Source organism: Sarcophilus harrisii, chromosome 1, assembly GCF_902635505.1.
Source record: "Sarcophilus harrisii chromosome 1, mSarHar1.11, whole genome shotgun sequence".
NCBI lineage: Eukaryota > Metazoa > Chordata > Mammalia > Dasyuromorphia > Dasyuridae > Sarcophilus > Sarcophilus harrisii.
This window is the reverse complement of record NC_045426.1, coordinates 430,516,568-430,588,656: the sequence shown is the minus strand read 5'-3', so window position 1 is coordinate 430,588,656 and position 72,089 is coordinate 430,516,568. Positions and strand designations below refer to the sequence as shown.

Below are 72,089 nucleotides of genomic sequence, written 5' to 3'. Positions count from 1 at the left end.
GTAATAAAGAATTGGATACAACAGAAAAGTGACATAAAAACAAAATCCAGGGCCAAAATATTTGGATTAAATTAAAATCACATGAGTGATCAAATAGACTTGAATAGACTTTTATATATGAAAGATGAAATAGAATTCGGAATTGAGTAGGATTTATGTAAGAGAGGAGAGAAGTTCATATTTTTAACCTCATATTTTTATCTGAAAATAATGTTTTCCTGTTCTATCTTTCTCCATGTGAATGTCTATTTTCAATGATAAAGTAGTTTAGATGATGAGATACATACACACAGAGACAGAGAGACAGACACACAGAAACACAGAAAGAAGAGAGACACACAGAGACAAAGACATACATAGATACACACACAGACACACAGGAATAATGTCAAGATAAGAACACATCTAGAATTTTGTGTCCATTTCTAGCCATGTTATGGCTAGAAATATGGAAGGCCATTGTTAAACTAGAGAACACCCAAAAGAAGGCAACAAAAGTGGTGAACTCTATCTTGAATTCATGCCAAATAATAAGCATTTATATAATCCTTTAAAGGATTACAAAGCATTTTCCATATATTATATCATTTTTCCTTACAACTAATTAAGATAGACATCCCCATTTTACAGCTGAAACAACTAAGTCTCAGAGAAGCTAAATGACTCGGAAGGAAAATTTTTAAATACTAGAATACTAAAATGCAAGAAAAGAGACACCTAATTTTCATAAATTTTAGTGTGATTCTGGACTTAATTATCCTTACTGCACCATCATCTCCCAAACACATTACTATTCTGGGTTTAAAAAGTAAACAAGATAATGCTGTAAAGTTACCCATGCATATATCCTGTAAATAAAAGGCTATTAAATTAAAAATAAATAAATAAATAAAAAAATAAAAAGTAAACAAGACTCCTTCTTTAGTGTCTACTACTCCTGAGGAACCAGGAGTCTCTCTTCTCTAATATCAGCATTAGCCTCCACTTTGTATTAGATGAATACCCAAAAGTAGGAGTTAAGTCATTCTATGAGACAAAATATAAAAGAATATTGCTATGTTATAAGAAAAAAAGAATATGATAAAGAAATGTAGAAAGATATATACAATCTGCTACAGAGTAAAATAAGTACGTTTTTAAAAATTATACAATGATCACAACAATGTAAATAGAACAACAGTAAAGAGTCAAAATTGAATGCTACAAAATTATAGTGACTAAACTTGGCCCTTAACAATAGATATAAGAAAGCATTGCCTTGCCACAGCCGCTGCCACCTCCTCCTCCTCCTTCTCTGAAGCAACTGGGGCTTAAGTGACTTGCTTAGGGTCACACAGCCAGGAAGTGTTAAGTGTCTGAAGCCAGATTTGAACTCAGGTCCTCTTGACTTCAGGGCTGGTGCTGCCTTGCCTTCTTTGAGGAAAAGAGATCCCATGGTTCCAGAATATTGTATATATAACAACATGAACTCAGAGCAGATTAACATACACAAATTTTCTATTTTTTTGGACTTGGCTAATATGGAAGTTTTGTATCACTATAAAAAAGCATAGCTAATCCCTTTTTCCTCTGTTGATTATATCATTCTTATGTTCAAACATCTTTGGTGGCTTCTTATATAGTATAAAGTACCAACTACTCCACCTGACACTATCCTATCTTTCCAGCCTTGTTTCATAATGGTACCCCTTCACAAAATGTACACTCCAACCAAGATGGAGAAAGCCCTTGATCTGACCTCAAACATACTATGCATTCCAGCCTTCATACTTTTGCTCATGCTACTTTCTTAGACTTCTCTTGTTCCTACTCCTGTTGAATTCCTAACCACTCTTTAAAGTCCTATGAATATATACCTCCTCCTCCCATAAGTCTTCATTGATACTTTATAACTCAGTTAGCAGTGTTTAATAATAATTTTTTTTCAGATATGCTGTTGTAAGAGTTAATTATGAAGATCAAATGACATAATATTTGTAAAGTACTTAGTGTGGTGCTTGGCACATGGTAGGTGCTTAATAAATGCTTATTCTCTTTTCTTTTCCCCATGTGGTATAAATTTGGTTGCCAAGGAAAGTTCTTCAATATTTTTTGTCTGTTTCGTGATGGCATGCTTACCTGGGTTCTGAATAATGGAGAATGCACTTATACCTTCCCAGTCACCAATGGAGTGAAACAGCTATGTGCTTATTTCTATGCTTTTTTTGGCACGATGTTTTCAGAGATGTTGTCAGATGCCAACAACAAAGAGAAAAAACTGCATTAGGATCAGCTATTACACTGATGGTAAATTATTTAACTTGAAAAAAGCTACAAGCCAAGGTTTAAGTGGAAGGAAAGTTGGTATGATACTTTGTTCACAGGTGACTGTATACTCAATACAGTTCTGAGGCTGTGATGCAACAGAGTATCAGTTCTCTGCTGTTTATGCTAATTTTGGCTTAATCATAAATATCAAAAAATCATGTTCTCCACCAGCCAACACTGCACCATTATCAATATGTGGAATCACTGGTTACATAAAAGGAAGTTTCGAATACTGTGGATAAGTTCACTTACATTGGCAGTTTACTTTTCAGGGATATACACATTGATAATGAAGTTGATGCATGCATTGTCAAAGCTAGCTTAGAGTTTGGGAGGCTCTGAAAGAAAATATGGAGAGATGTATTAGACTGCTTACCGAACTGAAGGGAGGGAAAGAGGGAAGGAAGGAACTATTGTATTAACCTCAAAATTGTATGCTTTTGAAACCTGGACAGTATACCAGCACCATGCCAGGAAACAGAATTGCTCCTGTTTGAATTATCTTAGGAAGATCATGAAGATCACCTGGCAAGATCTACCAGACACTGAAGTCCTTTCTTTAACTGAACTGCAAATTCTACTGCAAAAAGTACAATTCTGATAGGTTGGTCATTTTGTCCAAATGCCAACCATAAGTTTGTCGATGGTATTTTATGGAGAAATCACATCAAGGTCAGAAGAAACAATACAAGGACACTCTCAAAATATTTCGAAAGATCTTTGGAATTGACTGTGTGACATGGAAGACACTAGCAAAGGACCATCCAGTATGATATATACCTCCATCAAAGGCTCTAAGCTTGGCAGCTAGGTGGTGCAGTGGATAGAACACCAATCCTGAAGTCAGGAGGACCCGAGTTCAAAACTAGCCTTAAGTCACTTAACCCCCCAAGTGCCTCAGGAAAAAAAAAAAGACTCTATGAATGAAGCAGAATTGTAGTTACAAAGGAAACATGAGATACACAAATCTAGAAATATCTATACTTCAAATTTTTATGTGGACTATTTGTGACTGACCTATGGTAGAGCCTTCTGAGTTAATATTGGACTGATCAGCGGGCTCAGTGTACCTTGACCTCAATATAGTGACTGTGTTTCTCCTTGAGCATAAAGAACAACTATTTTCTTTTCCTTTCTTGCCCTTCTTTGCAGGATTCAGTGGACAGAAAGGGTGCCTTAAGGTCACCTTATGGTCAGTATGATCTGAGTTTAATGGCTGTCTTTGATACATACTGGCTGTGTGACGCTCAGAATATTAACTTCACACTCTAGGCAGCTCTCCATGACTGGAAGTCACAGAGCAGTTAGGTGCCAATCTGCTTTGGTAGAAGGAATATCCACCCCCAAGAGTTCCCTAAAAACCAATGAAATCACAAATCTAATCCTTATTTCTATCCCTACCACCTTGTGTGGTTATTCTACCTTCTTTAAGTCCAAATTATTCAATCTCATATTAAAGTAATTCTTTCTCTGTACAAAACCATTCTCTAGGTAGACTGAAACTATGATTTTTAAAGTATTTTAATTGGGTTTTTTTCAGTCTTTTGAGAATTTCTGCTCAATTCAGCAAAGTGCTAGAAGTCTTAAATGATTTCATTTATTGTAGCAGTTTCTCAAACATTTTAAAGGTTTTTTAATTATATTTATTGTATTTTTATTATTTTATTTTATTTATTATAAATATGTATAATTATATAGAATATTTAAATTTATAATTATATATAAATATATTTATAATTAAAAATAATTAAATTATAAATATGTAACTTCTTTCTAAATTTCAGATGATATCAGTTCACTTCATTTCCTACAAGAACAATAAGGTAAGTCTTGTTAATCAAAAGCAAGACATATTTTGTGAAACTGTCTCCATTTAGCCAGAATTATTCCAAACCTTATTATACCCAGAAGAGAAAACAATGAGTATCCCAGAATTCTTCTGGTGTTGTTTTGCACTTTATGAAAAAGTTACGAAAATAATATGAAAGAGCTGTTCTCACCTTCCTTGATTGATTTGGTATTCCTAAAATATCCATGAGATAAAATCACAAAGTTAAATTACATAGCTTAGCTCATCTTGATCTAATGCTGATCTAATGCTAAGTTTAGTGTAAGTGATAAGTTTAGATAATTTTGTTCCCATTAAAATGTTTTAGCTTAAATTATTCCTCTGGTTCCATTGCTATCTATACTAGTATGATTGGCTTCTCAGAGTCAAATGTCTTTCATTTTATCTGATACCTGAAGGAATTAATCATGTTTTTAAATAGTGAATACGTAAGGGCTATAAAGAAATGATCCTGTGTATTGTGGAAGGAATAAAATTATAAGAATAATCATTTAGAAATTTAGAAGAGATGGCAGGGATCTGCAAGGTCTAGATCTAATTCACTCTCTCCTTTTTAATACGGAAGAAACTGAAGACCAGAGAAGATATCAATCAACTCATCCAAGTTCACAAAGCAATGACTTGAATTCAAGCGTCTGATTCCAAATTTAGCATTCTTTCTATACTGCTCCTTATGTTATTATCATAAACCAGAGAACTGTACATAGGAAAAAGAAGTGGTCCAGCTTTCATTTGGAAAAAGTATATAGAACATGCTAATGAAATATCTCCTTCAAAGAGTGAGTGGGGGCAGTTAATTGAAGGAGTGTACAGAGCACCAGCCCTAAAGTCAGGAGGATCCCGAGTTCAAATTTGGCCTCAGTTAACACTTACTAGTTGTGTGACCCTGGACAAGTCATTTAATCCCAATTGTCAAAAAAAAAAAAAAAAAAAAAAAGGAAGAAAGAAGAAAACAAAAAGTGAATTGAAACTTAAGTAGAATAAGGATCCCTCAGGGAAAAAGAGAGGAACCAGCTTGAATCAGCTGATTCCCCACTGAGCTTTGAGGTGTTGCAAGTAGGCACCATTGAAGTCATGGAGAAATAAAGTAAATAGAGAATTCTGAGGCCCAATTTGTAAAGTCAGCATTTTTTCCCCTAAAGTTTATTTTTTAAAATTACCTACAATTTTGAGATAACCCATATAAAAAGAAATACCAAGTCCCCAAGTATTGAATTATCTCTGAAAAAGTTTTACCAAAAATTAATCTCTGTTTCTGAGAATTCTTGCAAAGATACATGCAACATGATTGAAAAAAAATTTTTTAATGACTAGGTTATATATGAAAAGCTCCCAATTTTCTCTGCCTTCCCATTTCCTTTTATTTTTTATTTTAATTTATTTTATCTATTTATTTATTTTGCTGAGGCAATTGGGGTTAAATGACCTACCCAAAGTCATACACCTAATAAGTATCAAATAGCTCAGGCTAAATTTTAACTCAGGTCCTCTTGACTCCAGAGCCAGTTCTCTATTCACTGCCCTACCTAACTGCCCCACCTTTTATTCTTAAAATCCATTTCAAACACACTGCTCTTAGTAGATAAGTGGGTAGGAGAAAGAGAATCAATATTTATTAAGCATCTACTATGTGGCAGCCACTGTGCTAAGCACTTTATAGATATTACCTTAGTTAAGTAAGAGATAACAAGGAATGTGGAACTTTGCAGATGACTGTTCAATGCTTATTGGTTGCTTTTACTCAGTCAAAAAAAAAATTCTGTAGTGGTATTGTGGAAGGATTCCTGGAGTTATATTATATATTGTAGTCACTATCCTGCCTGGGACTTTTTGCAATCTGCATGGTTTGAATTAATTTTAAAATTATAATTTTTATTATTATTTTATTTATATTTATAAAATATGGTTTTATATTGAATTTTTAGTTGTTTTTATTTTATTTTTGCAACATTTATGTACAATATTTTATTTATGAAGTTATATTTCAATGATTAAAACAGGGATTTGTATGACTTGTATACTTTTTGCATTTTAAATAATAAAAATCTTGAATTTGACAGACTAAAGTAAATTTAGACTTCTCACAATGAAGGGTTCAATGGGTAGTATTTATCAGAAAATGATTGTTAATGTAAACATAAAAGAAATCAAAACCTTTGAAAAATTTGATTTATTTTAAGTCATCTTTAAGTTCAGTGTTGACACAGTGGGAAACATCCAATCAAAGATATTAACAAAATACATTTGCCTTTATGACAGGTGAGCAGAAAACCTTGATCTCTGTGCAAACAACATTTAGACTTTACACCTAGGAGAGACCTTAGACAACATCAAGTCCAAACTCCCATTTTATACATGAAGGAACTGAGGCCCCTAGAGGTTACGCAATGTTTTTAACATCACTAAGTCATTAAAATTCAGAGCTGGAATTTTGACTCAGGTGCTCTGACTCTAAATGCCATACTCTTTCCATTGACAGCATTATAGGTAGATAATTTGAGGTAGAAATATTTATTAGGCCGCCTTATTCTTGTAACACAGTCCTCTTGAGAATAGGGATTGTACCCATTAGTTATTCCTGGAACCTACAACATAATTATGACTTCTTATGACTTAGTTCAGTGTGATTTATTTGATATTCAATCACTTATGCCTGATTTCCCTCAGTTTCCTCATTTGTAAAATGAGCTGACAAAGAAAATAGCAAACCACTTCAGTATCTTTGCCAAAAAAAACAAAAAACAAAAAAAAAAACTCTAAATGAGCTCACAAAGAATTGAACACAACTGAAATGATTAAAAGACAACATAATTAGCTGATTTTGTGACATCTCAGAATGCTAGTAATTGATTGGAACCTCCCACAAGTAGGATTCTACGATCATAACCATAGAACTAAAAAAATTTAATTTCCTCTTTTTACAGATGAGGAAATTGAGTCCCAGAGAAGGGAATTAATTAGTCCAAGACTCCAAAACTATCTGTTTGGTCATAAAAAATTAATAATTTCATCCAAACACTAACAAATTACTGCATGATATTCTGTACAAGTACTGATACTTCCAAAGAAGGGGAACTAGAAGGTAGCTCAAAGGAATTTTGTTAGTGCTCAACAGAACAATGTTTCGACCACTTTAAACCCTGACTCCATCTATAACTTCTTTTTAGGAGATCCCTCTAGAAAGAAGACTCCCCAGAGCTGATCTTATTCTTTCATATGTGAATTAAAACATTTATTTTTATTTTTATACATTACTGATGTGAGATCTTGTTAATAAAATAAAATTCACTCATACAAATCAGAGAGCTGTGTGATGTAACTGGGGTGTTTCTGTAAATAGAAAAGGCTTGATACACATGCCTACTTGTATAAACTAAGGAATAATCATAATAGCTAGGCAATGTACATGCTTTGGTTTCATTCTCTTAGTTACAGACCTGTTATAACTACACCCTTACTTTAGTACCCCAAGAGGTTGTGGTGTTTCTTTTGTACTGTTAGTCCACTTCCAGCACCTATCAACTGTGTTCTCACTTTAAGAGATCAATGATCAAAAGGTTTTGTATATACAAAAAACATTTAAGTGCCATCATTTAAATAAAAGTTATAATCCCCCAGCTGTTAATGTACTTTGACAATCATGCTATTTTCATTTTGTATTTATTGTATTATGGAAGGAATCATTAGCTAAAAGAGTATGCAAGTAGAGTTGGGACCCCTAAGTTGCCTTTGAGGAAGTTTGGGTATTAACACCTCAACTTTATTTTTCTTTTTTGTTAGTTTTTGTTTTTTGGCTTACTTGCAGAATTCAAAGAAACAGATTTAGAGACTATACTTGGAAAGATCAGGTAAGTAGGAAACGCAGTGGTGTTTTTGATTTGCTTGTGTTATTGCACTTGAGCAAGGTTTACCTATGGAGGAACCCCGTTGGCTTGAATACATCCATACCAAGGTCTTAGAATAAGGAATTCCCCTCCAAAAGCAGGGAGAGCAAAAGAAGAGGGATGGCCAACTTCATGAAAACCATAAAGAACTTGGTGGTACCCCAAAGCTTCCTCTAGTGTTAGGTGAATACATGATTTCTAGGAGTGACATCAGACACTCTTGGAATGTAACACTGAATAGCATCAGGCATTGACCAGCAATGCCCTCTAGTGGTTAAATAGATCTGTGTATTTAGCTTTAGCAACAACATTAAGCTTCTTGTATGCACTAACTGCTTAACTTTTATAAGTATACTCCCAGTTCTTAACAGCTACCTGAAATATAGTAAATTATTAAACAATGTTTGACTGACAGCCCACTTTTTTGCAATAGAAGAGAACTGGAAACAAAGTAGATATGCTACTTTTTTTTTTTTTTTACATTATTAAGGAATGGCAAAACAAATTATAGTATACAGATATACTGTTCAATAAGGATTTATAAATATGACAAATACAAAGAAGCATAGAGACACCTGGAGAGAAAATTCTCTACTAATTCAAGTAAGCACCTACTCTGCAACTTAACATCCCAATGCTTTGGGGATAAATCTCTTAAGATAGAAGTGATTTGTAAGCATCATACTACCAAGAGTATGTCAGAGGCAAGACCCAAATTCAGCATCTCACAAGAAAATGTTACATACAATGAATACAGTAATGGAAATAATAATAAGGTAATAAAAATTGAACACTGTGGAAGCAAAATGACTAAGGTAATGCCAAGAAGAGATTTGAAAATGTACCTCTTTTCTGTACAAAATTGGGGACTACACCTGTGGCACCTGGCATACAAAGTTAAACTTTGAGCATATATTCGTTAATTTTCCTGAACTCTTTCCTCATCTCCTTTTTAAAAAAATCCTTTGTTAAAATGAGTTAGTTTTATTTTAAAGGAAAGGAATGATTTGGGTATATGTGTGTCTATGGGGACAAATAAAGGTTTTATCAAATCAAATGGAGATTTATTAATATTAAGATTGACTATGTGTAAGGCACTGAATTAATACAGTATTAAGGCTAGAAATACAAAAATAAGCAAAAAAAAAAAAAAGTCCTTGTTTTCAAAGAGCTTACATATTAATTGGGGAAGATAAATAAAAAGCTGAAAAGGGGAGGGGGAAAGAAATGAAAGTACCTGGCTTGGAGATTTTATGGAGATTATATAGGAGAGAAGAACTCCAGCCTGGAGAAGAATAAAGACATGGTTGACCTGAGCCTTATCCTTCAAGTGGAGAGTCTGAGATAAACCAGTCAATCAAAAGGTAAGTTAGAGGATACATCCAATGTGTCAAGTCCAGGAGTGCAATGAGCTTTCAAGGTGAAGAATTTTCTGGGAATTTGTAAAGAAAGTCCAAGAGTAAAGATGGCAGCCTATAAAGGAATGTAAAAACAAAAGACCAATTAAAAAAAAAAAACTTTTATTGATATATGGTTCTTGTACTAGAATCAACAAGGTGTAGTTTAATTCAGCACCAGGATTTTAAACAGCTCCAATCTGGTGGACTTTCAAACTCAGATCTTTCTATCTGATCCTAAGTTCTTAATGTCTTCCTTGATATTTCTTATCGAGTTCTCATGGACACAGAATAGATAGTTCCTAGTCTGCCCTTCAGTTTTAGAAGGAAATTCCCCTCTAAATCATAGCTTTTTAAACTGTTGGTCACAACCCAACATGGGGAAATGGATCTGAATATGGGGGTCACAAAATTTTGATTTATTATCAGTAAAGTTTTGATGTATATACTTTCTTTACATGATTATACACTCTCAAGATTGTATAAAAATTCCTCAGATGAAAAAAGGTTGTGAATAGAAAAAGTTTAAAAAGCTCGAAAGAGTTGGGACCTAAATGCCAGTTAAACATTTCCTAGAAAAGCATCTAGATGATTCTTTTCCTGACTTCTAACTTGATTTTTTTTTTCTAATGGCAGAAATTCAGCCTTGACCACTTCAGCTAATAGTTTGTTCTAGTTTTCTAAAAAGCTTCTTTGAAATGCAGTGGAAAAACAAAAATAAAACAGTGTAATATTCTTCTCAAAAATGTAATCTTCTCTGGGAGCAGATTTCTTTTCAGTTCAATGATCACCTCAAATGCAGCCAGGAGTTAAAGCCCAAATCCTTTATTATCTCCTTCAAAGTTTTGTCTTCTTCGGGGGGCTCGACTAGTTTTTCTGGAGGCCCATTTCTCTCCTTGGTTTTGAGAGGCCTTCTGTAGTCTTGGTTCCGAAAGCTTGAGCTCCTCGCCTGCCTTCTCTGGCTTCTGAATCTCCCCGACTTTCAAGATTTGTGCTTGAACCTCCAGCCACAACAAAGGTGGAAGATGGAATGCATCTGAGTCAGAACAGAGAGCTTCTAGTGCTCTTGTCCTTTCTGGCACTGACAGCTTCTCCTTATATGCCCTACACTGAGTATACACCAATTACATCACTAGGAAACTATTATTTGTTGTAGGATTTAATCAATGCTAAACTAGATTTAACCATTGTCTCCTCAATTCCACTTACTTAGCACCTTGTAGGAATCCTAACAAAACAGAAATGCAATGGCTCTATAATTCTTCTCATTTATTAACTACTGTAACTTTGATTATGCTATTTCACTTCCTTAAGGCCTTAGTTTTCTTATTTGTAAAATAAGAAAGTTGAATTGACATCTAAAGTTCTTTCCAGCTCTATTTTAGCTTCTAATTTTACTCTCCTTATCCCCATCTAGGGGCATAAGCTCAAACTACTTTGGGTGAATCAATTCAATTGTTAAATTTTCAGTCAGACCATTTGTGTTTTGAAACCAATAATTGACTTGCTTTGTTGAATATTTAGACAATAAAATGATGTACAAAATATTGATAATGTAGAACAAAAATGTATCTTAAGTATACACACACACACACACAGAACATACACACAGTATGTTTTTTTACAAACATACCTTACATACCCTTTCCTGCATCCTGCATTCTATAGTTCATATATCAGTAATTGCTGGACAGCTTACTACCTAACTTGTACAACTATTCATTCTTAGTCCAAGCAACAAAATATCAAAAGCAAAATTCATATGATGGTTGATACTATTTCAGCTAGATATTGTAAGACCTGTTTTTTTCATCTGCAAAAAACTATTGATAATACTTTTATTGTTTACTTCACAAAGTTATCATGAAAGGAGGATTTGGGAATCCATAGAACAATATACCTGACTTCCTTTCAAGTCCCAGATAAAATCCCACTTTTAATAAGAAGTATTTCCCTAATCCTTCTTAATGCAAATTCTTTTCCTCTGTGATTAACTCCAACTTATTCTGTCTATATTTTGTTTGTACAAAGCTATTTTTATATCTCCCTTAGACTGTGAGCTCCTTGAAAGCATTGGCTGGTGTGTTTTTTTTTTTTGGGGGGGGGGAGCAGATTTTTCCTTTTTTTGGTATCTCTACTTCTTAGCACAATAGCTAATAGCACAATGCTGATGCTCAATGAATATTATTAACTTTACAAATGAACTGCTATTATAAAATTTTATACAGAGAAAGATTCTAAGAATGGCAGAGTAGGTCAGAAAATTCTAAATTCTCCATATTTCCCTCACAAACAATACACATATTGAGCACATATAGAGTAGTTTAAAATGGACAAGAACTGAGGCAGAACTGTAGTCATTCTGGGACAATCTGAGAACTGAATAAAGATATATAACAAAGATTTGGCCCATGTGAAGTATAAACATGAAGTGAAACAAACAGGCTAGTTCTACTGAAACAGCAAAAGATGAGACCTAAGCCTAGCTTGATTGGGAAGTAGCCTCCACCACAGTCAAGGGAACTTTCATCTTCTAGAAAGTGTGGGGAGTTTGGTGTCTGATTCAAGGTAGAATGAGGGAATCTCTGATAAGGTACATCAGGCCCAACTGTGCTGCCAAAACAAGGCTCTGGGCAAGAAGCAGCATATGCCCAGTGAGCATAAAAGCAGTGGGGTAGGGACCCAGCTGGCTGGGCACTTACAGGAAGGTGGAGTTCTTGGGGTTCTGGACCAGAAGGGAGAATTGAAGGAGGACTTTAATCCATAGTTACCATCTCCCAGAACTTGAAGTAATTACACTACCAATCTGCTATTTAAAAAAAAAAAAAATAAGCAGGCAAAAGATAAAGAATACAATCATAGAAAATTACTATAGCATTAGAGAAGATTGAGATTCATATTTAGAGGAGGATACTGAAATAAAAAAGAAACTCACTTCCTTCCAAGACTAATGTTAGTCACCTGCCTAAAAAGAATTCATAGAATAACTAAAAAATAAAAAGATTTCAAATGTCAAATGAGATTTTGAGGAAACACTTTAAAAAAGAATAATCCAAGAAAAATAAGATCATGAAAAGAAAGTAAACCAACTATAAAAGGAGATCCAGAATCTTTTATTTTCAAAATATACATGCAAAGATAGTTTTCAACATTCACCCTTACAAAACCTTGTGTTCCAAATTTTTTCCCTTCCTTCTTCCAAACTCCCTCCCCTAGACAGCAAGTAATCCAGTGTAGGTTAAACATGTGCACTTATTCTAAACATATTTCCACATTTATTGTGCTGCCAAGAAAAATCAGATCAAAAAGGAAAAAAAAAATTGAGAAACAAAAAAGCAAGCAAACAACAACAAAAAAGGTGAAAATATTATGTTATGGCCCACATTCATAGTCCTCTTTCTGGATGCAGATGGCTCTCTCCATTACAAGTCTATTGAAATTGTCCTGAATTACTACATTGTTGAAAAGAACAAAGTTCATCACAGATGATCATCACACAATCTTCTTGTTGCTATGTACAATGCTCTTAGTTCTACCCACTTCACTTAGCATCAACCATGTAGGAAAAGGTTAAAAAGAATGATCTGGTTATATGAATGAGGTGTGAGAGAAAGAAAAAAAATGACACAGGAATTAGATGGAGGAGAACATCTGGTAATTTTGAAAGCCTACTCACATTGGGAATGAGTTAAAAAGGAAAAGGGTATTATACATATGGGGTATAATATGTATTTAAAAATCTAAAAGGGAATTATACATATATATATACATACATATATAATCTTAAAGGGTATTAAAGTCTTCTACAATTATAAAGAAATATGAGGAAGAGAATAGGATAAGGGGAGTATAGAAGGGTGTGTAGAATAACAGAAATGGAATAAGGCATGTAGCTTATGAAATAAAGAAGGGAAAGGGTAGGGGAAAACAATAAGGGAGGGGTGTGTTCGGTAGGGGAGTGTAAGTTAAACAATAACATGGCAAGTTAATGGGTAGAAGTAAAGCAGAAGCATCAGCAGGGATAGGAAATACAAGATACACAAACATAATAATGATTAGGAATAGAATTTATTAGAAAAAAAGCAGGAGTAGTAACCATTGATCTCAAAATTAAAATGAAACTAGATTTAATCAAAAAGAAAAAAATAGAGAAACTACATGTCAGCTATACTGATCAATATTGTTTTAAACTATTTAAAATAGTTTAGTTATAAAGAATGAGTTGGAGGATTCAGAAAAATATGGAATTTTGGAATTATGAAAGATATCTACCTTCAAAGAAATAAGAGGACAAACATAGTACAGCATTACATAGATGTATATGAATATGTGTGTCTGATTATAGATATCTGTGTATGTCTATGTATATGTGTTTATATAAACATAAATATATCTGTACTTAATTGTAGCCTTTGGGAGGGGGTAGTGGAAAAGGAAAATAACAGAATAAAGTAAAAAGTGAACAGCAAAGAAGATGATTAGCTCTGAAGAAAATGTTTACTATTTACTATATAAGCTTTCTTAAAATGAAAATTAATTGTTTCATATTTTGAATCTTATGAGAGCTGTTGCACACATGACAATTTTTTTTCTATTTTGTACTTAAGTTTTAAATAAATAATAAATACAGAAATTTTTGTATTTTCTATAAATTCTTAGTCAATGCTCTACACAAAGTCAGTGCTAAATATGTTTGCCCTATCTATTAAATTAAATGAAATTTTTCTACATAATGCTTTAATATTTAAATATTTTTCTAAAATACCTTAGTGAATAAAACATGGTTGCCACTGTTTTGTTTGGAGAATCACAGACACAACAGGTACATTAGTCCCTGTTTATCACTTGTTGAGCTTAACCTAATGAGAATTATAAAAGCAAAGCCGATGAATTTGATTTTACCCAAAAAATTGGTTTCCATGTACAATACTGCTAACATTAGATCAATAATGAGACCATAGTTTTTCCTTAAGTTTATATACACTGTGTTAGGCTTGCCTATAAGATATAATCATTAGCCAAACTTCAACAGATATTTTAACAAGATAATAGAAAGTAGTTATCAAGAAATCACCCCTCTCCAAGATAATGTTTATTTCAAAGAAGAATGTATTTCAATTGCTTGATTTGGCAACAATAAGTCACTATAATTACACAATGAAAATTAAATGCACAACTTATTTCATAGTATAAGACATTTTCTGAGCTATATATGGATTCAATAGGGTTAAAGACAGTGATAACAGCTATGCCACGGAGCCCAGCAATACTGGAACTCCAACTATATTTTAAAACAGCAATCAAAACTATCTGATACTAGCTAAAAATTGATAGATCAGTGGAATAGCTTAGGTATACCTAAATATACAGTAATAATTGACCATAGTAAGCTAGTGTTTGATAAACCCAAAGAGTACAGTTTCTGGGATAAGAAATCACTATTTGATTAAAAAAAAAAAAAAACTCCTGGAAAACAATATGGCAGAAACTGAATATAAACAACTTATACTATATACCAAGATAAGGTCAAAATGGATTCAAGATCCAGTCATAAAGGCTGATACCATAGGCAAATTAGGAGAGGAAGGAATATTTTATCTGTCAGAACTATGAATAAGGAAAGAATTCATTTACAAATAAGAGGTAAAGAGCATTCTAAAATATATAATAACTAATTTTGATTAAATTAAAATTTAAAAATGTTGCAAAAAGAAAGCTAAAACAACCATGACTAGAAGGAAAACAGAAAACTGAAGAACAATCTTTATGGCAAGTATCTCTAATAAAGGTCTCTTTTCTCAAATATATAGCCATTTATAAGAATACAAACCACTCCCCAATTGATAAATGGTCAAAGGACTCAAATAGGCAGTTTTCAGATGAAGAAATCAATGCTAGCTGTAGCCATTTAAAGAAATGCTGTAAATCACTTTTGATTAGGAAAATCCAAATTAAGACAACTCTAAAATCTCACCTCCCACCTATGATGAAAAAAGGAAAAAGATAAATGTTGAAGAGAATATGGAAAAATTAGGACATTAATGCATCATTGGTGGAATTGTGAACTGATCCAACCATTTTGAAGAGCAATTTGGAAGCATGTCCAAAGGGCAATAGAACTGTATACCCTTTAATTCAGCAATACCAGTACTAGGTTTATATCCCAAAGAGATCATGAAAAAAAAAAAAAAAAAAAAAGGACCTAGAGGCTCAAAAACATTCATAGTAGCTTTTTTTTTTGTGTGTGTGTGTGGTGGCCAAGAATTGGAAACTGAGGTAATGCTCATAAATTGAGGAATGGCTAAACAAGCTGTGGTATATGAATATAATGAAATACTATTGTATGGGAAATGATGATCGGGCTGATTTTTAAAAAAACTTGAAAAATTTATACAAATTCATGCAAAATGAAATAAACAGAACCAGAAGAAATGCTGTGTGATGATCAATTTTAAATGACTTACTCCTCTCAGCAATACAATGATCCTTTAGCTAAGGACTAAAAAAACCCTAGAAAAAACATTTTCCCCTCTAAATATCTCAGTCCCTAGGAGAGTAGATTTGAACTTTAAAATATTTGAGGTGTATTTCCTCTATTAAGGTCATTCCTGAATATAGTCTAGTTATCCCTTCAGAATGTTGTGATTCTGATGTGACATGAGATAGCATAAGAAATAAAATAGGAATTTTAGGGGAAGAGTTTGGGAAGGCCTCAGATGACATATGAAGGCCCACAGGTGACAGAGAAAAAGTTTAGAAACTCAAAATGCGTAAAATGTGTATAATATCAAATAACATCAACACATTTATATCTCTTAAAATCATGGTAATTCAGACTTTTTCTCCGGTATGAAAGGAAGGCCAAAATTTGTACATAGATTTTCCAGATCATAGGGCTACTGTGTTTCTAACCCCTGTCAGATAGAAGGCATAATTATATGAGCAATGAAAGTCATTTCTTTAATTAAAGGGCACAGTGCCTTGATTATATATTTGGTTCACTGCTGTCTTGGGTCAAACAGGTAGGTGCCTCAGGACTCCTAACTGGACTTGGCTGCTGATGGTACTGGCAGACTCAGGTATGGACTCTAGTTGCTAAATCTCTGGTGACTTTTCTAGTCTTTTCAAGTCCACAAGAGTGTAATCTGGTATATTTATTTTCTGATATTCACCAATAATCAAGAAAAAAAATACCCAGAGGGGAAAAAAAAAAAAAAAAAGGCATTAGAAGCATTATATATTATGGCCATATGATAGCTGGGTAGAAGGATATATGGCAATGGTGGGCTTTCATTGCCAATCTTTCCCTTATAATTACTTTCAAGGGCTAATTCTGCTTTGTGATTTCCAGCCTTTTTCAACTGCTATTCCTTGTTTTTGATTTCTGAGCCAAGTTACTAACAGACCATAGGGAATTTCTCAGTTCTTTCCTCACCATGGAAAAAGAAGTCACAGCCAAATAATCTGTTTCTCTTTTCATTGAATTTTAAAGTAGCAACTGTACTTGGAGATCTTTTTGTTCAAACCTTCATTTTAAAGGCGAAGGAACTCTTACTTTTACAAAAGAGGCCCAAACAAGTTCAATTTTTAAAAGTGAAGGAACACTTATTTTTACAGAAGATCCCCAAACAAGTTCTAATTCTTAAGATCACATATCTCATGATGCTGGAGCTCATACTAGTTCTAATTACTAGCTCTAATTCTAGTGTTTTTTCTGCTATATCTTGCTACTCTCCTCCAGTTTTTAGGTGTTTGCTCCTTAGTTGAATATAACAATAAGTAATACAGAATAATGACTCAAATTTGTGCAAAGCTTTCTGGGTTCTTACATTTTACAAAAATGATCTCCTTTGATCTTTATCCTAATCATGTAAGGCACAAAAATAAAATAAAGAAATTTGTTCAAGGACTTCTAGCTGATTAATAAGTAGTTAAGTCTGAGTAGTGGTGTTCTTCCTATTATTTGAGAGTGATTAGGTATTTGAGTTACTTGTGAAGACATGATTAAAGTTTTTTGAAACCAAGGAAACAAGAATATGCATGATTACTATGTTGTAAATAGAAGTATTATTGAAAGACAGCAAATTCAGATGGATTTTAATGAACCATCTTGGCTCTGGAAAAGGAAAAGGGAAAAAAGGGGGATTATGAGTGAAGAATGTAGCATATGTGATCAGACTTAGTTGTTTTAATCACTGTTTAGGCTGAACTTTTTAATAGAATAGATTCAATTACAGAGCTGGAAAATAACTATAATGTTATTTAAAAAAAACAAATCAAATGAGTTAATAACATTAATTGTGAGGAGAAAAACAGCATAAATTAGGTTAACTTGTGGATAGCATTCTATTCCCAGATTCAAGTATCAACTAATGTCAGTTTCTTATGTTCTCCATGAAATTCCTTCCTCTGAAAACATTTTTTTTCAAATAAAACAATGAACAAACCAACACAATCCACTCATTGATTGTTCCTATTGGGGTTTCCAATTGCTTTTCTTTACCCTACAGATCTCAGGAACAAATTAAATGTCTGATATTCCCCAGTTAATCCTTGTATTAAGTAGTAGGGAAGAATCTTAGTACTAAAAATAGCAACACTTCATCTCCTTTCATAACCATAATGAATATCATGCTTTACACTTTTTTTTTTTTTTAAAGGTGCTGTGAAGTCCCACCTGGAAAGAGTCAAGGGAAAGTTGTAAAAAAAAGGAAAAACATGAATTAAATATTCCTATTTTTAATTCCTGTCCCCTCCAATGTCAGTACCCTTTGAGATAGTTGAATACTTTCTAATGACATGAAGGAAAAGGATTCTATAAGGAGGAAAGCATCATTGACTTTTTTTTTCTGAGACAATTGGGGCTAAGTGACTTGCCCAGGGTCACACAGCTAGGAAGTGTTAAGTATCTGAGGTCAAATTTGAACTCAGGTCCTCCTGACTTCAGGGCTGGTGCTCTATTCACTGTGCCACCTAACTGCCCTGCATTATTGACTTTTAATACCTTAATGAATTTATCCTCCAAAGAACATGTGTATTATTAATGACTGAGAAGAAAGATACCAATGTTTAAGCATAGGAATTTTACTGTTGAATTAATGATAAATGGCGAATTCTAGGGACTCTGGCACCCAAGTATAAGAAGGTCTCAAATTACATTATATAAGCTACTCAACTAATACATGAAGAAAACTGTATCTTAAAAATCACAGAAAGTCTAAGCTTCTGGGAACTTTAAATTTCACTAAATTCAACTCTCTACTTATTTTATAGATGAGGCAGCAAAGGTTCAGAGAAATATGATAACAGAGAGGGGAAGGGGACTACAATTCATGGTCATCTTAATTATTGCATAATAGAACCAGACCTAGAACCCATATGGTAGATGAATACTAAGAGAGGCAAAATTGAATGACTGCTAAAATATTCTTGTGGAAAAATAGATAAAAGCTGAGGTCCTTTCTATGCCTGTGCCTGAAAAGAAGCCAGAGTATATTTATGTATTTGTTGTTGTACAGATATGGGGAAGGGAATTTATAGAAAGAGTAGAATTTTTTTTTACAGGGGTTAAAGGGACTTCCTATAGTCTCTGGAAAAGAGAGGATGACTAGTAGCTTCATCCCAAGTCCTGTGTTCTAAAATATTAAATGTTTGATATTGCATATTTAACTCTCCCTTCTCTACCAGAGTCTGCCCTTTAAGTTTCTCTTAAGTGTCCCCTCCCACTTTGATTGATGTCCAAGTTTTGATAATATTACCTAGTTTAGCTCATTAAATACTTGGCAGAACTGAAGATGCCTTCCTCCCACTCCTTTCTCTCAGTTTATTTTCTCATAACCCATGAGTCTTTAAAAAAAAAAAAAATCTCAATTCTCAAAGTCAAGTGCTACTTCTAGCTAAAACATTGCTTTCAGGACTTGGAATTAATATGCCTTTGAATCTGTGATATTCAGTGTGCAAATGCTCATTACAACTATATTTGTTATGATTTTCATTATTGTTTCTATAAATAAACCTGACGCTCAAGAGTTAAAGGAGGTTCACTGATAGATGATATTATCCATTTAGAGGACTCTAGAATATTATTAAATGAATCTTATATAAGTATTTAATATGTGAACCATTTTGCTTCTAAATTCATATAAAGTGGTACTAGAAATGTGTAGAAGTGGGTCAGCAATCTTAGAACTAGAAAACAGATAAAATCCCCTTCTCCTTTCAGTAGATAATTTGGGGATTGTGCAGAATGCTACAAATTCAGTAGAATGTAAGCTCCTTGAGAAAAGGACTGTTTTATTGTTTTGTGTTCCCCTTTATCTAGCTCAAAGCTTGGCACAAAACAGGTCCTTAAGAGATGTTTGTTGTTTGATTTCCTCACTTTGTTCGGTTTTACTTAAATGGTTGTTCTTGTTTACAAAATAGAGTTTAATGTGTGTGGGGGAAGGGGGAAAGCATAATGAAAATAACATAAAATGGGAGACCTTAATAAAACATTTCAAAAAATAAAGCATCCCTCAGACCATTTCTATGCTTATATCTCAAAGATATCATGAGGGAAAGAGGTTTTATATATATATATATCAGGAGAAAATATGCATAGCAGAACTTTCTGTGGCAGAAAAAAAAAATTAGAAATAAAATGAGTGACCAATAACTGAGGAATGATGAATAAATTGTAGCATGTGGATGTAATTGGATATTATGTAAAAAATAATAAATATGGAAGATTAAAAGAAACCAAAGAAAACCAATTCATTGATAAAATGAGGCAGACCCAAACAAAAGTTAGCCAAGAGAACATTATACTTAGTAATCACAATGCTATAAAAGAAAGCAATGTTTAAAGACATAAGATTTCTTATTAATGTAATCATTGATCTTGATTCCAATGGAGGGATGATAATTTTTTCTTAGTAAAAATGTGACAAATTCTAGATGTGGAATGCTACAAATGCCATCAAATCTGACCACTGTATTGCTGTGTGATTCATAACAACTTTCATTTGTTACAAAGGAAGAAACTCTGAAGGATGCAGTTATTGGAAAATAATTATTAAAAAAATAATTTTTTTTAAATTTAAAAGACTCAGTAAAGGCTGATATTATTAATAGCTGAATTCATGGACAGTGAATACTTCCACATTGAGAAAGAAGTGAGAGCTGATAATTATGTCAGACAGAGACTGATGATTTAATATAAATAATGGTACTTATGCTATCAGGAAAATGCCAGAAGGATAAAAATGGATTGAAAATTAACAGAATTTGGGATGTCAAGGAGATTCTATGATTCAATAAGAAAGCTGGTTATTGTAAAATGAGATAGTCTGGACCTTGGAGTTCTGCTAACAAGTATAAAATACTTGGCTTCCAGTGAATTTTAAAAAGGATCCCTTAGAGAGTTGGTCCATATGTGGACCACTTATGGACCAAATGGGCTTTTCATTTAGAAGCCACACATGGCTCCAATTTCCTCTGCTTCAACAAGCCCCACATATAATAACCCATTACCTTTTTCTATATTACTTCTGACCTTCCCCATTCCTGAATAGAGGGCACCATCATCCTTTCAGTTAAAATAGACCAAAAAAGCCAGGGACATAATCAGACATGTCATTCTTCCCTTCTGTATTTCTTGTCCCAGAGTCATCCACAAAAGAAATAAAAATGTCACACTTCTTATAGACTAAGGGCAAAGTGAAATAGGTCACTTCACTTGGGGCAAGAGACTAGAAGCAGTAAAGGCATTTATCTCTATCTTGTCCTCATATTTGTGTTTTTTTTTTTACTCAATCAAAAAATATTTAAAATATTAAATTTAAAATTCATATTTCTTGTTTCATATAACATTTTTATTTGTATTTCAATGATACTTTCAAATGGTAGTATCTCTTGTTTTCTTTTTCTTTCTTTCTTTTTTTTTTTTTTGCCATAATGAAATATACTTCTTGTCCTCTTCTCATTTCTCCTCTTGGTAACAAACTTTTTTGATGATAAAGTATGTTAGTAAGCACCAAGAATCTTTAGGTCATTAAGTTTGGTCCATATGTGATCTCCAAGGAGCCTTCTGGGAATTTTCTCTCACAGATAAGTCTCAGGCCCCATAGCAAGGCTAAATATCACTACCTGTAAGATTCTAGGAGATGGTCCTGAGGAGGTGGGGCTATTTCAATGATGTTCAAGCCTCCCACAATATCTTCTGCTTTCCAGGATTATCAGTTGAGAATCATTTATTCAGCTAGACATAATTAGTTTTTAGAAAGGGATATTAATACAGTGGTAGTATAAAAAACAGCTGAGACAAACATGCTAAAGTCATGGAGGGAAGAAGGGAGAGGATATCTCCCATAAGTGCACAGAGAAGCCATGGGAAGGTGGACTCAAAGACATGTGGCAAAGGGTCAACTCAATTTTTGAAATTGTTTTGAAATGTTAGAAATTGTTGTCGCCAATTTCTAGGGTATTCAAATAGTTCCTTTTAAACATGAAATAGTTCATGGATGGGTTTCCTTGAAAACTCATGAATCTAGGTCCAATCTGGACTAACTTCAAAATACAGCAGGTCATGGCCGTGAGCAGATGCAGAAATGTACTTTTAGGACACAAATGGGAGGACAAGAAATCCAATATTCCTCAAATACTTTGAGGCTTACAAGGTCTTCCTTTAGCTAAAGAAGCATTACTGGAATACTTGTTCTTATTTAAGCCCATCAAATGTCTTCAGTGCTATATTAGCTTAATAATTTATAAATGACTCCTGGATACATTGTTGGTGGAGTTGTGAATGAATCCAACCATTCTGGAGAGTAGTTTGGAACTATGCTCAAAAAGTTATCAAACTGTGCATACCCTTTGATCCAGCAGTGTTACTACTGGGCTTATATCCCAAAGAGATCATAAAGAAGGGAAAGGGACCTGTACGTGCACAAATGTTTGTGGCAGCCTTCTTTGTAGTGGCCAGAAACTGGAAACTGAGTGGATTCCCATCAGTTGGAAAATGGCTGAATAAATTGTGGTATATGAATTTTAGGGAATATTATTGTTCTGTAAAAAATGACCAACAGGAAGATTTCAGAAAGGCCTGGAGAGACTTACATGAACTGATGCTGAGTGAAACAAGCAGGGCCAAGAGATCATTATATACTTCAACAACAATACTATATGATGACCAGTTCTGATGGACCTGGCCATCCTCAGCAATGTGATCAACCAAATCATTTCCAATGGAGCAGTAATGAACTGAACCAGCTACGCCCAGCCAAAGAACTCTGGGAGATGACTAAGAACCATTACATTGAATTCCCAATCCACATATTTTTGCCCACCTGCATTTTTGATTTCCTTCACAGGCTAATTGTACAATATTTCAGAGTCTGATTCTTTTTGTACAGCAAAATAACGTTTTGGTCATGTATACTTATTGTGTATCTAATTTATATTTTATCTACTGGTCATCCTGCCATCTGGGGGAGGGGGTGGGGGAAGGAGGGGAAAAATTGTAATGAGATTTGGCAATTGTCAATGCTGTAAAGTTACCCATGCATATAACCTGTAAATAAAAGGCTATTAAATTTAAAAAAAAAGCAAAAAATTTTAAAAAATAAATAAATAAATGACTCCTGGAGTAAGAAAATTTCCTTTGCCTACTCATGATTCTTGCTTCAGTTCCAAAGATCTTTCACAGTCATTCTAAAGCTTAAAATTGAAATGAATTTTGTAAATTTTCACATCAGGGAGAACAGTCTTCTGAAAAATTAGGAAGCTGGGAAGAACTGAAGTCCTCCTGATAACAACTAGAGAAGATGTGAAGACACCAGACCAGATTAACCTCTCTGAATTGCAAACACCTCCCAGCTAGCTCTGCAAAAACATCAATCTGGAACTTCTTGGGCTATCTGGGTATGTGGCAGGAACCACAGAGACTTTTATCTCTCAGACTGTGGAATGGGGGGTTGAGTCCAGCAAGACTAAGCCAACCTCAAATCTTGACTGATTGGGAATGCTGGGCCCAGCTTGCTATTGAGATATGGCCCTGGGTGAGAAGCAACCAGCACCAGATGAATATGGAACCAGGGAAGGGATGCTGCTGGCTGCCGTCATTTGCAGAAGTGTGAAGCTCTTGGTTTGGGGTTCCAGGTCAGACTGGAGAGCAGAAGGGAAGCTTGAGGCACCATCCCCTTACCCCACAATTAGAAGTGTTTACACTAAACACCTCTTATTTAAAGAAAAAGAACCAGCAAAGAAGAAAGAACCCTACCATTGAAACATATTATGGGAACAGGGAAGAAAAAAAAAAAAAGAATTTTTTAAAAAAATCAAATGAGACTGAAGAAAAACCAAAGAAAAAAATTAAAACCATCCAAAACAACAAAAAACTTATGGTAAAAAAAAGTTAACAAACTAGAAAAAGGGGACAGTCTCAAAGATGAAAATAACGCTTTGAAAATTAGTATTGGGCAAGGGGAAGCCAGTGAAGCTATGCAACACCAAGAAATAACAAAGTAGATAATAAAGAATGAAAATGAGAAAATAGGACAGAATGCCAAACATAAGGAAAATGACAGATCTGGTGAACAGATGAAGAGAAAATATAAGAATAATTGGACTGTCAGAAACTTCTGACCAAAAAGAGAACCTTGGCACAATAATGCAAGAAATAATCCAAGAAAATTGTCCTGGAGTGATAGAACATGAGGGGAAAGCGTAAATAGGAAAAAATCCACTGATTACCACCTCAAAGAGATCCTTTATGGAAAACACATAAGAATATTACTGCCAAATTTCAAAAACCCCTGATCAAAGAGAAAATTTTTCAAGAAACAAGAAAAAAACAATTCAAATATGCCGGAACTACAATTAGAATTGTATAAGACTTAGCAGCTATAATAAAAGACCTCAGGTCCTAAAATCATATCTACAATCAAAAGAACTAGGCCTATAGCCAAAAAATCATATCCAGCAAAATTATCTATAATCCTGAATGAGAAAAAATGGACGTTCAATGAACTTGGAGATTTTCAGGACTTTCTATCAACCAAACCAAACTTGACAGAAAATTTAACATATAAGAGACAATATGAAAGATCAATTTTGAGAAACTTAACATGAACAAACTGAACATATATATACACACACGTATGTATATAAAATTCACATCAACAATAAGATAGCTCAAAAGAAAGATTGCCAGAGTTAAGGCAAAAATAACAATCATGTTATACAAATGAGGTGCAGATATAGGCATTAGAGAAGGGAGGAGAGCTTGTAACTCTGATACCAATTGAACACATTTCTGATATGAGTATTCTAAGTATATCTATATCTATTTATAGATATAAATATAGATACACACACATATACACACGTACACCATGAAGGGTATAAAGAAATAAGGAGGGGAGGGATAGGTGGATGGGGAAGCAACAGATGAGGGAAGAAGACAAGGGAGGGATTCTTGAGTGAGGGAAGGTTAAGTAATAGCAAGACAAGTTATGGAGAAAAATTCAATTAAAGACACAACAAGGATAAGAAAGACATGTTTGTATTTACAGGGAGAGATGTAAATGTAAGTGTGTATATGTATATATATATATATATATATATATAAGCATAGATTTTATTAAATATAGCTTGCTGGGGAGTTGGGGAGGATGAAAGAGAGGAAAAAAATAAAACAAATAAGGGGAGCAGCAGAGAACCAAAGAACAGTTTATAAGGAAGTAAAGAAAAAAATGGTCATTCATGAATATCTTCTTCTACTAATATATTTTCTTGATCTGCAATTTGTTGCTATATATTTTGAATCGTTCCTGATGTTCTTCCAGGCACATGACAGTCTTTTGTTTTGCTTTATTTTGTTTTCTATTTCTTTTCTGTTTTCCTTTTTCTTACTGTTTTTTCAAATAAGAAAAAATATTGAAATGAATGTTTATAATTTCATAACTGAAAAAGATCTCAGAAATCACCTATTTCAGTTTATAACTGAACAAAGATCTTGCCACTTTATAACAGATGAGTTATCTAATTTCCTTTAAATCTCAGCTCAAGTGCCACATTATGCAACCCCCACTGAAAAATATAAAAGAACATGTTCTGCTGGATTGAGAAAGTGATATGGTAAATGACTGTAGATTAGTCATTCAACCTCCCTAGACCTCAATTTCTTCATTTGTAAAATGAACGTGTAAGACCTGAATGGGAAAGTAAGAGGTCTTACTAGATAAAAGCTGAGGTCCTTTCTATGCCTGTGCCTGAAGTAAAAACTCCTATTTCAAATTCTGATTATATGTTAAAGTATTTCCTTTATAAATATGCTCAGAGGACAAACAAGTTAAAAAAATAGACCTACTAGAGGTGAATGCTATAATAAGAGAGGCACTCAACTCCTAACTTCTATTAAAGAGGATGGTCTACAGATGGAAAGAGTAGGATAAATATCGTTAAGAGAAAATTAAAGCTTAGAGGCCAGAATTAATGGATAGAAGTTAAAGGAAGGTTAGATTTTAACATACTAAAAGAAGCAACTGAAAATTATATAAAGGATAGTGGTGTGTGTGTGTGTATGAAATTCTAGCCTATGAGAATGGAATCATGTTGACCAAAGATTAACAAATGATTCCACAATTAAAAAGTGATTAGGTGACCAAAGCCAGTTATGCACGTCTAAATATATTCCAAAGTCTCTCCAATGTACTGTCCTCAAGTTCTTGGATTCTAGATTTCTTAGTTCTTCATTTGGAAAGATGATATCCCAAGAATTCTATGAATTTGCAGGCCCCATTCATACTATGATAAATTCAGGACATGAAAAAAGCTTTAAAGGCAAACAGAAGGAGTTTAATAAATTGCATTTGATACTAGTAGGATATAAGCAGTAATAAGAGCTGGTATAGTTGGACCTGTGTTTTAGGAAGGTCATTTTGGCAGCTCTACAGAAGATTGCTTGAAGTGGAGATTATTTAGAAGACTGTTGGAGTAGTTTAGGCAAGAAGTGATGAGGGATTGGATTAAGTTTGTGGTTGTATATGAGATAAGAAGAGGACATATGTGAAAGGTCTTGTGAAGGTAAAAATAAGTGATATGTGACAATACATTGGCTATGGGGGGTGAGGTGAGTGAAGTATCAATGATGAAATGTTGGGAACTTGGGTAACTAAAAAGATGATGGTGCCCTCTATACAAGAAAGGGGAAGTTCAGAAGATGTGAAAAGAAAATGGGTCCTTTGGGGGACATGTTGAAGCAAAGGAGATTGGAACCTTATGTAGCTTCTAAATGAAAAGTCCTTGTACTTAAGTCCATAAAAATGTATCCCTCATCTGACTGGACGCTTAGGAAGTAATACCATGTCCTTGATCAAGAACCCATGTTAAAAGGCATAAATCCCTTCTGAACAAGCCAAAAAAGCCAGGGACATAATTAGGCATTCCATTTTCCCCTTCTAAGTTTCTTGCCCCAGAATTATCCACAAAAGAAATAGAAATGTCACACTTTCTTGTAAACTAAAGGCAAGGTGAAATAAGTCACTTTTATCTGGGACAAGAGACTAGAAGCAACCAAATCTTGTCCTTTTATAAATTTATAATTTATAAATCTTGTCCTTATATATTTGTTTTTTACCTCAACAAAATGATGTTTTAAGTATTAAATTTAAGATAGAGGTTAAAATTCATATTTCTTGTTTCATATCACTATTTTTATTTGCATTTCAATAATTTTTTCAAGCTGTCTTTTTTTGTAGTGAAATACACTTCTTAATCTCCTCACTTCTTTTAGTAATGCATTTTTGATGACAAAATATTAGTAAATATTGATGTCAAAGTCAGATCTGAACCAGATCCAAAATTACCTATATAATATTTCTGACAACTCACATTGAAGACTTCGAGGGATAAAGATATATTATCTAACATGAAGTTGGAACTGATGCCCTTTTAGCAATACAAATATCTGGATCCCATAATATTCTACTGCATATAAGAGAAATCAATGAGAATTTAGGGAAGCTTTTCATTATCACCTAAAAATTTGACTGGGAAAGAAAATACAAAAATTCTTAATACAAAGATTGTATCCCACCCACTTCCATCCTACAATAGCAGAAATTTTATAAATTTATTTCTCAAATCAATTTAAATTTATGGAAATAATGAGAATGAAGACTTGAAAAAAATCTTATATCTTCTGCAAAATTAACATCCTAAATCTAGGTCTTTCAGAAGATGCTGAATTTTTTTTAGCATTACAGAGCCAAAATGTTGATATGTAGCTCCATCTAATGTTAAAGAATCATTATTGCAGTTTGGTCTCAAACACTAGTTTAGAAAATTCCAGATTAAGCACATATCACCATTTCCCATGATTCCTCAGGATGAGACTCCCAGCCAAATAACAGAACCAAAGATCCTGAACTTTCATGCAATACTTTATTAGAAACAATGAGAAATTAGTAGAAACTAAAAAAGCAAAAGATGACTTGTCTTACTGTTTAGAAGGATATTTTAAAAATCAGATGCCCTCTTAAATCTGGGGAGAAAGAGACAAGTCAGTCCCTGTTTTCAAAGGAGATCACAATCTAAGGAGGAATAGAGCATGTAAGCAACTATGTACAAATTAATTATTTACAATTTATCCTTTCTATAACTTAACAGAAAAATTGAATTGGAATTAAGAGTTAGGAAATTAGGAAATGGAATTGAGAGGCCATATTAAATCCAAAACCTCTCTAATTTTTTTTTGGGGGGGGGGGGAGAGAAGTGGGCTTTTTGCAAAGTCAGCTAAAATAAGACTAATGATTACCCTCTATTCCTTCACCCCCATAATCAGACTTTAAAAGTAAGTTACATTAAGCCTGAGGAAGGGCAGGATAAAGCAGAATTACTCACAAAAGTGGTGTGGTAAATTCATTAGTTGATTTTGCAGAGGCAGTTAAATTTGCATTTCCTAGCTTTTGTTTGTGTCTTACACTGTGTCCCAATTTCACTACTTTCTTTGAGGACTAGCTTTTCTTCTTGAAACTGATTCAAGGGACCTTTGCCTTTGATCTCTAGTTGGTTTGTAATTTATATTAACTTCTGTATCTGTACTGATTTACAAACTTCCTGAACCTTGTCTCCCCCCTCCAAATTGGGGTGCTTCCTTAGATTCAGTTCAGTTCTACTTTGTTCGTAATCAATTTTTTCACTTCTGATGCTAAACTTGCTACAACCATACTTAAATTCTGGTTCAATACTAAGGACTATTTCCTTTTTTCTTAGTCCAGATGTCACTCACTCAATAACAAGAATGCATTTTCTGGAGTTCACTTACCAGAGGACAGAATATAAATGAATTCAGAATATCTCAATGTAAAGAAACTAGGAGTAGAAAGAAAATAAATCTAATCAGACTAGTGATATTTAAGTTTTCTAAGTTCTAGATACATGCTTAGATAGGTTTCACAAGTCTAATTTGAGTAGACTTTCTGAGCTAGGTGTCCTACACCAAAATAGCATGCTCTCATATCCCCCCAAAATAGTAGTCACACATGAGTGAACCAATTTATTAGCCATTTACTGGAATACCCTAAATTAAGGGTTCTTAAATGTTTTCCACACAATCTTTTTCACCCAAGAAATTTTTGCACAACTCTGGGTAGATATTATAAAATAACTATACAATCACATTTACTGATAAGTCCTGAAGGAGTTTATTTTTAAAATTTTAGTATACATATAATTTTACCACTTATTAAAGATGAAATTTGTGCAATGAAATAGGTGTTTATTTTAACAAAGAATTAAATCTTGGCAGAACATTTGCTACTATAGGACATGGAGCATCTTCAGCGTTTTTCAGAAGTGATCCATTCATAGAATAAATTCCTCATGGATAAAGGCTGACATTTATCTTTGTCTTTTCCTTAACTTCAGTCAGTGTTTGCATTTATAACTTTAATACACTGGCCAGTAACCTGTAAGTAATAGGACCCCAGTACTAACAACTACATGCTTATCCTCAAGGGTGTATGAGCTCATATTTAGTTCCTTCTGCAATTGGAGAATTTGTCATATCTCTCCCCAAACTCTTTTGTTAATGACAAAATATCTCCTTAGTCGATGGTTTTAGTGTGATTTCATTAACATTTAGTCTGGCATGTAGTAGGTTCTTAATAAATGCTTGCTGTTCATCAGTTCAAAGATACTTGGTGAGAAAATTCCTCTCTCGGTTTAGGGAAAGAGCAAGGTTCAGTGGCTAGGCAAGGAAGAAGAGAAATATAAGGCAGATATAACTTACCTGGAATCTTCCCAGGCTCTTTTTCTCTGAGGTAGTTTATTTACTCAGCCCTGAACTGGTATATATGGGCCCTAATGTCATTTCCTTTAGATTCTCCCAAACACTGGCTTAGCTCTCATAATTCATACATCAACATCATTATCAACATGTACATCCCTGGAAAGTATACTGCCAAAGTAAGTGGACTTTACCACAGCATTTAAAACTTCTCCATTTGCTAAAACTGAGTTTCATATATGGATGGTGTGGTGCTGGCTGATGGGGCACTTGTACTTTCTTGGTGTTGATTGTTAGACCAAAATTAGCACAAGCAGCAAAGAATTGATCTATACGTTATTCCATATGTTTCAGAGGCTGCATAAGTGCACAATCACCTTGCCAACAAAATAATCATAGACCAACACTCCCTTCTACCCTAATCTTGACTTTGAAGATGAAAAATTTAGCAACAGTATGGTAACTGACTGATGCCATGTTCATCCTCACTCATGATGTTTGATATGGCTGAAAACATCACATTAAAAATGGAGCAAGTATAGTTTTGTTTCACTCCATTGGTGACAGGGAAAACAAAAGAGCATTGTCCACTATCTAGAATCCAAGCAAGAATCCAAGCCATCGTTAAATAGACACACAACATGTCCATATACCCTCAACCATGAGATGAAGTGTGAAGACCCAGAGCCAAGTTTGATATCCTTCTTGCCACCGATTCTTAGAAGTTGAAGGAGCTTAAAAAAAAATGAAACAATACATGGATTTGTCAGTTCTAAGGAGGCTAGATTGTTTAAAAGGTGTTTAGTGATAGCAAGAAAGAATAGGTACTTAAGCAAAGATTCTCAGATTTGCTGCTAGAGAAAGACTTTGAAGTCAAAATGCTGAAACATTGTTTGCCTTTTGTAACAAAGTTTAATGTTGGTTTCCATCTTTTGGAAGAATGAAATCAATGCTTATGTTCATCAAAACATTTTCTTGTTATCTATGACAATTTTTTAAAAAATAGATTCCATGATCTACATTCTTTATATATGAACTTTGGCTTCACAAGAATCTTTAATGGTTAAATTATTACAAAAAGAATAATGATTCTCAATATGTTCACTATTTTTTAAAAATTCTGACCTTTAGAACCCACATGTGCAAAATGTTTGTGGTAGCCCTCTGTAGTGGCAAGAAACTGGAAACTGAATAGATGTCCATAAACTGGAGAATGGCTGAATAAGTTAATAAATATTATGGAATATTATTGTTCTATAAGAAACAACCAGCAGGATGATTTCAGAGAGGCCTGGAGAGACTTACATGAACTAATGCTAAGTGAAATGAGCAGAACCAGGAGATCATTATACATAGCAATAAGACTATATAATGATCAATTCTGATGGATGTGGCTCTCCACGACAATGAGATGATTCAAACTAATTCCAATTCTTCAGTGATGAAGAGAGCCATCTTCACCCAAATAGGACTGTGGGATCTGAGTGTGAATCATAACATAGGATTCTCCCTCTGTTGTTCACTTGCATATTATTTTCTTTCCCATTTTTTTTCCTTCTTGATCTGATTTTTCTTGTGCAACAAGATGACTGTATAAATATATATACGTATTTTGGATTTAACATTTTAACATCTTTTACATGTATTGGACTACCTGCTATCTAGGGGAGGAGGTGGGGGAAGGAAAGGATAATTTGGAACAGAAGGCTTTGCAAGGGTCAATGTTGAAAAATTACTCACGCATGTTTTGTAAATAAAAAGCTTTAATTTAAAAAAAAAAAGAAGAAGAAGAAATGAGGTCAATATCCTAGAACCATAAAAAAAAATTCTGACCTTTAAAAATTATATTTATTTTTAAAGAGCTCCTAAATGTGTTGCCTATGTCTCTGGTCAATGATAGCTATGACATTTGTAATGCATATGAGAAAATCCATTTATTCATTTAATTGTATCAAGGAACACAGAAGCACCATTAGTAATTGGATCAGGTTCTTGAAATCCTCTTGTGTGGGACAAGACCACTGGCTCAAATAAATTAAGGAGGTTTCTCAAGGCAAAAGCAGAAAGGATTCTAAGTCATAAATGAGGAAAAACTTTAAGCCTAACCACATCTTAAGGATTACTAAATTATCTTCTGTGGGAGTTTCAATGCCAAGGTAGCCCCAACTTAGTCTCACAAAGAAAAAGTCCCACTCTTTGTAAACCATATGATTTCTGAAGAAAAACCTGGCCCTGGGATATAGCCAATTTTCACTCAATTTTTAGAACACTTTCTCCATCTTGTGAGACAACTTTCACATCTCACTTCATTCAATCCCCACCCCCTTTCATCAGTTGAAAGCTTCTAATGCCAAAGTTTATACATTTTTCTTTTTTTTGTGTGTGTATTTTTTTCATTATAGCTTTTTATTATATACAAAACATATGCATGGGTAATTTTTCAACATTGACCCTCGCAAAAACTTCTGTTTCAACTTTTCCCCTCCACCCTCTCCCCTAGATGGCAGGTAGCCCCATACATGTTAAATATGTTAAAGTATAATATGTTAAACACAATATACGTATACATACTTATACAATTGTCTTGTTGCACAAGATCAAATTTAGAAAGAAGGTAAAAATAACCTGGGAAGAAAAGATAAAAATGCAAGCGGACAAAAATAGGGAGTGGAAAAAGTTTATACATTTCTTTAACAATTTGATCAACTTCATCTTCTAAGTCTGATCTATCCTCCTCCAGGTTCCAGTTCCCACTCTTGTCTCTGGAGCACCATGGATCACACTAATCCCACGACTATACCTTCTACCTTAATGATTTTGCAGTTTTCTGAACCACATTGGTAATAAAGTTGCATCATACAGGGGGAACATAACTCTGAGGGCTATCAGGAGAACCATAGAGCCTGTCTCCAATAGGCTCCTCCAAAACAAGACCACCAAGAGGTCTTAAAAAGGGAGGTCCAAATTTGAATCAGAACATGTGCTAATTTTTCTACTGTCTGGGTATATCTTTTACCAAGGCAATAGTCAATATTTTCTCCTGGAAATAGTCTTTTCTCATGGGAATATTAACTATGAAAATCACCCAGAGAATTTCCTACCTTCCTTGCCCTTCATATTCTAATCTAATTCTAATACAGATTGGGAATAGGAGGGCCCCACCAAGTGCTATGAGAATAGCCTTCCACAGACATCTCCTTCCTGATGGTAATTTTCTTCTTGGGCTCAGGTAGCAGAGCCACCTATCAGTCCAATCAGTTATGTCCTCCATAATGAGGTAGATAACCTTTTACAAACATAGATGACTACCACAAAAGTCAGCAACAATAAAGATGCTTAAATAAATAGACAAACATATGCAAGTAGCAACAGATGGATGATTAGGTCAATACTCACTTTAGCATATGACCACTTTTTTTTTTTTTTTTTGAATTGTGCTCATGGCTTCTAATGACCATTTGTCCTGATTATAAAAATTTGCCATTAGAGAAAAAAAAAAGTTTATGATAGGTCAAGGCCTGAAGGACCAGTTTTGATGCTGAGAGTACATACAGGATAAAGCATCCTTAACTCAGTTTTACTTTCAGGTAATTGTCCCAGTTTTTAATTAATCATGTAATAACAATCCACCTTAAGCCAGCTCAGGAGTACTCAGGTGGGTTCTTATTCAAAAGAACACCACTGAGAAACTGAGTTAGAAACTGAGCTCAACAGAGGCCAGGGTCATCCTAATTGGGCGGAAAAATTAGGACGATCTTGGCCTCTGTTGAGCTCAATTTCTAACTTTCAATTCTGGTAAGGTCCTTCCCACTCGGCTTCTTCTAGGACTTAGTAAATGCCCACTGTCCTGCAAGAGGTGTGGCAAGGTAAAGGTGTTGCCTGGGTCAGCAATCCTTATTTCCTAAGGGCTAAAAATGATGAGGACACAATCAGTACACAATTCCTTAAAAACTTAGCCTTTGTTTCAAAAGAGGACCTTTCTTCTCCCAAATATAATAAACCAGTCTTATGAGGAAAGTCCAGGTCACTTCTGGGGACAGTTTTAATTCTTTAATAAAGCAATAGGCAAACATTTGGTTCAAGGAAATCTAGTCTCTAACATCAATTTAGTAATCAGTTTCTTAAGAATTCAATTCATTTTTTTCCCCACTTTCCCAGATTAGGGCAGATACCCAGGTGTATGGAATTCATTCAATTTGCAATCCTTCCCCATTATTTTTTATAAAATCTTAAAAATAAAATATATTCCTTTATCAGAATCCATCATCTCTACCAATCCATACTTACATACAATTTGTTCCAATGTTATTCCACTAACCCCTCTTAGCTTTCCCCTGAGCTCTCATGCTTCCACCCATCACCTTATCTGTTTCCCCACTGGTATCATTTCATTAAAACCTAACCTAAATATTCTGGAACCAGGCTCCCTCTCTGGGGGGTGGGGAGGGGGCAGAGACCTCAATACTTGTTTTTAGACATATCGTACACCTTTCAGATACAATTTGTTCTGCAATTACATATATCCCCTATATGCCAAATTTTCTTGCTTTTACTTTGTTAAAGGGAGAAAGCAGGACAAAACTTAAGATTAATATTCTAAATAGCCTTGGATCAAAATTTCACAAAATTTATGCCACATATCTGGCTGAGCCAACAAAATGTTAAAGCACAGCTCACACACAGTTTCACAAATTACCCAATACACAATTTAGCAAGCAACATAGTAGCTTAAATATATTTCATCTAATTAGAAGATACATACATATGATTTAAGTTCCTAGCAAACCAAAATTTTAAACTTAAAATCAAATTAAATACAGATATAAGTTTCTAGTAACAATACTTCAATATCAATTCATACCTTTCTAAATTCTTATACCAAAAATAAACAAGTTTGAACTTTTAACGTTAATAGTAATTATCCCCTACAATTTCAGAATAAGAATTCCAGTGTAAATAACACAATCCCAAAACTTAAGGTAGCAGAAAATTGCTCTTTCAAGTCTGACCACAGGGCTTTAAAAAAATTGACACACTCTGTTGGAATCTTTTACAAAGTGTTAACACATTTCTTTACAAAGTGTTAAAGACATTGGAGTTAATTTAATCTTGGAGTTATTTTTGGGCCAGAACTTGAAACAAGATACTAAGTAGAACTGATTGAACAATGCTTGTGTTCATACCTTTTGAGAGCTCAAGTATCTAAGTACTCAATGGAGTTCAGAGAGTTCAGGGCTAGTATGAGAGCTGAATTCACACCTCCCTTAGGACCAGAGAGCACTCTGGGAAATTGTGGAGGTTTTCTTGGGGGCCAGCCTTAGTCTTAGTTGAAATAAATAATTACTTCGAAATCTCAGCCAGCTGGTAAAAGTTGCAAATGTTTATTTGTTTATTTCTCCTTACAAATTAGCCCGGTTAGTTGAGGCCTATCTCACTGCCTGGCTCCAAGAGATCTTGTAGCTTTGTCCTTGGCTTCTGCCTCTCCTTTCTTCAGCCTCCAGCTGGCTACGACTCGTGGCTTCTCAATCTCCAGTCTGTGGCGAGTAGTCTTTTCTTCCAGAGTGTTCTGTCTCAGAGCCCTGTTGATGTTCAGGAGAAAATCCTCCTAGCTCCAAGAGCTTCCTTCATTTATGTGATCTCCCAAAGATTAACTCCACCTTCTCGAGGCAGGGATTATAGGTTATCTCCCAGAGTGCTCTCTCGTCCTGAGGGAGATGTGAATTCAGCTCTCATACTAGCCCTGAACTTTCATGTGAACTCCATTGAGTACTTAGATACTTGAGCTCTCTAAAGGTGTGAACACAAGCATTGTTCAATCAGTTCCACCTAATACCTTATTTCAAGTTCTGGCCCAAAATCAGATCAAATCAACTCCAATGTCTTCACACTTTGTAAAAGATTCCAACAGGAGATAACCCAGAATCCCTCTCTCTCCAGAAGACGGAGCTAACCTTTGGGAGATCACATAAATGAAGGAAGCTCTTAGAGCGAGAAAGATTTTCTCCTGAACATCAACAGGGCCCTGAGACAGAACACTCTGGAAGAAAAGACTACTCACCACACACTGGAGATTGAGAAGCCACGAGTCGGAGCTGACTGCAGGCTGAAGAAAGCAGAGGCAGAAACCAAGGACAAAGCTACAAGATCTCTTGGAGCCAGGCAGAGAGATAGGCCTCAACTAACCGGGCGAATTTGTAAGGAGAAATAAACGTTTGCAATTTTTAGCAGCTGGTTGAGATTTTGGATTAATTATTTATTCCAACTGAGACTAAGGAAAACCATCAACATTTTGGTGCCCAATGGTGGGAACCAAGGACTGAAGAAGTCTCCAGTGACCAGGAACTTGGGTGAGTATTGTTAAAAGACAAACAGGGAACTTATTTTCTTAAAAACTAAACCAGTGATTTTTTTTTCAAATGGGACAAATGCTAGCTAAAATTCCCCATCCTGCCCCCAACCCTTCAACCCCACCCACCCCACCCAGAGTGGGCTATAGAAAGCATGTGATAGAAGGACAAGGGCCTTATAACTTGGGAATAGGTAGCTAGACTTCTGGGTAATTAAACCGACTCCCTTGGTTCATAGAGGGGGCAGATCTCGAGAGATCTGGCCTGGTTGAAACAGTTGTCTGCATATTACAATGAAAACGGTCCTCATTCAATTTCCATTGAGGTATTTTTGTTTAACAAAACCCAGTTAGCATTAAGAAAAACCTATCCCTTTGGAAGAAGGAAAACCCATTGTCCCCTGGGAGAAGCAAAGAGGCAGGCCTGATATTAAGGAGGAAGGAATAAAGATTAATGACCATATCCCCACAGGCCATGGAGATTAAGTGAGGGATGTGGGGATTTCCACCCTCAGGAGGCAGCTTCAGCCCCACCCCAGGAAAGTGATTGAATCTCCTATTAACTCCACCCCTCCAGGATGGAGGGAGGAGGGGCAGGGGGGGGCAGCGACAGCACCAGCACCTCCCCAGCATCCCCCAATCCAATTATGAGTAGATTCAAGAGGGCTTAAAAGGCCAAAGAAAAGGGGTGGAATCCGGGGAGCTCCAGCCACTTTCTTTCCTGTAATTTCCCAGTTTTGCCCTCTGGTCAACAAAGTCAGAGATACCCCCTTTTAAATAGAAATCATCAAAGACCAAAAAGGTTTGCATTTTATGGGGCCACATCAGCTTTGTTAAATCATACAGAATTTCTTTTTAAAACTTGACTCCTAATGACTGGAAATCATAGCAAGAGTATGCCTAGAACCTGGACAAAATTAATGTGGCTTTCTGAATATAGTGAGCCAGAATACAAGTCAAAAAATAGTCAAAATGTGTTCATCAGATCACCTGTATCATAACAGGTTATAGGTCCCCAGAGACGTCACAACAAGATTAATTATTCAGTAGCAGCATATGAGGTCTTTCATTCACAAAAAATTGAAAAGGTGAGGCCTTTCAAAAATAACACAAGGGCCAGATGAGCCCTTTGTGACTTTGTGGGATGTTTGGACCATCACAAAGAACTAATGGGGAAAAACCACAAAGATGTTTTTAATAAGGCAATTTGTTAAGGAAAATTTAAAGGTGTGCAGAAGGATTATACTAGGATCGCAAGGATGTCCCTTTTTAGAGGAGTTCATAAGACGCGGCCACAGTGGACAAATGCCTTTATAGCCAGACTATGATGAAGACTTCCCAAGATCCCAACATGGGAACAGGGTCCCTTCTGGCAAGGGACTTCTAGAGAGACAAGTCAATGCTTCGTGTGGTAAAGTAGGGCATCTGAAAGCCAATGTTGGTATAGAGGCAGAGTGAGAAAACAGGGTAGGAGAACAAGACCCACACCCCATGTCCAAATGCAACAGAGGTTTCCCCATTGGGTCAGAAAAACAGGTTCAGGGAACGGGATGAGGGCCCGCCCCGGGCCCCCGGAAAACACTTGTGATGGGCCAATGGTGCACCCAGAGAGTGCCTAGACAAATACCCCAAAATGACCAATGCCAGGAAGCCATAGGATGGGAGAAAGGGATTACAAACAGCCAGGAAGCAACCTGATGGGAGAAAGGGATTTAATTAGGGGAGAATATTGAGCAGCTGAGACAACTGAGACACCCCCGTGGAGAGGGAAATCTGTTCCCTCCAGCCTATGGATCCGTGCCTCCGGCCAAGGTTTGACCATTTTACCTCCCTGGAGTACGGACAAAACAGTGTCCATCCACACCGATGTGGGAACTGGGGAAGTGGAATAATATCCCAGTCACCAATACAGGGACAATGTGTGACTTATCCCCAGAGAAATAGTAGCATCAGGTTTACTAACAGAATCCAAAAGCAGCTTGGTGATAGTCACCCAGACTGATTCCAGATCACAAAATCCAGCAATTTACGGACAAAGTTGTTAACTGACTGACCTTGCTCACAATCTATATAAAATGGCCTTCCATTGGAAGGATTGAGACACTGCAATCGGACAGTCATTAGAGGTGCCAATTGGTCCAGTCACTGGAAAGATTAAAGCAGACATCTCGTCTGGCGAGGGGAGGATCAAAAGCAGCGGCCAGTGCTGCCCCTAGAGATGGACTTTGAAGGCAAAACAGGAGTTTTTACCCTTTTATAGTAGAAAAATCCCCATCAATCTGTAAGAGGGTTTTACAGCAATTAGGGTTAAAAATAGTACTTTGGTTTTTTAAGAGGGCTGTTGAAGGCCCCAACACTTTCACCTGTTCATCCAATGGAAACTGATACACCAGTGTGGATAGAGCAGTGGCCCTTAAGTAAAGATAAAATTGAGGCCTTATTAGATATAGTACAGGAGCAGCTTGACCAAGGACACTTAAAACCTTCTCTAAGTCCTTGGAATTCCCCAGTGTTTGTTGTGAAAAAGAAATCTGGAAAATGGAGGATGTTAACAGATTTAAAAAGGATGAATGAACAGATGGAAACTATGGGAACTCTTCAGCCTGGACTTCCATCCCCTACTCAGTTGCCTAGACAATGGCCTCTTTGAGTCATAGATATTAAGGATTGTTTCTATTCTATCCCTCTGGATAAGGAGGATATGAAAAGATTTGCCTTTTCAGTGCCCGGCGTTAACTTAGCTGAGCCTTATAAAAAAAATATGAATGGACAGTTTTGCCACAGGGAATGAAAAACAGCCCCACTATGTGTCAAATGTATGTTGCTGCTGCTCTTGCTCCAGTAAGAAAAGCATTCCCAAAAGTTATGCTATTACATTACATGGATGATATCTTGGATGTGCACCTTGAGGAACAAATGTTAGAAGCATGTCTACAAAGACCATAGAAACACTAAGAATTACAAATTATACATATCACCAGAAAAAATTCAAAGACATGCTCCTTTTCAATATTTAGGATATGAAGTATACCCTAAGGTGCTTACAATTCAAAAACTGTCCTTGAGAACAGAAAAGCTAAGCACATTGAATGATTTTCAGAAATTGATAGGAGATATCCAATGGATGCGACTAGTGTTAGGTTTGACTACCTATCAGTTACAACCATTATATGATATTTTAAGGGGAGACAGTGCTTTAAATTCACCACACCAGCTTACAAAAGAAGCTCAAGAGGCTTTGAGAGAAGTTGAACTGGCTTTATCCAATGTGGTTGAAAGAGTCACTCAAAACCTTGATATACTAGTTTTTGCCACACAAGAGGCACTCTCACAAGCAGTCCTTCATCAAGGACACAGTGTGATAGAGTGGTGAACCTCCGCGTACAAATCCAGAACAAAGCCTTACACCTACCAGTGCTTGTGGCTAGAATTTTATTAAAGGCCACTAAGCAAGCAGTACAATTATCTGGGACAAGACCTGACAAGATATACACCTTTTATACCAATACACAAATTAATGTGTGTTGTGAGACCATCCCAGAGTGGCAAATTTTATTAGCCATGGCTCCAAATTTTTTACATGGGTCTCCATTAAAGATAACTAGACTATTACATAATTGGCGATGGATTCTTGAAGAAAAAATTTCTAAAGTTCCTCTTAAAGGACCAACTATCTTCACGGATGCATCCAAACATATTTGCACTGTGTACTCTCATGATCTAACTATAAAGAGAGTAGTCAGAACTCCTTTTCAGTCCACTCAGCAGAATGAATTGTACGCGATCATTCTAGCTCTTACTTATTATCCAGGAGACATAAATATAATATCTGATTCGGCCTATTCAGTAGGTGTGGTACAAAGAATTGCCACAGCCCAAATAAAATTTGCAGCCTCTAATATATATCAGCTCTTTAAGAAACTTCAAGAGCAAGTGAGAAAGCATCCAGGTAAGATCTATATATTTCATGTCCATTCTCATAGTGGACTTCCAGGTCCCATATTTGATGGCAATTCAAAGGCAGATAGCCTTCTAACTATGTTGGTCAATACCCCTTTATTCCAGGAAGCCCAGGCATCTCATTCTAAATATCATCAGGCTGCTCGAGCTTTACGTTTACAATTTGGAATAACAAGAGAGGAAGCCAGGAGCATAGTAAAAGCCTGTACGGCTTGCCTTCCTTTCCACGGTCCTACACTGCCTCCAGGGAAGAACCCTTGTGTTTTGAGACCCAATGAAATCTGGCAAATGGATGTGACCCATTATAAATCTTTTGGTCGTCTGTCTTTCATCCACATTGTGGAGACACCTTTTCGGATTCACTTTTGCAATGCCAGCAGCAAAGAGACAGCCGTATGGTCACTGAATTCCTCATACAAGCATTTGCCATTATGGGTGTTCCACAAGCAATAAAAACAGATAATGGTCCTGCTTATACTTTGAAACATTTTGCACACTTTTGTGCACAGTATAAGATTTTGCACACCACGGGCATACCTTTCAATCCTCAAGGACAGGCAATAGTGGAGAGGAGAAACAGATATTAAGATGCTCCTCCAAAAACAAAAGAAAGGGGGAGCCACAGGTAACCCTAGAGAACTTCTAAATCGAGCCCTTTATACTATTAACTTCTTGATTTTTTGACAAAGATGCACTGGCTCCAGCAGACAGGTTTTATAACCCACCAGAAGGTCAGTGTCCAGTGCGAGCAGCTCCACTATCTTTAGGTAATCGCCAGGTGATGTGGAGAGACCCAGAAAGTGGTAAATGGAAAGGACCAGATAGGCTAACTGCTTTGGGAGAGGGTTTGCTTGTATCTCTACAGGTGGAGAAGGAATCAGATGGGTGCCAACGAGCCATATTTGCATTGTCCATCGCAGAGAGACTGAGCAGACCCTTGAAACAAAGAAGACCCAAGAAATATCGGGTGGTTCTGTTGCTGATTGTGCTCACCATTGAAAGAGCGTGGCAGTTATGGCATTTGACTCATGGACATCAAAGATTGTTGGACTTGAAAACCCTCAGGAATCATTGGATTCTCTGAGACATAGGACTTGAAAACCTCGGGAATCATATTCTCTTAGACATAGGACTCGAAAACCCTCGGGAATCATTGGATTCTCTGAGAAATGATAAGACTGTTACAGGACTTCAAAATCTGCTAGAATCATTGGATTCCCTAACACATAAAAAGACTTTTGCAGGACTTCAAAAACTCAGGGGGTCATTGGATTCCCCTGACATGTGAAGCAATGGACAATAGATTGGTTTTGGACTATCTCTTGGCTGCTGAAGAAGGTGTATGTGTGACTGTTGTTTACATACCCTCCTTCTAGGACTTCTGGTGATCTTTTCCAACACCATGTTGATTTATATTGTTTGCTATTCCGCTATATGCGTGTACAATTCATGTTTGTTACACCACAGAGCCTGCACTGACTGTGGGGAGAGTCATCCCTAATAGCCTCTGCGTTATTGCTATGTGTTTGTGTAATACCTCCCATGCTGATGGGTTTGTGCATAATAAGACCCTTCAGCCCAGAAACCCGCTAGCAACCCCCACTTTCCTTTGGTGCTTTTAATCTCCCTTTCTGAGATGTCAGGGAGGGCGTGATCATCTCCTTTTTAGTGCTTTTACCGCCTTTCCTGAGAAGTTAAGGAGGCTGTGATCACCTCCCCTTGGGGACTCTGACCTCCCTGAGGAGTCAGGGATGGCATGACCACCTGTATTCTAAAATAAAAGAAAGCGGGAGATGTAATGGGCTGAGGTTTGAGTTGATGCACTGAGGTCCCAAGTACGTGAGGCTAAATAGTAATTGGGCTATACTCTTAATATACATGACTGGATAAAGAATGGTCCCTGCCCACTCTCCGTGCAAGTCCTGATGTGTTGTACAGGAAATGACGATTTTGGTGGGTGGAGGCAGAGAGAGGAACAGGAAGAGAAGCTGGGAGAGATTGGGCCTGGGTTCCATTCTCCTTGCTGCTGGTCGTGTGGCTGGTGATCTAGCTAGCTTCTTGACTCAGCTGCACATATTGCTATCACCTATTCTCTTCCACTTCTGATCCTTCTTCACTGAGAATAAAGACTGACGATTTTCCCCTAACCTGAACTCCGGACTCCTGCTGATTTAAAAATACACGGTCCTCACAACACTCTAAGACCCTGGAGGAAGAGGGTCAGAAATTTGGACCTAGGTGTTGGACTACAAATCTGTGGCCCAGTGACTGTTTCACTCTCTATGCCAAAATTTTGGGGATGGGACCCATGTCAAAGACATTGGGGAACCAGTGCAAACCCCAGAAGAATTCAGGTCAACCAGGAACACCTCCCTAGCCAAGATAGATTTCACAAATCTGAAAAGCTTGGAAAACCCAGAGGGAGCAGTTTTTTATTGTTTTTTCCTTAAGTTTCCCTCAGAAGGCTTTTAATAATGTATATTAGGCCTACTTCAAAACACAATAGACTAACTGAATTTATCTGATAGGGCCAAGTAAATTAAAACTTCTCAAAAATCCCAGAATCTGCTAAAAATTTTTAAACAGTTCTGTAATAATCATTTCTGCAGACTCAAATTGGCCAGTTCTAGGCCCACAGAAGTGTCATTTTTCATTTAATTTTTTTTCCCCAGTGGTAGCACACTGCTTTTCCATTTCCCAAAAGTTCTCAAACTCTAATCCCTTTCAGTCTATGTTCTTCTCATTCATATGCCTTATATTTCTCACTAACCTTTCTATATACATCAGTTTGTAATTCTGGAGAAACCGAGGCAAGAGAAATTAGACTAATATTTTATTTGGATTTCTGAGAGGAAGAGATTTTCTGTGACCAAAGGATCCATTTTGGTCCCAAGGCTGAGGTCTCAAAGCATTCACCATCAAATGTGAGTTTCCAGTGATTGCTCAGAGCCAAAGGCAAGGGGTGGAGCATGGGAATTTCCAGAAACGGACCATCGCGAGGACCATAAATTCTAATAAACTGAGTGAAGGGGGTAGTCACTAGAGACAAAGCCTGGAATTTAGAGATAGAAGATGCCAATTAGGTATCTGAGATTGGCATTCCAGAAGATAAAACTCCAGATGTCCTTTGTGGTCAGATCTCTATAGCTCACATTTCCACAATCCTAATGAACAGGAAAGGGGGTTGCAACCAGGGGAAACTGAGGCAGAACATTCCACACATTCTTCTGAATATTCAAGTCATTGAATCACCTTCCACCAGATACCTAGAAGGTCTTAACAACATAATTTTGATCAACCCTAACTGAAGTAGATAGGTCAAAATAAAACTAGAAAAATGCAAATATTTATAGCAAGGACAAGTCTCTCCCCGATAACCCCAGAGTTGACAGCAGTACAAAGGCTCCCTATTGCTAGCATACTGCAGTTCTAGAGCATCTCAGCCAGAGAATTCAGTTTGAGACTGAAGATCACCTAACTCAGTGAACTCTCCCTCATTTGTGCACTTAACTCAGCCTCTGCTTATAGTGGGAATAGCAGGGCTCAAGACAGTAATGCTGATCCATCCTAGGTGGGGCACCCCATGTGTCAGAAACTCCAAGGGTGGGGGAGGAAAGGTGAGGCCTGCAGTAGCTCCACCTGTCCCCACCCAGAACAGACAGCAGCTGCTAGTAGAATACAGAAAGGATCCAGATTTGAGCAGAGTTAGAGTATGCACAGTTAGACCATCAAGGCAGGCAAACCCTAAACTTTTAGAGGCCTTATACCAAACTGCAACATCCTTTGAGAATACCGAGATGCTAATTAAGGAACTGGGGTTACAGGACTGGAGACTGCCAAGTCCCAAGGTGCCGGATTTCTGGTCGTTTCTTTTATAAAAAAAAAAAAAAAAAAAAAAAAAAAAAAACCCACACACACACAGAAAATCAGAAAATAGTCCTCAAAACTGAGTCTGCCAGGGCAATTCCAACAGAATAAGTTGTTTCAAAGGTAAAGCATAAGCTATCACAGCTCAGTGAGGGTTTAAATAAGTAAACCCAACAAGGAGTAAAAACCAAAAAGTACTGATAGAGGGCTTTCAATTCAATCTGAACTGGTGGGATGGGGGGCTGGGGGGGTGAGGGGGTGGAGTGGGCAGAAGTGCCTGAGGCAAAGTGAATAGGAAATTAGGGATTACTTTCAAGTACTTTTGGGAAAAAAATCAGCCAGCTTTCCCTGATTCTCCTCCTCCATTTTTTTTTTTTTTTTTTAATTGCAGGAATCATCCAAGGAGGAATAAATAAATTTTCAAGAAACTATCCCATGTATAAGTCCTGAGAGTGAATTAAAGTTCCTATATATAGACTAGTACAATAGGGGTTTTCTAAAGATCCCTCAAACAATTACATGTTCTGAAGGGAACATATAGTAACCAAGTACATAATGCAGATACATATTATAAACATATAAAATTTTAGCAATTTCCATCGAAAATCAAACACACAGTAATAAATGACCCAGCCAGGATTTAACAGTCATTCATCAACCACTTTGCAGTTCTCCCATATCAAAGTCCAAAGTACATTAGGAGCAGGGGCTATGGTCTCAATCAAAGCTGCTTCCTGCTGATAATGGGCAGAAAGTTGACTCTAGTGGAAGGAGGGAATGGGCGTGGCATGCTGAAAACAAAGCATCCAAATGGACTGATTCAGGTCCCAGAAGCAGGTCAATGTAGCTATAATTTGATCAAAATCTAGAACAAAAAAAAAAACAAATTAACAAATAAAGGTTAGAACAGTCTGAAATAGAAAGGCTGGCTCACGAGGACTGCTACAAAATGTGGAAGTGCCAATGTAGACTGGCAAGCAGCTTCCTATGTGAGGATACAAGTTTACCTCTAAGGACAGGCAAACTCATCAGCTATAAGTCCCAATAAACAAAACAGCAGTTGATTTCACAGACCACTGTGCTGTCCTCTCATTCAGAAACTTTTAAAAAACCTAAATATCCATAAACACAAATATACAGTAACAGACAAATGAGTATTTAGCCTGGTCATCTAAATATTTAGAATATAATTATTACATATAATCAGATTGGAAAGAACAAGGTATGACATAATTGAATTGCATTAATAATTTCTGTTGACCATTTGCTCTGATCAGTCACAGGAAGAAAAAAATGCAGGGACATGACTAATGTAATATAAGCAGTCAAAACTGATCCTTCAGCACACAATTCAGTTTTACTCAAGGTAATTGTTCCAATCATTTTCAGACTCCCAAATAATATTAGCTACAAGCCCAAGAAATTTTATCTCCAATAATAAATCCCAAACAGCTATTTACCATGACCTTATATTGATAACAGTAAGAAATTTGTCCCAGTAAGTTCACAACTTATTTTTCCTATCTAAGTAGATGTTTCATAAGTGAACATTATACAAGTCATTTTGCTTTAAAATACCAATACAGAGAAATCCCAAATTGCATATCATCCATAACAAACATTTTCAAAAGCTCAAAGGAAAAAAAATTCTCAGAGACCCTTTAAATAATGGGCATAACTTTTAATTGATTATTGAGTCATCTTAAACTCATACAAAATATCATAATTCCATATAAAACAATCTAAAAGGTTCTTTTAAAAAAACTACCTATTAAACTTCTAGAAATAACCCTACTAAATTATAGATTCTCTTCAGTAGCAAAGGTTTCAATATTCAAACAAATTCTTAAGATCTTATACTCAGAATAAATCTAGCATGCACAGGCAACAGTAAAATTATCTCCCACAGTTTCAGAATCAGTACCACTTTAAAATGTCCAAAAGAATATGGTATTTTTCTTTCCCACTTAAGTTTCCTAAAATTCCTAATCCAGGGATACTCAAACTTCTTAAATAGGGGGCCAGTTCACTGTCCTTCAGACTGTTGGAGGGTCGAACTATAGTAAAAACAAAAATTTCATTTTGTGGGCCTTTAAAATAAAGAAACTTCATAGCCCTGGGTGAGGGGGTTAAATGTCCTCAGCTGTTCATCTGGCCGTAATTTGAGGACCCTGTAATGAAATGTTTTCTCCTCTGAGTTCAGCATCAACTTTTGTTCTCTCTAATCTCTCCAGCCCAGACAAACCTTGAATTTGAATCATGTAAGGCTTTATTGTTCTCTTCCCTTTGCTCCTACTAGCAGGCTTTGAAAAACTGCTTTTCTGACAGGACAGCCAAACCTTTTCTGTCCCTTTTGACCAATTGCCAAGCTTCCCAATCACAGTTCTTAAAACTTTAACAGAGCTCCTTAATCAACAAAGACAAATAAGCCACAGACTTATTACATTTACAAGACATTTAACACATACAAACTATGAGTAATGTCAGAAACTGAGCAAAACAGATTTAGAGAACAATTTAATAGTTTATTAAATGGAGAGATTTACTGGGACCAAATGGATCCATGGTTCCCAGGGCTGAACGAGACTATCATCTCAAAGAATCCAGCACCGAGTATTGGGACAGCAAGATTTTTATAGGATAAAGAGAACATAATGGGGGAAGTACACCTTGATGGGGATAACCTAATGGGGGGAGGCACCTAGGATGACACAATGGAGGGAGGTCCTGGAGAGGTTATTGATATTCTACTGACATCTAAAATGGATAGACCTCAAACATTAAGACCTGTGGAAGGGGAAGGTCTTTATGACCAAAGCAGAACTAGAGATCATTACTGATCACAAAATAGAAAATTTCGATTATACCAAACTGAAAAGTTTTTGTACAAACAAAACTAATGCAGACAAGATTAGAAGGGAAGCAATAAACTGGGAAAATATTTTTACAGTCAAAGGTTCTGAGATAAAGGCCTCATTTCCAAAATATATAGAGAATTAACTCTAATTTATAAAAAAAATCAAGCCATTCTCCAATTGAAAAATGGTCAAAAGATATGAACAGACAATTCTCAGATGAAGAAATTGAAACTATTTCTAGTCATATGAAAAGATGCTCCAAGTCATTATTAATCAGAGAAATGCAAATTAAGACAACTCTAAGATACCACTACACACCTGTCAGATTGGCTAAGATGACAGGAAAAAATAATGATTGTTGGAGGGGATGCGGGAAAACTGTGTTGGTGGAGTTGTGAATGGATCCAACCATTCTGGAGAGCAATTTGGAACTATGCTCAAAAAGTTATCAAACTGTGCATACCCTTTGATCCAGCAGTGTTACTACTGGGCTTATATCCCAAAGAGATTATAAAGAAGGGAAAGGGACCTGTATGTGCACGAATGTTTGTGGCAGCCCTTTTTGTAGTGGCTAAAAACTGGAAACTGAATGGATGTCCATCAGTTGGAGAATGGCTGAATAAATTGTGGTATATGAATATTATGGAATATTACTGTTCTGTAAGAAATGACCAACAGGATGATTTCAGAAAGGCCTGGAGAGACTTGCACGAACTGATGCTGAGTGAAATGAGCAGGACCAGGAGATCATTATATACTTCAACAACAATACTATATGATGACCAGTTCTGATGGACCAGGCCATCCTCAGCAACGAGATCAACCAAATCATTTCTAATGGAGCAGTAATGAACTGAACTAGCTATGCCCAGAAAAAGAACTCTGGGAGATGACTAAAAACCATTACATTGAATTCCCAATCCCTATATTTATGCACACCTGCATTTTTGATTTCCTTCACAAGCTAATTGTACAATATTTCAGAGTCTGATTCTTTTTGTACAGCAAAATAACGTTTTGGTCATGTATACTTATTGTGTATCTAATTTATATTTTAATATATTTAACATCTACTGGTCATCCTGCCATCTAGGGGAGGGGGTGGGGGGGTAAGAGGTGAAAAATTGGAACAAGAGGTTGCAATTGTTAATGCTGTAAAGTTACCCATGCATATATCCTGTAAATAAAAGGCTATTAAATTAAAAAAAAAAAAAAAAAAAAGAAGGAATGATTATAGCCTAAAGATATAAAACCTTTATCCTATCAAACATTAAAAGGGAAAGGTTATAATCTGAAGCAGAGTAACTAAATAGGATAATTGGAGAAACTAGGTCAAGACATCAAAAGGGAACTGTGGTACAACATTCTACACTCTCTCTCTCTTCTAACTATTCAAATCTTTGAATTACTTTCCTCTAGAAGATCATAGCACCATAATTTTGACCAACCCTATGTGAAGTAAATAGGCCAAATAAAAATCAAAATAAAGCTAGAACAATGCAAGGACTTATGGCAAGGTCAGGTCTCTCCCTGATAACCTCAAAGTTAATCAGCAATACACAAAGTTCCTTATTACAATCATGTCAGATCCTCTGCAGTTGGGGAGTTGTGGACAGCTGTGGTCATTTGTGCATGACTCGGCCTCTCCTTACAGAGCAGCAGGGCTCAAGACAGTTGTGCTGCCTATTCAGAGGGGCAACCCACTCCAGGGGAGAAGGGTGAGGCTTGGAGTAGAGCTCCACCTGTCTCTACCCAGAGGAACAAACAGGGCTGCAGGAAGGATCAGATTTCTGAGCAGATTATGCATAGTTAGACCAAGACAGGCAAACCCCAAACTTTTAGAGGCTCCATATCAACTACAAGGTCCTTTTACGTATGCTGAAATACTAATTAAGGATTTGGGGTAACAGGAGTGGAGAAACAGATCAGAGAGACTACCAGTCCCAGGACAAATATCCGATTTCTGGTTGTTTCTAAAAAATAATCCCAAAAACTGAGTCTGCCAGGGCAATTCCCACAGAATAAGGGATTTCAAAGTTAAAGCATCACCAGCAAATCATAGTCCAGTAAATTTATGGAGTAAAAAATGAAAAGGACTGTTTAAAGGACTTCCAATTAAATCTGAACTAGTAAGATAGGGGGTAGGGCAGAAGTGCCTAAGAAAATACAGTTTCTGTATTTTCCGCAATTTCCTATTTCTTCATCCCCTCCCTTTTGTTTCCCCTCATGGAAAGGAATTATCAAATAACCATCCCACATATAAATCATATATATATATATATATATATGCATATACATAACAGACTAAAAATCCCTCTAACATAACAGCAATAGTTGTACAAGTTTAACAATTTCCATCTTAAACACACAGTAATATAGTTAAAATTCTAACAATTCAACCACTTGTCCCACTCCCCCATATCAGTCCAAATTACATCAGGAAAAGGGGCAATGGTTTTCTAAAAAAGCTGCTTCCTCCTGCTGAAGATGGGCAGAGATGCTCAGTCCAGGGAGGTAGTATGGCGTGCTGACAATCAAAGCTTGATCTAGGTCCCAGAAGCAAGTCAATATATCTGTAATTTGACCAAATCTAGAAACAAAAACAAATCTAACAAAGAAAGATTAGAACAGTCAGATAGAAAGACTGGTCCACAAGGACTGCTACAAGATGTAGTCTCTCATTAGTAATAAACCTTAAAAAAAAAATTTGAATATCCAGACAATATCTAGTAACCAATAGATGACCAGACTAAATATTTATTTAGTCAAGTATTTGGGATATAATGATTACAGATAATCAGATTGGAAACAGTAAGGTATGACATTGAATTGCATTAACAATTTCTTATTGACCATTGCTCCGATTATAGAAATCAGTTAGAGGAGGTGAAAAAAATGCAGTGACATTAACTACAAACCCAAGAAATTTTACCTCCAATAACAAATCCTAAACAAATATTTACCATAACCTTATATTTATACAAATCAGTTTGTTGCTTTTAGCCAAGAACCAGGTAGCTACAACTTGGGGAAAAAAAATGTCTGGAACAGTTTAGAGGGAGGGGGGAATGATAGGATTGCATGTGGCTGCCCTTCCCCCCACTCCACCTCCAAAGAGACAGGGGGGGGAAGGAAGTCTAACTAAACTACATTCCAGGCTAACTAGATGCTCCAATAGCTAAAGTAAGTGGGGTTTGAGTTTAAATCTTTACCTTTGAAGACAAAGGATCCCTACCCCACCCAACATTTAAAGTAGCAGAAATCAGTGCAGGGGGATGGGTGGGAAAGATTCCATTAAAACCCACATGTCCAGCAGAGCTGGATTTAAAGCATAATTTACAATGTTATAATATAGATATCAAACTCTGAACCAAAATACAGCTTTAAATTCCCAATAATATAAAACTGCTTTTCCTATCATATTTCAAATAATGAAACAGCATAGTTTTTCCTTTCTCTTCCTCTGGCCCCATGTGGCCATTATTACCAATGGACTTCTCCTAAGCTTCAACTTGGCCAGACTTGAAGTCTTCAAGAAAAGTCAAATCCTTTTTGCTACATACTTTACCTAATTAGAGGCACACGATCCCTTTCAAGCAAGTTAACATAACTTCTTTAACAAGCTATTGTTCTTTTAAGATCTTATACGTAAAGATAACTAATTCTAGCCTGCATAGGCAACAGTAAAATTTATTTCCCAGATTTAGAATCATTTTTAAAATTCTTAATCAAACGTTTTTTCCAGCTGGAGTTCAGCATTGAAATAACCAATTCCCAAATTTGATCATTGTTCTTAAATTTAACAGAGCTCACAAAATTAACAAAACAGACAAACAAATCACACAGAACACACAGACTGTCTAGCAGTCAAACACAGACCAGGGACACAGACAAAAAAATTACACAGAACACAGAGCACACCTAAGACTATCCAGCAGTCAAGCTCCAGTCTGCCCCCCTCTCCCATAATCCAAACGGTGGCGGTGGGTGGTGGTTGTTGTTTTGCCAGATGTAGTCTTAAAAAAAAACCAAACAAAAAAAAAAAAAAAAAAACAAAAAACACTCAGATTTATACTCTGGAATGCCCAGAGTTGTTCCAAATGGCACAAACAGATGTATCTTAGGAGACACTCAGGTAGTGTCCAGTTCAACACTAATCAAAACCAAAGCCAAATGGTGTCTTAAAAGAACACCCAGTAGTGACAACTGCATCCAGCTCGACACTAATCAAAAACCAAAGCCAAAACAGACAGACAAAAACAGATCTAGGAGACACAAAACCAGAGGGCATTATCCAGTGTCCTGAATAATAACCTTCTCAGAATCCAATGTCCATCATTCTGTCAGCATTCTATTATTCTGAGAATCCAGGTGCTAAGATTGTGTCTTACTCTCCCCTGGCCGAATCGAAAGTATCCACTGTCGGGTGTGGCCCCAGCTGGTGAACTGCTCTCTTCCTGGAGCCTCTGGAGGAAAAGAAAATCAGGTCCAAAGTGGAGACTTGAAATGTCTTTAACCCCTAGTCCTGTTCTCATTTTCTGTTATCTTGGTGAGGAGCTCCAAAACGTAATGCCGGAGAAACTGAGCAAGACAGATTAGAGAACAATTTAATAGTTTATTAAATGGAGAGATACACTGGGATCAACTGGATCCATGGTTGGTCCCAGGGCTGAATGAGACTATCATCTCAAAGAATCCAGCCCTGAGTATTAGGACAGCAAGATTTTTATAGAACAACAAGAACAATGACATAATGGGGAAGGTACCTGAATGGGCATAACCTAATAAGGGGGAGGAACCTAGGATGACACAATGGAAGGAGGTACTGAAGAGGTTACTGATATTCTAATGACATCTAAAATGGATAGACCTTTATCCTGTCAAACATTAAGAAGGAATGATTGTAGCCTAAAGATAAAACCTTTATCCTATTAAACATTAAGAGGGAAAGGTTATAACCTGAGGCAGAGTAACTAAATAGGACAATTAGAGAAACTAGTTCAGGACATCAAAAGAGAACTGTGGCACAACAGGAGTGTTCTTGGAAACCTCCCCGAGGGAAGTTTTCAGATAGAGCCTTTTTCCTCAGAAATCCAAATGGAGCCTTTTTTAAAAATCAGCTTCCAGGTTCCAGTTTGGTGCATTTCTCTGCCTTCACATTAACAAAGAATGCCCAGAGAACCAGATAGTGCCCAAAGACACTCAGATCCAGAACAAGATGGTGCCAGAGCACCCAGCTAGCTTTATTGTCCAAATATATTCGGATTAAGATGTATCTTAAAAGATACTAAAAACAGATGGTATCATCTAGTATCCTGTTGATACCCTTTCCCAGAAATTAATGCCCGTTGGCATCTTACTTTTCTGAGAATCCAGATATTAGCAAAACAGACAGAACAAGTAAGCAGACCAGATTGTGCCCAAGATACCCAGACTTACTCTCCTGTGGCCAAAATAGAGGTGTCCATGACGAGCCTTGCTGTCCTTCATGGGAATTCTGGAACAAACCAGGGCTAGCCCCTCCAACAAAAGGTCCAGATCTCAGTCGCCCCACAGTTCCAGGCAGAGACCCAAAGGTCTCTAATCTCACTCTCATCTCGCTGGAGCCTCCAAAATATAATACTGGAGAAACTGAAGCAAAATAGAGATTAGAAAGTTTAATATTTTATTTGGATTTCTGAGAGGGAGAGATTTTCTGTGGCCAAAGGATCCATTTTGGTCCCAAGACTGAAGTCTCAAAGAATTCAGCATCAGCATCAAATGTGAGATTCCAGTGATTTATATAGGGCTTTGAGTAATCAGGGGAGACACAAAGGCAAGGGGTGGAATCTGAACACAGAGCATGGGAATTTCCAGAAATGGACCATTAATCTGGTTCTGACAGGGTGGGGGGAGAGAACCATAAACTCTGAACTGGGAGTGAAGGGGTAGTCACTAGAGACAGAGTCTGGAATTTAGAAATAGAAGGTGCCAATTAGATATCTGAGATAGGACATTCTGGACGTTTATCTTTTGGAATGCCAGAGTGGCCAGATCTCCACAGCCCTAATTATCTTAGTCCTAATGAGCAGGAAAGGGGGGTTGCAACCAGGGGGATTGAAGCAGGACAAGTTAAAGATTTATCTTTTCAACTCAGCCTGATCTTTTCCAAACCAGCAACAGAGACCAATTCCTTAACTCATTCACAGCTTTTAACACAAAGAAAAGCAGATCCAAACTGAAATCTGTTTTATATACAGATTTGAACATACTCAATTAGCCCTGGGAATATGCTTACCATACAGAGTAATCATTTTTGGCAGTGGGAGACTTTTAGCTGAGCTCTCCCATTTTGAATATTTGATGAGAGTTTTCAGAGCACCTTTCCAGAGTCTGTTGACTCAAGGGTCTTCCCCAAAGGCCTATACTGTCCATAGCACCCCTTCTAGAGGAGTTGCATTCCTCAAGGGGGATCTCACAGGTCATGTACCCTTTTTTGTTCCATGCACAAAAGTTGCTTGACTGATTGCTATGCCCAATCCCTGCCACTTGGAATTTGCCCCAGAATTTGCTGATATGCCTCTACTCTCTTCTCATGGGCCACTTGACCTTGAAAAGAAGGGAAAGGTCCCAGAAGTTCAAAGCCTGCCTAAAGCAAGGCAGGGCACCCATTCTGCTAGCTCTGGAGATCTCGCCCACTCATCAGGTTGCATGATCCGGGAGAGCCCCCACAAACTGTGGGACAAGACCACCAGCTCAAATAAATCAAATTAAGGAGATTAAGGCAAAAAGCAGAAAGGAATTTTATTATAATTTCTAGAAAAAGGAGTCTCCCTCTCCACAAGCAATTAGGCAAGGAGAGGCAAATAAGAATTATATAGGAGCCTGAGCTAACACTCCCTATAGGCTAAATCTTTGCCCCCTTAGCTAGGACAAATGACCATACATTCCAAGTCATGAGGAAAAAACTTTGAACCCAACCACATCTTTAGGATTACTAAATTAGCTTCTATGGAAGTTTCAATGCCAAGGTGGCCCCAACTTAGTCTCACAAAAAGAAAAAAAAAAACCAAGAAGTCCCACTCATTATAAACCACATGATTTCTGGAGAAAGAAACCTGACCCTGGGACACAAACATTATTCTAAAAATTGAGTGAAAGTCAGCTATCTTGTGAGATGGCTTTCACAATGCACTTCATTCACTTTTGACACTGAAATAAAGATTTTGAACATTCTAGGTAAGAAACATCCAGTTACTGAAAATCCAAAAAGCCATAAATTGTTAATGCTTTGTCTCAGTTATTCAGGGAGATGGAGTCAATATCAAGACCTTATGAGAAATTGCTTTTAAAAAAAAAAAAAAAAAAAAAAAAAAAAGCATGAAGACAAAAAAAATGGTGTATTGAAAATATTTCACTTGGTTCTAGTGGAGATCTTAAAAAAAATTAAGAAGAAATCTTTTAAATTGTTGACAAGTCAGAGAGGAGCCCAGGGTGGGCTTGACAAGTCAGAGAGGAGCCCAGGGTGGGCTTGACAAGTCAGAGAGGAGCCCAGGGTGGGCTTGACAAGTCAGAGAGGAGCCCAGGGTGGGCTTGACAAGTCAGAGAGGAGCCGCCTACTTTTGTAGGTGGAGTCAGATCCATTCCATATATATATATATATATATATATATATCACCTTTGTGCTAGCTGGAGGCTTTGGAGTCAGAGTTTAGCTCTTCCAGCTTCTGCCTCTAGTTCAAGGACTAGCAATAAGAGCTCTTGGAATCAAGGAGAGAGATAGACCTCTAAAGAAAGCTAACCGGGCTATTTTGAAGGAGAAAATAAAGGATCTGAACTTTTTAACAGCTGGCTGCATTTGAAGCCATTATTATACAAAACTGAAAGGCTGCTTCCAAAAGCTCCCCAAGAAACCTGCTCCCAGAGAACCATTTGAAAACATTACATTTTGGCACCCACCTGTGGGCGGAGTAACGGTGCTTGTGCACCATCAGAGAGCTGTGGGACTAACTCGCCTGAATATTGAAGATGACCACAGCGGCAAGACCTACATTTGAACCTGCAAGAGGTGGAAGAGGGAAAGGGGATTTGAGCCAACTTTCAAAACAATATTCAAGCAGAGATCTACCTTCTCACACAGAGATAAAATACAGACAAACCACTCAGGATGCTCCAGAAGAGATTCGCAACCGTGATTTCAGGAAAGAACTAGAAGAGAGAGAGAGAGTTGCTGCAAGAGAAAAAAATAGAGATCGTCCAACTAGAGAGCACACAACTTCATCTTCTGTGTCCAAGAAACCTCGGTTAGATCACATTCCTGCAGCCTGCCTTGATGCAGATGATCCCCTAACAGATGAAGATGAGGATTTTGAGGAAGAAGGTGATGATGATGACACTGCAGCTCTACTGGCAGAACTAGAAAAAATAAAAAAAGAAAGAGCTGAAGAACAAGCTCGGAAGGAACGAGAACAAAAGGCTGGAGAAGAGAGAATTCGGGTGGAAAATATTCTTTGTGGAAACCCTCTCCTAAATCTCACTGGTCCCTCTCAGCCTAAGGCCAACTTCAAAGTAAAGAGAAGGTGGGATGATGATATTGTCTTTAAGAACTGCGCCAAAGGATTAGATGAGAGGAAAAAAGACACAAGATTTGTAAATGATACCCTTCGATCAGAGTTTCACAAAAAGTTCATGGAGAAATATATCAAGTAGTAGTTTTATATGCTTAAATATTACAAAGGGGGCTCATTCAAACTATAAGGGTCATTCTGGCTTTAATTTGGTCAGATTTATTTTTCATGCTCTTATTTGCTTATAGATTTCCTGCATTTAAAATTCTAAAATGCCTTTTTTGTTTGGTCAGTAATATTTTATTTGATAATGGCATCCTAGATTTAGGTTTAACCCTCTCCCTACATTGTTGATTTGTCATTTAATAAATCAGTTTGTGTTCTGTGAATGTTTCCAGTTTTATTTTTTTCTTGAACAGATTAATTATCCCATAACAGTGTATGAGCAAATTTCTAAGGCTGCAATAAAAGCTTGGGGTTCCCTTCCCAGACAAATTCTTGAATGCCTTAGTAAGGCCCTCATCAGATCAATTGGTAATGAGGGAGTAGTAGAAGTACTCCAGAAACTGCTAGCTTGAGAAAATTGTCAGGTTAAAAAAAAAAAAAAAAAAAAAAAAAAAGGGTGGGGGGGGGAGGGTGCGCGATGGCTGGCATAAAACCCCCTTAGGAAATAAACCCATTATCCCTACAGGAGCAATATGCTCAAATACCAGAAGAAAATGTATGCCATATCTAGATGACCATAGCTCCCCCCTTTATGCTCAAAATCCTCCCAGAGCACACTGCATATGTTCAAATACAACAAATACCTCCTTTACTTATTGGGTACTTAGTGGCAATAACTCTCTCTACCCAGAAGATATTAGGTGTGACCAAAATGTGTGTTGGAAAGAAAAAAAAACAAAAACCTATTGTGTGTACCAGTAGTTAATATGGGCACACAGCCTGCAACCATAGAAGTAGGGGATTGTTTTGCACAAGCTTTAGTGTTATGCTAGAAGCAATTAGAAGGTTGTATAGTAAGACCAGAAGTGATTTATTGGAGCCAGGTTGTTACAGACATAGGTTGCTTAGGTTGCTAAGTTAACATTTTAGAAGGAATGCCTTTTAGAGGGTTGGTTGATACTGAGACAGGACAATTATAGCACAGAAGCACTGGCTTCCTTACTGGAAAATGGAACAGTCTTCAACACAAATTATTGGGGTCAATACTCTCTCCCCTACATAAACATAAGTTCCAATGAATGGAGATGAACTCATGAAGGGAAACAGGGTATCATTAAACTTACATTCTCACAGGCCTCCTCCATTAACCTTGGGTAGTTAAAAGTCAATAAGGTGTACTTACAATGCCCCCTTTTTAACTGGGGTCACTGTTATAGAGCTATTTCAACATTATATCACTTCTTTGTATTCATTGGAAAGATAATGACCCTGTAATGGGTAGAACAGTGACCCTTAACAATAGAAAAGATCATAGCTCTTCAGGATATAGTTGAATTACAATTAAGACAAAAGCATATAGAGCCTTCTGTCAGCCCTTGGAATTCTTCGGTATGTTATCAAAAAAAAAAATCAAGTTGGGGGGAAGGAAGGAAAAAGTTGGAACAAAAGAATTTGCAACTTTCAATGCTGAAAAATTACTTATGCATATATTTTTAAATAAAAAGCTATAATTAAAAAAAAAAATCAGAGGTGTGGAGAATATTAACTGATTTAAGGAAAGTCAATGAACAAATACATACCAGGAGAGCTTTACAAACCCACCTACCTGCCTTTGCCTAATATTTTGCCACCAGGATGGACCGAGTTTTAGACCCAAGACAGGTATAGAATAAAACTAATCTTGGGTTTAAGATTTGCTTTTTCAATTCCATCCATTAACTATGCTGAACCCTATAAACGATATCAGTGGCTTGTTTTACCCCAAGGGATGAAAAATGGTCCTACAATGTGTCAAGAATGTGCTAGCACCTATAAGAAAGATATCAAGGTTAGTTCTGCTACATTATATGGATGACTTGCTGGGTGTCCATAAGGACACTTAATTTTAGAATAAGCTTTACAAGAAGTAACAAGACAATTGAAATTGCATGATTTGGAAGTGGCCCCAGAGAAAGTATGAAAATACCCTCCTTTTCAATACTTAGGCTGGCTTTCATGTAAGAACAGATGTTATAAGGCCACAAGTTACAGATCAGAAAAGAGATTTAAAATGATGACTTCAAAAACTTCATGAGTGATAAACAATGGCTTCACCCAAAACAATTGGCTCCTTTATGACATTTTGAGAGGAGATTGAGATTTAAATTCTCCATACCACCTTACTCAGTTGGCTATGAAAACATTGCAAACAGTTGAACAAAGCATTGAAAAGACTCAAACAGGTCATATAGACCCAGAGAAAGGATTAAGCACAAGTGTTAGATATTTCTGAATATCCTACTACATCAAGGGGAAAAAAAAAAAAACCTGTTGTAGAATGGATGACACCTCCCCCCATGCTGCTTAACTCTTCACTAACCCCATATGTTACTATGATAGCCATGTTATTGAAGGCTGTCAAAAGGATCATTATTTTGACTGGATGTCTTGTGATTTCAATATACGGGACTCCAGTGACTCATTTCAGATATCATTAGAATAGCAATTGCCACTATAATTCCCCTTGTCTTATTTATATGACTCTCCTTTACCCCGTGTGCCAAGTTGTACTCTACATGGTTCTGGATAATACCCAGAATAATTACCAACAAACCTATTTCACAGGGTCTTAATTTTTTTTTTTTTAAACCAATGCTACTAAGTATAATAAGGAAGCTTGCTTTTGCCCTTCTCTCAACCAAAACTATGTGTATGATACTCCTTTTGAGGCTATACAACAAAATGAATTTGCTATTTACAAGCTTTAAAGATTTGTTCTATGGACATTAAATGCTTTAGAGCAAAAATGGTATAAGTACTGTCAGAAAGTAAGTTAGAGACAGCACATAAATTTCAACCAAACCCTATATTTCAATTATTTGTTGAAGTGCAAACAGTTAAGAGCATGGTATGGCAAAATATTTACTTATATACAGTCACATACCGACCCTCCCCCAATCCCCTATCTACTGCCAATGAAATAGTGGACAAAATGCATATGCTGAACATCCTAGAAGCACAAAAGGCTCACAACAAATTCCATGTCTGCTAAAACATTAAGAATGTTATATCCCATTACAAAGTAGGAAGTTAGATCAATAGTCCTACATTTCTATGCTCCTTACCAGAAGGGCTCCTGTAGGTTCATGATCTACTAACCTAAGGGTTATCATCTAGCAACAATGATATTTGGCAAATGGATGTCAGACATACCATCTTTTGGGACCCAGAAGTATGTGCATGTGTCAGCCTAAGTAAAACCAGAGTATGTGTCTACTAACACTAGACAATCTGAGGGAGTTCAGGCCATCATAAATCATCTTTGTGCTGCTGCACAATTCATGGGCTTTCCAGTAATGTTAAAAACTGACAATGCTCCCACCTATACTTCAGCCCCATTCAAAGTCTTTTGTACAGATGCATATTTCACATGTTCCCAGCATCCCTTTTAACCCTCAAAGTCGAGGGATAATGGAATGCTGCCATAGAGACATTAAGACACTATTTCAAAAACAAAGTGGAGAATACAAGATGGGACTCACCATTGTGACAACTATCTTATGTTGTCAAAGATTTAAAAAAAAAAAAAAAAAAAAAAAAAGTTATTGGTGAAGGCAATGACAAATCCCCCAGATGAGTTTTATCCCCTCCTGTCTGGGTTGCCTTAGGAACCCTTCCCATTATGCCCCGTGGCAATCTATTCAGGCCATGTAATGAGACCCCACACCCAATAGATGTGGACCATCACACATATTGACATGAAGATGCCGCTTCAGCAGGTGATGGAGAAGAAAAATGAATTCCAACCAGATCCATGTGCATCACTGCAGAGAAAGCATCCCACAAGATTCCACAGCTGTTACAGCATATCACCCTCCAAACCTGTGAGCATCCTTACTGGCAGCTACTGTTCGGAAGGAGGCAGAGGGTTGGAACTCCTAACAATGCAGTTTACACTCCTCAGCATGGAGACTCCAACAAACTCTAAACTCGAGCTGCACAGTATTGGACTTACTTTCCTTTTCCGCCATGGATACACACTATGATTTAGGAGGACAAACTTACTGATATAACTACAAATAACACCATGTTAGTGGGGGCGAGGAGAAGGGGGGGGGGGGGAGAATGAAACCCATGGGAAGCTTAGGCGCCACAGCCTTTAAACTTAACAGGCAGAGCTAATCGCATTCCCTGTGTTTTGGTAAAAATGTACCACATTTTTCTTTAGTACCACATGAAAAATACCCAAAGACCAGGAATTGACCTTGGAGACATTGCTAAAATATGTCATAACAACTGAACCCTTTAAGAAGTAAAACTTCTGTTTTGTTACACTTTGGATCAGCTCTTATTATGCAGGTTTTATTTCTCTGCTTGCTTGGGTTATTGAGAGTGTTCCTTAAGTCTGTCAGCCAAATAAGCATTGAACTTCACTTAGACACTCAAACTGTAGTGTGAAACCCAGAAGGCCTATAAAGGGTTAAATAGGGATTTGCACATAAAGGCAGATCAGTTCACAGCCCTGCAGCTATGTATTACCGCACAATGAAAGTTAAGGGAGCAATCTGTTCTCAGAACCCTGCAGCTATATATTAGAGTTAAGGAGTTGCAAATGAGTCTACTTTTATCTTACTTTCAAGTTGAGCTAGCCCTACTCACTGGAACTAACATGACCCTGGCAATTGGAAATAATTGTCTGAGAACAGTTACTAGAAGCAAGTGTTGTTTGCAAAGGAATGGATGCTTTTCTTTAATGGATATAACTTTGCTGTGCCTTGAAAACATTTTGCATGCAGCATAAGAGTAAGTCAGAAATACTCACCTCTCACCTTGCATCATTCACATCCTCATAGGATTCAATCTATTCTGGTCAGAATTAGATCCCAGCTACCATTAACAAGTGGCTCCTAGATCATTACATACTTCAACAACGATACTGTATGAGGATGTATTTTCTTTGTCAAAGAAATCCACTTCCATCAGAAGATCTAACTCAGTTTCAATTGATCAAGGATGGACAGAAGCAGCTACGCCCAAAGAAAGAACACTAGGAAATGAATGTAAACCGTTTGCATTTTTGTTTTTCCTCCCGGGTTATTTCTACCTTCTGAATCCAATTCTCCCTGTACAACAAGAGAACTGTTTGGTTCTGCACACATTGTATCTAGGATACACTGTAACATATTCAACATGTATAGGACTGCTTGCCATCTGGGGGAGGGTGTGGAGGGAGGGAGGAGAAAAGTCAGAACAGAAGTGAGTGCAAGGGATAAATGTTGTAAAAAAAAAAAAAAAAAAAAAAAAAAAAAAAAAATTACCCAGGCATGGGCTCTGTCAATAAAAAAAGTTATAATTTAAAAAACAAAAACAAACGAACAAACCCAAGTGGCTCCTAATAGTTCAGTCAGTCTGCAAACAAGTGTTCATGTATCCTGGGCTCCTGAGATGGACATTTATTTTTCTTAGAGATGTGGTATTGATAAGGTGTAAGAATTGAGGACAAGAGTTCCCCTAACAGCAGTGGGATCCCCTTGGCCATTGAGCATGTTTTGCAAAAGAATTCTCAAACCCCAATAAATGCAGGCATGAGGTTTATGACAAAGAATGGGATTTATTTACTAAGAAAACAGTACACTAAGATGACAACTTTCTTAGTAGGCAGAGTCCTGTTAGGACTTCTGCAAAGATGGGTCAACACCAAGAAGAAAATACCTTCACTGGTGGGCTAAGTCAGAAGGGCAAATAGCAAAGATTCAGGATTCAGTCATTTTTTTATTAGCTCTCTGAGGCTTGGGGCTTCAATTCAATATTGAATGAAATTACTTAACTTCGGAGTTTAAACCACTCCATATAGGATGTGGACAATGCCCCTAAGATTTCCAACTGAATGAGATTACTTATCTTGGGAGTTTCCCTTTATGTTCAGGAGGGCTTGCCCCTCCTCCTAGAGGAAGGTTTAGGACCCCAAATCACCCTTCCCCCACAGATTAAAGGAGACATAGTTCACCATCAGGACTTTTCCAACCCTTCCCCCCAAAAGATCTCAGTTTATATCAGTTTATATTTTTTTTTTTCTTTCTAGGCTTCAGTGCTTTGCATAGAGGAAATGTATCAATTCATTACTTGACCTTACCAAAGCAAATTATGAGGGGAAAAAAAAAAAAATACATACATGGTCAAGAAAAAGAATTCACACATTACTGCAAGTTCTTCATCTTTCCATTCCACACAAAACCAAAATGAGATTAGGGTTACTGGTGGTCAGGGAGTTAAATAAGGTCTAGTGGCAGGTTTGGGGTTCAGGGAACAAAATGTTGGTTTGGCTCCCCAATACCCCCTTGGGAGCCAGTGCAAGGATAGGGAGTTTTGGGGAACCCCCTTTTGGCGGCACAGAGATTCTCTGTAGGAATTTACAGACCCCAAAATCTAGATTGATTAAAAAAAAAAAAGTTTATTATAGGCATTGGGAAGTAAAGTTTCTAGTAGAGAAATTGTGACAGAGGCATAAAGTCTCATTAGGGAAATAGGCAAGGGTAAAGAGCGGGTAACACTGGAAGAGAATATTATTCCAATGGGTAGAGGCTTCCATGGCATGGCAGGACCTCTGCAAAGAAATAAGTTTTTAATTGCGGTTTTTGTAAGGAAGTCTTTGTCTACATTCCAAGCCTGCTCCATGGGGGCTGGGCTAGTGGGTGGAGTTTCAAGTTGGCTCTTTACCTACAAGCTGAATTTTGGCTTGAGCTGGAATTTGAATAGAATTGAATGAGTCTCTAATTCAATAGGGTTGGATTTCTTTAGATCAGAACTCAACCAGTACCACCTAAGTTACAGAACAAAGCTGTTTGTCCTCAGGCTGGATCCCTGCAGACACAGGGTTCAAGGAGAATCTCCTTCAAGGAGTTAGAGTTTTGGGGGTCCTTTCTTCAATTTCATCTATCCTTCCAAGGTTACTCATATAATCTAAATTGGGTTGCTAGAAATACAACTATGACATCATCTATTCCATTGAAGGAAGTTCTAATGGAATAGTACTTAACGATCTTGTTTCCTTGTGTTGTTTTTTTTTTTTTTTTTTTTTTTGCTCTAAAAAAAAGCTTTTCAGAGATTGATAGCAATACCTAATAAAAAGAAGCAAACTGAGATTGCCAACCAAATAGTAGTCTACTGTATGCACTCAGTGTGTTCATTCCACTACTTATTTTCCCCACATCGTCTAAAGTGGGGTTCTTTTAAAAATACTTTCATGTGTATAAATTTTTAGGTAGATTTAGTTACATATTTAGAAACTGGTGTTTGCTCACTAAAGTATGATATCATTAGGTTATGCTGCTACTATAGCATTTAAAGTCATTAGTCCTCTTCAAGAATGAAGGATGAGCAATAATTATCACTTATGTTTTTAGCTTTTGATATGCATGTGTCTACTTTATATAGACCAAGAATTAGATTAGAATAAGTGTAGAACTAGGGATAAAATAGGAAGAGTATGAGAGAGAGTTGACTTCTCTCCTCCCCCCTCCTATTTCTTTTTAAAAGTATTAATGACAAGGATAATAAAGAAAATGATTAAGAAGAGAAGGAATATTGAAATAGATATAATATATTTAAGCATATTAGACTAAATGAGAACCAAGGGAAATTGGTCTTAATATTTTGGAATCTAATATTATAAAATTGTATTAGTTTAAGACTGGTTTGTTAAATGAAGAAAAAGAATGCCAGTTTATAAAATTATATAGCAGATTTCCATTAGCTTTAGATTTTAAATGTCACATATGTGATTCTATGTTAGAATCCTTACAAAGTGTTAACTCACTGGAATTGATAGAAACAATGCTTATGTACTTAAGTTTACACCTTTGAGAGTTCACACATTAGAGTTCACAAGTCGGGGAGATTCACAAGTCAGGAATCCACAATCCCACTCTTTGGGGAGGAGTCAACCTTTGAGTTCACACCTCTAAAAGAGCATATAAAAAGGATGAGCCTCAATCAGGAGTGCTAACTGGAGATTCAGAGAGCTGGAAGCTGAAGCTGGCAGAGGCAAATGACAAGCTGCAAGAGCACTTGGAACCAAGGAGGGAGATAGGCATCTAAGAAAACTAACTTGGCTATTTTGGAAGAGACAAAGGATTTGAACTTTTAACAGCTGGCTGCATTTGAGGTGATTATTACTTGGAACTGAAACTAAGGCTGACTCCAGAAGTCCCCCAAGAAACCTGCTCCCACAGAGAATGATTATATTCTAGAAAAGAACACTACAATCCTATACCAAAATTCTACAAAAGGTATGGATATCTATTAAAAAACCTAAGAAAATAACAGATTTAGATGTAATGGGTGCCATTTAATATTTTGAATCATTAATAAGAGAAGATAACACCCAAAATTGCAACTATATTCCAGTTAAGCACCAACTGAATCAATGGGTTTTCTAATGAAAATTCTCATTCCTCTTGTTAATAAGGTAAGTCCCATCTTTCTCCTTGACAATTTGCAAATTTACATGTGGTCATGCAAACCCAATAGTTAAGAGCCAGTGATTTAGTATCTTTTGGGAAGATAGAAAAATATTATAGATCAGCAACTTCAATGAAAATATAGAAGTCTATAGAGAAGAATGACTAGTATGCATCCCAGAACTATTCTCAAAAAGTGATATTGATGACAAAACTACCATAGCTGATGCTTAGCTGCTATTATAAAAGGAAAACCAGTATCAAAAAAAAAAAAAAAAAAAAAAAAATCAGTAAAACGTTACCAGTCTGTTTAATTCTCAAAAGGAGTGTATGGAAAAATTGTGAATTATAGAAGTGGACTAGATTTTCACAATTAGACTTCATAAGAACATTATAGAAGCATAGATTATAAATGCAACACTGATCAGTGTTAAACACCTTTTAACAAATGTTAAACCTAAAGTAATAAATCTTGTAGAATACACTTTTATCTAAGTCTTTGCAGCCAGGTTGTCTCCATGCTTCAGAGAAGGGACTCATGATATCACTAGAGTACCAAGTATAGAAATTTTATACAATTTTTTTTTAAAGGCAAAGATTAGGACCCAGTACTATACTTTCAAACAAGTTTTTATATAAACTTTTTTTTTTTTTTTTAAAGAAATTCATTCCTAGACACATGTAACCTTACCAAATTTAGGGCCATCCGAGACGCTGGACTCTCATATCAGGTATGGAATCTAGAAGGTTGACTCATAAAAATGGTTGTTAAAGAGATTTCTAACAGAGACAATTATGTCCCAAAGTATCAACAGTTATCAACCACTATTTTAAGTCATAAGAAAGGCGATAAGAATCTGACCTCCAATGGGAGACCCATATTCCCGGGAAATGGATAAGATCCATGCCTCAGACCTGACCCCCTCCCCCCCCCAAAAAAAAATATATAAGTGAAAGGAACAGATGTATCAGCAGAAATCAGAAATATTTTATGTCTATTCAGTTTCAAGGAACATGATTTCTTATTGCAATATATCCTTAATGAAAGCAAACCAAATGCATGAAGTCTGTCTTGATGTGACTAATGTGATTCAATATCATAACCTGGTTGGGTCCCAAGATGTGTTGTTTGGATGACAAGCCTATTAGTATTGAAAAGCATGAGGCCACCACATAGGCAAAACTATAATTTAAAGGATAACATGTAGATTGTCAAATCAAAAATAAAAGGTATTGCACAGCAAATTTGAAGTTAAGATTAAAGAATAAGTGAAGTCCAAGGAAAATATTTACCTCTGCTTCAAAATCTGTGATGTTCAGGGAAATGCGATTATGACCACAGATTTAGTGTTCATACATAAGCTGAAATTGGCTCAACAGAAAATAGATGAAGTTAATTGTGTTTATTCTGCTTTGTCTTTTTTTCCATCTTAAGAACAGTTTGGATTCTAAGAGTATCCTTAATCTCTTAGGCAATTTTTTTTTTTTAAATGCCAGAAGATGACCTTCTTTAAACATTGGTATTGGACCCTTAACACACTTTCCCTGTGAAAGTGAAACTAGGATGATTTACTTCATTTAGCCATAGTAGCATTCTATGTAAAGCTTTTTATTTAAAAAGCTCTGAATCAGCTTTTCTCACTGTTTCCTGAGAGAGGAAGAATACAATCAAGTACCCATCTCAGACAGAAGACCTTGCCATCTAATTGAAGGGTCCTATGAAGTTAGTTTGGAAATGAGGACACAGAAGCATCAGACCCTTGGTCCTGGTTGTGCATAGTTTCCCAGCAGTCTGCAAAAATTGCCACTGTATAGTGAGAAAATAATGGTTTGCTAAACCTCTCACCAAATGAGTCTTTGGCTTCAGAAGAATAGAGGAGTTTAAAGTAAGCACTTAGATGCAACTTCTAGACAATTAATTTGCAAACTTGATTAAGTTATATTCCATATTTTCTGCTTTTTTTTTTTTAAATAAAGGGGAATCTGACTTGCTAATTGGCATTTTACTATAAAGCCATCATAGATTGTGGAGGTTAGGAGATTTAGTCCTAGAAATAAGTACCATCATTGGTATGGAATTTTAAATATCTACATTCTCTCCTACTGCGCTAAATTTAATGTTTTCAGGATTTAGTGAGGTACTACTATCAAACAATTTGGGATAACAAGAACTACACTATCAATAGAATAAAAACTCTGCTTTCCTCTCAAAGAAAAATTGAGAAATGTCATCGTTTGTCAGCATCTCACCAGTTTAATCAGTATTTTGCCACTTCTCTAACGAATGATCCCAACTCCTCTTTCCAGATTTATTTTCCTTTATGTTCCCTCTCGACTTCTGGATGCCTATGGTTTTGTTTACATCATCTCAATGAGAGGTAGTCTTATTTTTGCTTGTGCAGAAAACATTTTCCATATTCAATGTCCTCGACTAATTTTTTTCTTCCCTTCATATGATTTAAGGTAATTTAAATATCTAACATTTTCTTTTAATTGATACAATTTTGCCAAGGTTACCCACCTAGCTTATATTTCTAGTTTTAAAATAAAGCAATTTAAATGAAAACAAGAGAAAATGTTGTAATACACTGATAGATGGGATTTGGGGAGGGCAGGACCCAGCCAATAATATAATATAAATTTAAAGTCAGCCCCAAACTTAATGAAGCTTATGGTCAGTACTCCATTAGGTAGAATACATACACACATTCTACCGATATCTATTTTTCTAGAAAAAGCAATGTGACAACTTATTTAAATGTAAATATGTATTTAATTTCATGCTTAGTCCTTTTATTATTACCAAGTAATTTTCTGAAATTCTATAATTATCATATACCCAAAATACTTGTAAAGTTTGTGATCCCAAGTTTTATATGAAAAAGAGCAAACAGATTTATAGAAATGATTTCCAATTAGCTTTCTAGTTTAATAGAAATACTGGGATTTTCCAACTGCAACATTCCCAATATGTAAAGCAATATCATCAGCAGAAACTCCAGTAGTATACCACATTGCAACATCACTATGCAACTATGTATTTAAATAGCACTCTCGTTGGGGGGAGGGGGGGAAGGGAAGACACTTAAGATGTATGCTCTGGGAGGTAGAAATGCCATGGGGATGGCCCTCAGGCTTGACCCAATATCCTCTATAGAAAATAACTATATCCCCATCACTCAATCAGCAATACATGGGGGCAACATGACCCAAGAAAGAAAAGAATTTTATGGTAGAAAAAGAAAGTGAGGGAATTCTGTATATTAAACAATAAGCACCTTAGTCTTTCCACATAGACAGATTTTCAATAGTAGTAACTAATATTCTTTTTTTATAGCAATGACCAATAAACAAGGAAAGAAGCTCCTTTTTAAATGGTTTTCTTTACATAGATATTTAAATTTCTTAACAGGATCATCTTCAAATAGCTACAAACTGGAGCCTTTGGAACTCCTGTTTTTGAATGATATTGTATTGATTACATTGTTTTCTAAGATATCGTAGAGCCCATAAAAGATATGCAATCACCCCAATTATGGCCAGTCCCTGCACATAGGAAATACTAAACTAAAGAAAAATATTTATTCATTATGTTTTAATTTGCATATGAATATAGACCTTATAAAGCTTGTTCAATACGTCTATTTGAGACAAACAGCAGATATAGATAGTGAGCTAGGATCAGAGATACAGAAGAAGAGAACAACCTATATTGTTTTTGGGAAATTGCAAAGCATATTTACCAGTCCCAAGATTCTAATACCAAAACCCATCTCTTAAAACAAACATGTTACTTTTGTTGCTGTATAGCAGCGAGACCTGAAAACCACTGGCTTTAAAGAAACAAAGCTGAGCATCTTAGCCCTTCCAGGGGCTGGCCAGCCCAATGCATTCCTTTCAAGCCAGTAAGATCCTGTCCAAGGTAGACAGACACATGCACTTCCGTCCTCCCCATTCTGTTCCCCCCAACCTTGTGAAGGTAAATGGGAGGGAAGGGGAAAGGGGAGAAAATAAGCTAATAACTGGAGGGTTCTAGCCTGAGCTATTGGCACATACCTCAGCCAGTTTTCAGAAAAATAACTTGACAAAGATGCCAAGTTGGTCCCAACAGGGCCTTTTGGTAGTTCCTGCATAGGCATTTGGCCACAGGAAATAGAAAGATAGGATGCTGTTGCCCAACAATCCAAGTGCAAGGGGCTTGGGATGTGGTAAACAGGACGTAGCTGTCCACTCAGCTAGGGGAAAAGCTTGAGTCAGGCTAAATGTTTCAAATTCTGGGGGTCTGGGTCCCCCAGAAAAGTTGTTATTTTTCCAGATTTGATGAGTCCCCAAACCAATGGTTGAAGAGTAACCCTTCTTCCCCCACCCCCGATAATCACTTTTCTATAAATATCCTTCACGAGCAACCTCCTTTGACCAGTTATCTGATGTTGGTTTGGGTCCTTCTGTTTTTACAGGAAGAAATCCCTTTCCTTTGAGAAGGGCAACAGGTCTCTTGGCAATTTTTTTTTTTTTTTTTAAACCAAGAGTCTGCAATCTCACTATAAAATGTAGGCAAAGATCAAACGATCTTTGGTATTACAGATCAGAAAGGACCTAGCAAGCACCAGAAGCTGAGGAACAAGAAAGAAAGTCTACCACCCAGAACACCACTACCAAACTCTCTAGTAAAGTTGCTAAATTATCCATTAGTACTGAAAGAATTCAGAAAGAGCTAGCTGAATTAACCCTTGATCTACCTCCAAACTGCAGTGCTGTACCTAAAGGAGATAACATTTATGAATGGAGATCAACTACCATTACTTGTACCACTAGGTTCTGTATATGAAGATGGAGTATTTTTTCCTAGATAGCACATTTTCATCAGATTATCCTTTTAAGCCACCCAAAAACTGACCTTACACATCAGAATTTATTGTTGCAGAGTGTCATCTGAACATCCTTAAAGACAAGGAGAGCCCTTCTCCAACTATTTCAAAGGTTTTTCTATGTTTCCTTTCGACAGATTGCAATTCTGCCGATTCTGGTTGAAATCATAACCACTCTATTCTACCACAGGAGATAGGATAAATATGCAACATAAATAGAGCTGTTTTTGCGCAGTGCAAAGCAAGAGCCTTTACAATAGACTTGTGCATATGTTATACCAATTCTGCTCTCTGCTTTTATTCTTTGAGGCCTGGGAGACTGTCCAAAAAGATTGCTTTTCATGTTTAGAAGTTTGTAGCTGCAAGTTAGTTATGTTAAAACCGCCACTACAAAGCCTTGCTTCTTTGGGATATTAAAGTATATTTTCTGATGTACTGAGGATACTAGTCCTGGAGTGTATCAAATATTACTGCAGTTTAGCCTAATTCATAATAACATTATTAAAGTAGCTTGTAGATATGAACTGATGCTAAGTGAAATGAGCAGAACCAGGAGATCATTATATATTTCAACGATACTGTATGAGGATGTATTCTGATGGAAGTGAATTTCTTCAACAAAGAAGAAGATCCAATTCAATTCCAATTGATCAAGGATGGACAGAAGCAGCTATACCCAAAGAACGAACACTGGGAAATGAATGCAAACTGTTTGCATTTTGTTTTTCTTCCCAGGTTATTTTTACCTTCTGAATCCAATTCTTCCTGTGTGACAAGAGAACTGTTTGATTCTGCTCACATTGTATCTAGGATATGACTGACATATTTAACATGTATAGGACTGCTTGCCGTCTGGGGGAGGGGGTAGAGGGGGAAAGTCAGAACAGAAATGAGGGCAAGGGATAATGTTGTAAAAAATTACCCAGGCATGAGTTCTGTCAATAAGAAGTTATAGTTATTAAAATAAGTAAGTAAAAAAGAAAAGAATTTTTTTTTAAAAAAAGTAGCTTGTAGATGACTAGAAATTGCCATTATTTTTAATGTTTTATTAAACCTTGATCTAGTCCCAATTATGTCATACATGTAGTGTGGAAAAGGTTTTACCTTTTCTATTTGTCAGTTTGTAATGAAAAGATTTTTACTTTTTTGTAGCTCAAAAAGCAAGCTCCTAATGTAGCATCTAGAACACAAACATGTTCTCAAAAAAAAAAAAAAAAAAAAAAAAAAAAAAAAAAAAAAAAAAAAAAAAAAGCAGCATCACAAAGGATTATAAATAGAGTAGGATGGGAATAAGCAGGCTACAGCATTTGACCAATGAGGAACTCTGAAGAACAGGAGCAATGAATATCAAAGAATTACATAATAGAAAGAAGTTGGCTGGTCTTTTAGTGAAAGCTAAGACTGATCATATATAATTTAAAACCAGAATACCCTACAACAGGTACCTGATGAGAGGGGGAAAAAGGGGAGGAGCAGGCTTCCAACACTTTGGGCCAATGGCCACATGGTGAAATTTTGAGGAGACATGGATGAGTAAGTCTATTGCTAGAGGTAGCTTTCTTAGCAGTGAGATCTGAGCTAAAGTTTCTCTTTCTAAAATTCAGAGGCCAGGTCTAACTAACTTACTTCAGCCATATCCTTATCCCAAGGCTGAGGTCCTTGCCCCTTCCAGAATTGGGGCCATCCTCTCACTACCCAGTCAGTCACCAAGACAATTTAGGACTTTGCTTGGCATTCATGAATTTTGCCAGGTCTGGATACCTTCTATTAGCTCTCTTACTCCCTCCTCTGAAATCACCCATGAGCTAGATGGCCCCCCTAATGAATGGGGAGTTTCTCAAGAAACATCTTTCTGGAAGTTTAAGTGCTGCCTTTAGGACCAGCTTTAGCACTCCCCAGTCTTGCCAAGTCTTTCCATATTTATGCAGATGGAAGGATGGCTATACCCATTTTTGTCCCTGACCCTTATTTTGTAGGTTATTTCTCTAAAGCCCTAAAAGCTACAAGTATCTCTTAACAGATGAAACCCTTTGACAACTCCTTACTGCCCACATCATGTCCAGGGCACCCTAGAGATGAAAGGATCTCGGTGGCTCTACAGCAAGCACCTAACCCAGTACTAGGCCTTTCCTCCTTGATTCCCCTGACCTTAACCCAAATACCCGTTCTATCCTTAATCCTGCCATACTAACTTTCATTCTCACAAGACTCACCTTTTGCTCATTCCTGTGAGGAAGTCTGGAGGTCAGCATGATCATCTAAGCTATTTTTTTTCTTCACAATGCCAGTGGTTTCTGGCTTACTGGCAGCTCTAGTAGTGTGCTCAACAGAACTCTTCTGGTTATTGTTTTCCTCAATGATACCATCGAGTTGGGTGCTCTCAGTTGTCCCTCTGCTTCTGTCCAGAAGGCTGAACTTGCTGCATTTACAAGAGCCCTTACATGGGCAAAGTCTAAATGCCTCAGTCTCTATAGTGATTCTAAATTCTACATTCTCAATGCTCATGGGGCTATTTGGAAAGACCTCCTCACCTCCAGGGGGTCTCCTATTAAAGATGAGCCTCCTCACCACTGTTCAGAGCTCCTTTCTGAGGTTTCTGTTACGTATTATAAGGGACAGACTGAATTTTGCAGTATCCCATTGCAACTGGCTGATGTAGCTGACTTGAGCATCCTTAGGACTGTCTTCCAATTTCCTTACTCTTCAAAATCCCTTCCCTTTCCTGCCCCTCCAAAATGAGCTGCTTTCCTTTAGTATACTCAAGAGGAACTTGGTATGGCCTTGACCAAGGGATTTTATTCCTATGGTATTGGTTGACTTGTGGGCCCCCCACTGACCAGCTGTTCATTCCCAGCATCTGCAGTGAAAGCTTCTCCACTCCATGACGCCACTCAATTTGGTGGTAAAAATCTATCCAACTTTATTAAACTCTTCTTTGATGGGTATCTTTTCTAAAATCTTGAAACATGTCTGCTGGACCTGTGCAATGTGCTATATCTGAGGGTACTCTTTATCGTTCTCCCTTTTAACCCATCCCAAGGGGGCAGTTATTTCCTTAGATTTCATCCATAATGTTTCCAGTTAATCATTTTTGATCCCTCCCAGTTCTAATTGAGATTTTTAGAAAATTGGATCGAGGCCTTTCCATGCTGTTCAGAAAATGCAAAGGAAGTTGGTCTGAGACATCATTCCCAAAGATTCAGCCTTCCATGATCCCTGCAAAGTGATAATGGCCCATCTTTTACCTCCCAACTCACTCAAGGTGAGTAACAAGGCATTAAGTACCCCAGGTACCAGGAAAAGATTAAGAAGGCCAACCAAACCATAGAAGTAAC

General features: G+C 36.6%; 1 long non-coding RNA gene and 1 pseudogene across 1 annotated transcript; one reads left to right on the top strand and one right to left on the bottom strand.

Moving 5' to 3' along the window:
- Positions 1–44,245: 44,245 nt before the first annotated feature.
- Positions 44,246–52,398, bottom strand: LOC116420555. The gene is made up of 4 exons (XR_004230915.1): positions 52,177–52,398; positions 51,052–51,203; positions 50,659–50,753; positions 44,246–44,744 (listed from the first exon to the last, which is right to left on the bottom strand). It is a non-coding gene; the product is annotated as an uncharacterized LOC116420555 (long non-coding RNA).
- Positions 52,399–54,577: 2,179 nt separating this feature from the next.
- On the top strand, positions 54,578–55,708 carry LOC100917576 (annotated as a pseudogene).
- Positions 55,709–72,089: the final 16,381 nt, after the last annotated feature.